General features: G+C 38.7%; 1 protein-coding gene across 1 annotated transcript; it reads left to right on the forward strand.

Annotated features, from left to right (window-relative positions):
• Positions 1 to 10,034: 10,034 nt before the first annotated feature.
• Positions 10,035 to 48,809, forward strand: drd2a (dopamine receptor D2a). Its single transcript, XM_069690408.1, has 8 exons — positions 10,035 to 10,405; positions 31,302 to 31,612; positions 38,177 to 38,286; positions 42,678 to 42,814; positions 44,015 to 44,223; positions 45,147 to 45,233; positions 45,528 to 45,915; positions 46,433 to 48,809. Exons 2-8 carry the CDS (start codon positions 31,334 to 31,336, stop codon positions 46,627 to 46,629), a joined length of 1,407 nt encoding a protein of 468 aa, XP_069546509.1. The 5' UTR covers positions 10,035 to 10,405; positions 31,302 to 31,333; the 3' UTR covers positions 46,630 to 48,809.
• The last annotated feature ends 10,265 nt before the right edge of the window (positions 48,810 to 59,074 follow it).

Genomic DNA, 59,074 nt, shown 5'->3' on the forward strand with positions numbered 1-59,074 from the left:
CTCGACATTTTTTTTTTTTATTAAAACATTATGTCTGTCTTGAATGAATTTTAAACTAGATTGCACTCAACATTAGCAAAATAAATGCAGGGGCCGTGTTTTTGCAGCAATGTGTTGTAATCAAATGTAATACTTTAATTGAAACATAATTTCAATTTCCTGATGCATTTTCCTTTCTCTCAGTAAGACCAGAGGGAAAATATCTCAGGGAAAAAGAATTCGACCTGCTGAGTCAGGTCTTCTGTTCCCCCCTCAGTCAGTGTGCCCTTTCAATTACCATAGTCTGTTGTGTCTAGTACACCTCGGTGGTTAGGGAGTTAGGAGAAGGTTGATTCAGGTTAACGATGAGGGAAACACTTAGCGCAGGGAAACAGACTTTGACACGACACAGGCCTACTTGTTGTTGGAACAGCCCATTTGTTTGGGGGTAACACGGTCTCAACTCGTCTACCTGCGTACAGGTGCAGGAAGTGGTAGGGCCGTCAATTCCCCCCTCAAGTGCATCGGTCCTTCTGTGTAATACCAGAGTTCAAGCAGGAAATAATCAACTGAAGACAGAAAGAAATTGTCAAGAAAAAAAAAAAAAAAAAAATGCAAATCAATAAAGGTCTCAAAAAGAGACAGGGTGGCGCAGAAAAAGACAGAAGAGGAAAAAAGGTTGAAGCTGAGGCTGCAAAATGTTTTTAGTGAATACATTTATTTGAAAATAACATTACTGATGAGAGTGCCTGGAAAAACGTAAATGTTAGATGCAGTGACTACAGGAACAGTCAACCCGTACTAAATGGAGAAGAGGAGGAAAAAGGTTGATTCCAGCTGAGAGCAGGAGCCACGAGGAAGAGGCCGCAGCTGAGGGCGAGAGACATGACAACCTCACAGGTAATTCTGCATGTCGTCACACTTAACGTAGCCTGACTTGAAAACTGTAAATGAGATGACTTATCACATCCATTCAGTGAGCGCTGAGGCGGGGATCTTAGTGGTTTTTTTGTGTGTAGCATTATTCAGCCACACATCCTTGGGCAGCACTGAAAGATAACCTTTTATTTGATCAAATTTGGGCATTTTACTGTTTATTTATTCATTGTTTTTTTAGCTTCCTCTTGCTTCATTGAATTCACAGAGCAAATTATGCATCCTTTGGTACTTTCCAACACGCAAACAACCATAGATTTTGTAGCTTCGAATTAACTTTTGAGCTAAAGTGTCAGGGGGCACTTTTTCTCTTAAAATGAAATGAACAGATTTGACCGTGCAATAGCCTCGGGAAGGCCCCTGTCAATAGCCACATAAGGTTGTGTTTCAAAAGGAAAACATTTTTTTTTTTTTAAATGATAGCACTTGCATAATAATGCAGCAACAGCAGAGTGACCAATATCTTTTAAAGTTGTGAATGATTCTCCATAAAAGGCAGCAGTAGATGGTGCTTAGAAACAGCTTCTGTGGCACATCATGCACACAAACACTGCTGTTCACGATTCTGAAACCAACATGATGCCTATTGCTTAGCATATATCTTCTAAATAGCCTGAATTCGCAGTGCTGGGAAATGCCTGGAAAAATGGTGCTGATTGCCAGGGACGAATTTTGTTCCCAGTCCGACCCTGCTCATATATGTAGTTTTGGGACTCATTGGAAATAGCCCTGTTGTTGTTTCCATAATTTGGTGAGATTAAAGTCCAAAGACAATCTCTGTGACCCTGGGAAAGCAAAGCTGTGGGCTGCTCTCTCATCTCAACAGACTCAGTGGGAACGCAAGACCATAGATGCTGTGTGTATATTCTCTATGTGTGGATAGTTGTAGCAGCATCAGCAGCTGCAGAGTAGTAATAAGGATGGAAAAATACAGCGAAAACATAAGCGTACTCTGATGTTTACAGTCTTGACTCTATTCTAACAATAATGTTCCATGTTAATAATGCTGTGACGTTGTCATATGCCCCATTAATGCATTACGATCTGACTTTATCTATCTGTTAAAAAAATAGTTTGCCCATAAAATGGCACCATTTGTGCAAACAGCTTATTTTGAACCATAGTTACATTTTATTGTTTGTGACCTCAGCAGCATCAGTCATTTCAGGAAATGCCCCAAAATGACCTGTGTTTATGTCCAAGCGGCTCTTTAGTGGCGCTAGTAATTAGGATTGAAGAAAAGGAGCAAGTCAGGTGACGCTTTTGTAGAGCCACAAAGTGTGCAGATAAAGAGGAGGTCATAGTGGATGGATGGTCTGGTCTGACAGTGGACTTTAAGAGGAGACCGTTTGTTATTTCAACATTATTTTTTTTGAACCACGACTTAAATAGTATTTATTATTGTAACCAAGATGATACCCAAATCTTAACCCTAAACATAACCATCTAGTTTTTATGCCAAAACCTATGACCATACTGTTACCATAGCACTGTCACATTTGAAAAGAGCTAGTTATGAATAATAAGTCACAGTCAAAATTATTCAACCCTGCTAGGTCTGTCAGGGTTTACACAAGCTTCTGATGATCTGAACTTATTTGCATTATATTTGTATGAGTTGAGTGACATAATCAAAATATAGAATCAAAAAGAGAAACAAACAAGGACTTATGCCCGCAAACCTCGCTGCAATCCTTTCTTGACCAAAAAAACACTAAAAAGCCAAATTGAATATGCAAGAAGCTTCAGTTCCTCTTATGGAGCAGAACTGTTTGAACTCATGGGTCAGCAGTGTACTTAGTTTAAGAAGGCCAAGGCCTATATAACTAGAATAACACAATGACAACAGTCAGGCATGGAGGTGGGTCAGTCCCGCTTTGGGGGTGTTTTTTTACTGCTGCAGGAACTGGAAAACTGGACCATGTAACTGGCATCTTGGCCATGTTGAAGAAAACATTAGCAACACATAACCAAACAAACAAAACCGCACTTTTTGAATGGAGATTTTTACAGGTGGGTTTTCTTCAGTTTGGGCAGAGCCAAGCTGATTACCCCTGCTCTCAGTCTTTAAACTGACCTGACTTGTTGATGTGGTATTGATCTTCCCACTTTAGCAAGAGAGCAAATAGGCATATTTCCAAATAAATTATTCTTTTGAAACATTTATACACAAATAGCCAATTGTGGTGTTTAAATATAACATTGACATTAATCATACTGTGGTAATTTTTATACATCTAATGGTTGCTTCAGGCATATGCATCAATATGATGCATTTTTTTTGTATAATCAATTTATTTAATCAAGCATGGTTCATCTCACCTTCCCATCCAGTTATGTAGAATGACTTGATAATGACAGAGGTGAGAAAAAGCATGATAACTACAAGTCCTGTAACATAACATGACACGTGTTCCTCTGCGGCATTGAACCCACATGGACCTGATTAAACTAGCAGTAAGCCACTTAAGGAATCAGTGCTCCAATCTGCATCACAATATAGCCAGTGAATTCGGTCACATGCCAGAGCGCTGCTGCCATTAATGTCAGAATTGTGCACACGGTTGGATTGTTTATTTTCTGCAGCCTTTTTATGGTTTTCTTTTTATCTGCTTTTTATCTGTAGAATAGAAGCTGTCTGCTTCATTGGGTTTACCTAACCTAACAGAAGGCTGCTATACGGAGTTACACGTTCTCTTTACTGTTTCTATAGTGGTGCCTGTTTTTCTGCAGTGCATGGCTCAATGTCAGTCTTCTGTCTGTCTATTTATCTATGTATCCACCCACCCACCCACCCACCCACAATCAACATCAGCACCTGAGTTACACATGTTTTTATGACTGGTTTGTGCGCATCTGCAATGGATCAATTTATTGTCTGTCTCTCTGTCTGTCCGTCCGTCCCTTTGTCCAGCTGCACTCAATGAAAATATAAACACATCATTTCTGTTTTCGATCCCATTTTTCTCCAGTTGAAGATAAAGACAATCTAAGCTCCATCTATGCACACAAAAGGTTTATTCATCTCAAATTTGTTAAAATCCGTGTGAGGGAGAACTTTGCCTTTGCCAAGATATTCCGTCCACCTGACAGGTGTTGCACAACACTTTAAACAGTGTAAATATTGCATGAGTGCGCTTTGGACCAGTCGCAATAGAAGACCACTCTGAAATGTGTAGTTTTACCTGGAAATCTTTTTGCAGTATTCATCAAAATTTCTCTTTCTTCTTTCTCAAATCTTTTTTGGTGGGGCAGAAAACCAGTCAGTATCTGATGTGACCACCATTTGCGTCATGCAGTGAGAGACACGTACTTCACATTGAGTTGATCAGGTTGTTGACTGTGGCCTGTGCAGGTCCACTCCTCCTCAATGGCTGTGAAGCGATCTATCTTTCTGTTTGTCCATCTGCTTAAGTAACATGGAAATAATAGAAATATACTTTGTATATAGGCAAGCAAGTGCAATAAGAGAGGTAAATGCCATTTGACCTCAGCTGTAATCAGACTGTAAACTGCTTCTTTTCCACTTGACCTCTGAGTTACCCATAATTGCTCCAAACTAATCGAGGGAAAAACCTTTTCAATTTTAAACCAGTCTGCAATCAGTTCCAGGCAGATGGACAGGCACTCATGAAGGCATCTTAACAAGTCCATTGCGGGCAAACACTCAGTCACTTCTTTGTACCCAGCCATGAACGGCCACAAGGCTAACAAGCTTGTTTGTGAATGCAGAGGCAACTCGACTGTGCCCCATCATGCTGTCCACATGCTGCTCGGCTTGGCAGCTTCAGCAAGGAGTAACCTTGAGCTTTACAATTAAGAGACTGTTTTCTGTTCTCTCTGTTGTAACTAGCCTCTCTCTCCCTGTTTTGACAAAACCACAATTTGCATCCGATTCTCTTTGTGGAGAGAAGTGCCTGGCCACCAAGAAGCATGACAGTGGTGCCGATAAGACTTTTGAAATTCCAGCATTCATTATTTGCCATACAGCTCCTCCGACGACTCTTTTATTTAATTCAGGCATCTCTTTCTGTCCTTCACCTGCAGTGTTGTAGCATTTGATAAAATGTAACAATGAAATAAGATGGAAAGTTGACATGATTGCTGTAAAGCTATTTCAATATAGCATAAAAGGCTTAGTTTGATCCACATGGCACAGAAAAAGAGCACAATTGAACAAGCTTATGAAATAAAAATAAATCCTGCCGAGACAAATTAGCTTCTTGTGTTTGTTGACATTGGCTACATCTTTCCGGATAATGTCCTCTAAAATGCATAATGTCTTTCCCTGAGCGGAGTTACTAAATCAGTATCACCTAAAGAAAGAAGAAGTTAGCAGCTATGCAGTCTATCTCTGGTGGGCAGTAGTTTGCCTTCTAATTTTTATTTTTTTAAGATTTTGTGTAATTTTCCTCTTCCTTGCTTGTCTATGTCCTTCATTTTCTCATTTACAGTAAACTATACATGCTGTATATTTTGGTTATTTGGTTTTGATTTCTGTCAAATTGATAAATCAATGAAATTCAATGAAATGAGATCTTCTCACAGCTCCTTTTACTTCTGAGAGAGGAGATGTTTAAGGGGTATAGTATTCTATATTTTTCTTCTTGTCAAAGAATTTTACAATTAAACACTTGCTTTTCCCAAACCTGTCCAGATTTGGGTTTCAAAGTATGGGTCTATTTTTTTTTAATCGTACTTTATTTGCATACTGCAGAATGTTAGATATGGTGTCAGCCCTCTACATCTGGCTGCTTCTCTCCTCAAGCCCTCCGACTGTATTTTAATGACATTGAATTCCCCAAAAAGCTTTGTACATTTACATATGTTTGTTTCTGTTATCAGAACAGGAAGAGTATCACACAGTTACTTAAACGTGGCTTTTGAAGGCTACATGTTGACCAGCAGTCACTTTTTTATAGCCAGTTTTTGTATTGATCAACACAAAAATGTCCGTTAGTGTGCTGGAGTTAGCATCCTAACAGCATTTTAAAATCGGAATAAAGTGATTTATCACTGTCAACGCATAGTACAGAAAATACATTCAAACTAATTCACAAACTGGTACAAAGCACACCCACCAGACAAACAGTGCAGCACAACCATGATTAAGTAACATCAACACACACAAAACTAGATAAACAAACAGCGATCAATGAAGAAACAGAAAACAGGTGGAAGGAAATAAAAAAAGCAAGAAAGTTCAGTTGTCAGCTGGTATTTGAATGATCACATGTTTGATTGTTAACAAGCCACAGCTTCAATTTACCAGTAAAGGAATGTGATGTTTTGATTTGTCTAATAATCACTGGCTCTGAATTCCCTTCTTTAGATGCTCTCGCGAAGAATGCTGACGGACTGAAAGCACTTCTTCGAAAAGGAATGATGCTGTCTCCCCTTGTGTTACCTTGGGTACCCTGAGTGTGAGTGCTTGTTCTTTGCATGATAAATGTCCTAAGTGTGTGTGTGTGCATGTGAGTGTGGGGGGAGGGGTGGTCATTGTGTAATAACCTAAAAGCATGGCAAAGATAACTGTATTTTTTATATGTTTTCTCTTTCTATCCTTGGTCTTCATCTCAGTCCCCTCCTCATCTCTGCTTGAGTCCTTTCAGCGGTACAGTTGCTGTCACTTTTGCCTTGAAAAGGTGAAAGTCTCCGCTTTTTTATCTCTTTGTGTCGGCACACAGTGTGTCAGGTTATAGTGTGAGTGCGAGCCCAGGAACAAGATGTCAGACATGCTTATTTGGTGCTAACCATTGGTAATATCATAAATTCTTTATAGGATGACGTGAACGTTGAGGCATTAACTGCTGGTGTGTAAAGTATGACTCACTTTCGGGACCAATGAATATAAAATGTGTGTGTGCTGTTTGATTCATGTGTAAAACAGGGCCTCTCAGGGTCCTTCCACCCAGGTCTGTGCTTTTCTGCATCTCACCTCCAGTCGGCATCCGCTCTCTGGTGGTGGCTGTGTGCTTTAGCCAGGCTTAGAGAGGTGGCTGTGTGACTAGAATCTGCATTCTGTCTCTCCAAGCTCTGTTCGACGTGAGGCTAAAAATGACAGGCAGTTCCTGCCCCCCTGACAACAAGATTGTACGCAATATTGTGCTCTCTTGTCTGCAAGAAACCCTTTGGTGGACTATGAAATGTTTCATCAGCATGACACCAGGATGAAACTGGTAAATTTGTAAAATAGGATGAATGAAGGGGCCATGATCAAAGATGCTGCAATTTTTATTTTTTTTGCAATCTGCCAACATCCACTCATCAGCAGAAGTTAATAGAGGCCATATCAGGCAGCACCAGGCTGCAATGTTACCTTATGGCAGTTAGCAGCGGGATTTGTTTGTGACTCCCACAACAAGCCTGGGGAGTGTGCATGCTTGTGTGTGGGCGTATGCTTTTGAGTGTGTATGTTTATGTGTGAATCGGTCATAAAGTCGAAGCTGTGGATTTGGCTATCGGCCTGGGTACAAATGTATCCACAAGGGCACGAAAGTGAGAAAAGCTGTTCGGTTTTCCAAGTGGAAAATGATCATTCTCTGTTTGTATCCCAAATCTGCAATATTTCCTCCATTGTGAACATTTTGAATGTTGGAATTTATCTTTTTGCTTTGTCTGTGTGCCCTCAGTTGCGGCACAGTGGTGCAGTAGTTGGTACCAGGAAGAAGGTTCTGGGTTCGAATCTGCTGGGCCTTTCTGTTTGGTGTGCGCGTTCTCCCTGTACCTGCGTGTGTTTTCTCTGGGTGCCCTGGTTTCTTCCTGTAGTCCAAAGTCATGCATGTTAGGTCAGTTGGTGATTTTTAAATTGGCCGTATTTGTAAATGTGAGCATGGTTGTCTGTCTTTCTATGTTGGCCCTGTGTTAAACTGGCGACCTGTACAGGATGTACACCACTTTCACCAGAAGTCAGCTGGGATAGGCTCCAGCCCCCCGTGGGCCCTTTGCCTGATATGGTGGGAATAGATGATGGAGTGAGGGATGAATGTACCTCCAGCCTGTGTTGCTTTCTCATGCTTCAATTACTCACTCTCCTACTTATCCCAGAGTGTCTGTTGGCCCTTGAGTTTACATAGAAGCAAACGCAACAATAACACCAGGTAATATTTGTGGCTTTACATCGTGTTTGCAGCAGGTACTCAGCATAATATATCTGGCATTTGTGTGGCATTAAGGCACGTTAAGGGTTCAAATATTGTCGATTGTTCCTCCCGCTTCAGAGGATTTCTCCTGAAGGTTTGCTGAAAACAAATTTCAAAAGGTCCTTCTAGCTTTGAAAGCAATCATAAAGCTTGACATCAAATGTACGTTTAAGATTGTTTTAAACTTCTTTTCTTATTACACCTAAAATATCTGTGATGTCACATTCTGCTAATTAACACCAAGAAATACCACAATTCTTAAGATGGTTTCAGGAAATGAATAATCAGAATCAGCTTTATTGGCCAGGTATGTTAACACATACAAAGAATTTGACTCCAGTTGTAACTTCAGCTCTCAGTGTGCAAAAAACAGACAGACATAAATAGACATATAAAACATAAATAGACATATATACAGCTAAGAAAGAAAGAAAGAAATATAAACATATATACACCTAAAACAATGGTGCAATTGCACCTTGTGAAAATGATGCTGATGGATTTGACCATGATTTAAACATGCTCTATTAGAAAGAAAATAGTCCTGCATTCAAAAAATGTAGGTATGGAAGAAAGGGCAGTAAACAACACTTAGGCATGTATTATGATTAATTCATGTAAGGTAGTATTTGAATATTCTAGGTGATCCAGGTGCTACTATAATTATGACTGTGGGTCATAATACTTTGTCAATGTGTTTCTGTGCATACTCTGAAATTCATATTTTATTTCGATGTCAAGTGAATATGGTATTCATGTAAAATTGTATCTTACTGGAGGGTCTTGACAGCATAGAGCTGTTCAACACTCAATCTCATTTTTATCCTCCAGTAATGAGAGCAAGGTACTCTATTGATTATACTCAGTGTTGTGTTACCATATATTAACCTGGTTGTGCTTCAACAGAAATGCTTAATGAGGTCTTACACGTGTGAGGGCGTAGAGAACAAGGTATGTGAATTCACATGATGCAACCATTTACTTAAAATGACTACGGAAGGGCGATAAGATTTCAGCTTCAGCTCTGAAATAAGGAGGTTTGCAATAAGGATCGTCACTCTGACCTTTCCAGGAAAGTCTACAGCTATCTCTGACATACTCACCAAGTATTTACTTTTAATCCACCTATTAACAACAACATATGAAAAGTCATAAGTATATCCTGATGCAAGATTATTATCATAGTGGCAATAATTTTGTTCTGGTTTGTACTTGTTTTTTTTGTTGTTGCACAAACTGAGGCAGGTGGTTTGAATCATTTGCGTTGAATGCAAATCACATCTGCAGGTGGAAATACTCCCAACTCTTGGTGATGTGAATTTCATTTGTACATGTTTTCTCACTGCTTGTCCTCAGGGAGCACAGTACTGCTGGTTTCCTGTCTTTCCAGGCGGTTAGTTGCATTAACAAAAGCAGAATGGCTCCTATAACGAGAGTGAAAAGCAAGAGTTCTGAGAACTGAAATGTCATTCATTATAAATAACAACAGGGTTTAATAATGGAGAAAGAAAAAAGGATGGAGATAGAGGTGGTGATAGAGTTGGACAAATGTTTGTGTCAATCCATGTGTGGTGTTCAGTTTACTCATTTCTTTAATTTTCCACTACCTCATGATTTTGCACATCTTGTGAAGCCATAAAGTCTATCCATAACATAAATGTGTGCCTAATTATTATCAAGTGCTTCCTACCATCAAAAGTAGAAATGCTTTATTTCTAATGTTGTCTTTTTTTTTTCTTCTCCATTACTTACTGATTGATGACTTATTAAAGGAGCAACCCGTGGCACAAGGTCGAGAGTGCAGTATGGAAAATCTGAGGTTGACATAGGGGAATAAGGTTTCAACCATGCGGGTGACATTAAAGGAAGCATACGTCCCTGCTAGGGATTTAACAGATGTAACCCCGCCTTAAATTTTCCACAGTACTTTACAGTCGCCGCGTCTCCTGCCTCCGTCAGTACCGAAGGTAACTCTGCTCCGTGCGTAAAGCTGCTGGACACCAGAAGGACCCAGCACAGTTTAAGCTTCTGCTTCACTTCTGAAGATCAAAACTGATGAAAATGATCCCTCGAGGGGTTCAGTGAGCAACGGGAAAACATTAATTGATTTAGATGATTTCTTTTTTTTATTTTATTTATATGAATTTTGGCTCCCAGTATTGCATCTTTTCCAGCCCGCTTGAACTCATGCCACGCACTCGAGCTGCCGCACCGACTCGGTTGATTTATAAAGAGTAAATAATGTGCAAAACAAATGAAGGATCTAGTGGGAGCTAACTGCGGACACTCTTGGATTTAACGGACGGTGCCTGTAAAAACAAAGATACAGTCAAACTTATGGCGTGAAGGTAAGACAGCTTTTTTTTTTTTTTCTGTCTGATGTACGAAATTTAAGAAAAACAAGATAATCTGGATCATAGCTCCAATTAGTACAAAATGTTGCTCAAAGCCATAGGTTACAGCCTGTACAAAGCTACTGTATGTGTATGACGTGTCTGTTTGAATAAGTGAGCGCGCGTGGGTCAGCGCTGTAGGTGCACAGCGATAGGAAGGATTTATTTGCAGGCTAACACTGGATTAAACACTGATCATGTTGACATTATTGATCCTTGTTGGGCGGTAATGCAAAATAGCTGAAAGCAAACATAAATCCGGTTGTAATCCAACGACGGAAAAGTGCTTTAAGTGAGTTATAGTTTAGATCTTGAGAGCGGCAATGAGGCTGCGTCGAGCTGTCCTTCCCAACCCGTGAAGCGCTGATTCCAGATCTGTTTGTGCTTTCCAATACATAATTAGTGCTGGTTTCTCCAGAGTCAGCGGCTCCACCACACTGTGCTTCGTGCAGGGCAGGTGTCTGTTACTCTGGCTGCACGACATGTGCTGGATCAACACTCGCTGAGCAGCTTTAACAAGTTAAAACATGAAGGCAAGATAAATGAGGTGGAAACATGAGGTCGGTTATCTGCACCTTTCCTGATAGAATAGCGTCTACCTTTGATACTTATGACCTTTTGTGCCATATATGTATGTATATATATATATGATAAGATGTAGAAACATTGTGATGATTGGCTACTTTAAAATATTAACAAACCCTCCAGAATAACTAAGAGCTTCTTTCACTTTTTCATCAGCAGCTGTTAAGCCAGCAGGTATGGGTGTGTGGAAAGGTCAGGTGGTAACCTAGTTGCCAAATATGTGCTATCATTAGAAATGACACTGTCAAGCCTTATTTGACAAGGAAAATTAGTCCTGTCAACTCCACTTGAGCAGAATAAAGTGTTTGAGTGATTTCTTATTGGAAGAGAGTGAATTGCTAATCCCTTCTGAAAGCATCTTTTGTAGAATACCAGGATGTCTGCTGAGACCGGATGATATGTCCTTGTGATATCTATCCAAGACACATTTAGAATTCTATACCTTCCTGTCTCTGATTTGTCGCACCTCCTTGCGTTGGAAACGGCCTCCCTAGAGCTCCCTTATGCAGCGTTTGTCAAGCCCAGCTGTTTGGCACAGGCAGATTCTCCCAATCAAATCTCCTGGATGCTTCCTGACAATTGTTCACATAAAAAAAAAAAATAAAAATAAAAAAATATATATATATATATTCATTGTATCATGGATTACTTGAAAACATATCAGGAAAAGAAATCACTATAAAGGATTTTGATCACCTAACATGTGCCTTATCCACTTAAAGCCTGTGGAAATATCTCCATGTGAGCTCATCTTTCACATGTAAAGCAGATCTGCAGATAATGCAGCTCTGTGGAAATGTCTCCATGTGAATTCATCTTTCACATGTAAAGCAGATCTGCAGATAATGCAGATGGAAATATCTCCAAGTGAGTTCATCTTTCACATTTAAAGCAGATCTGCAGATAATGCAGGTGGATAAGGCACGTTATTAGTACAGTAGTTAAGGGCTTTAAAGCCAAGTCACCTGAAGCAGCTGGTCAGTCAATACAGACATTTAAATTCAACACACTATTCTCAAGAGAGATAGCATACATTCAACAAAAACAGCACTGACACTGCTTGGGCTTTTTACATTCAATTACAACCACGCACAAAAGTTGTTGTTTACGGTGCCCTGCTGCCTGATCCATTCTGTAAAATCACAGCCTCATTTATTAAACAGACGCATTCGAAAGGCATCCTCCAGAAAAATCTCACATGCTTTCAACTGGGGAAGTGGAAACCACGTCATAAAATATATATATTTCTAATTAAATTGGTGCCAAACGTTTTCCAAAATACCACTGTAATTAAAAAAAAAAAATTCTATAACAAGCTTAGATACAAAAAAATAAATCAGCCATCTATTGAATTTTCCATCTTATTGTGTGTAGAGTAGCACTATAGCACTATACATTTGGGACAGTATTAAACTCTGGAAAAGGGAAGTAATGTTTACTTATGAAGTCCTACATGCCGGAAATGGTGTCTGGCATATTGACAAAATGTTGTAATGTAGCTAAACTATATCAATGTCAATGTTTACAAACACTTTCTAATCATGGTGCATCAATACTGCAGCTCTTGTCAGATGCAGTGGATGATTCTCGTAACTGTTTCTATTTAAGCAGAAAAAAAGCAGCTTTGGAGGCACAATATTTGGACCAAAATAAACAAACCAGAAAAAGCGGCAAATAGGAGCTTCAGTGACCTTTTGTGTGTGGCTCGGTCTGAAACAAGCAAGCTATGAATAAATATAACAACTCAAGATGTTCAGCTGTACTTAAAACATAGAAATGGGATTCTCAAAATGGCTCCTAATTGCAGACTGTAAATTCCTGTAATGTCTCCCTAGTATAGCTGCGTTGTAATGGTTACGTTTCTCAGTAATCTTGCATTAAGCACACGTGACATCTACCAGCTCCAACACAGCTGCACAGGTTCTCTTGTATGTCTATCAACATATGTACGATGGTCATGTGGCTGAAGCAGCTACATCATGTTTTGACAAATAAATAATGTAATTGCATTGGAAGTCTGCGAATGTATCCGAATGGCCTACATTCTCCTGAAACACATTCCCACAGCATGTCAAATACATCAACACTCTGGGGATCCGGACCATCACTGAAAGGATGGAGGAGCCAATTATGTCCAAAAGCCAATAGGAGATCCAATATGATCTGGTTATGCTTCAGGTTACACTTAAATGCTGATGAAGGTATGTTAGCTGGTCAGTCTGTTCGTACATTAATGATGTGTCCATATTATAAATCGATCTACATGGTGTATATATAACAACATTGGAGCATTATCAGCATGTAGTTTGTTAGTATTTTGTTACAATGAGTAGGCTCTATTTGTTTTTGTGTTTCACTGAACATCAAATTTGTTTAACACTTATACTTGCTATCACACATTTTATTTTTAAGTCCTTTCTGTAGTCAAAGGGTGACGTGTACAAACGCAGCACTGAATATTTTACCTTTACAGCGATAACATTCAAATAGCCCCTTCACAAATGCCTCTTTATATTTATAATACAAGCATATGCAAATACACAAGGATACGAAAGTGACTGTTGTCGTCAAAAACAGACAAAAATAACTTGTACCAACACTGTTCTGCTGGATAGAGATGCATCATCGCCCATTTGCATTTGAAAAACAGCCCTTTGGTTTTGCTCTTTTGGGCAAAACTTGAGGTTTGTAAAAACTAAATTTGAACTTTTCCATTACTCTCTTTCTCACTGACGCTGCAGAGCTTCACACGCACACAAACAATATTCCCCTGAGAGGTGTGAAAGTGTTTGAGCTACACTGTCAGAGGACATCAGTACAGCCACATACAGTATGTGTTCATGAATGCACATGTGTATTGCATTCAGACACACATAATGAACATCACTGGACAGGGAACATCCTAATTGGCAGTAGCTCTACAGAGCGTCATAAAATACTGGAGGTAAATGGCTTAAAAACTATTTTCCACACCCATAGGGGAATTGTTTGAATGAACAATTGGGACCAATGGGATGAATGATTTTGTACAGTGATTGACAGGATGACTAATGGAATAGAGGGAAAGGAATGAGGATTAACAGCAAAAGTAGAAAGTAAGAAAGAACATGTCTTCTCCTGAGAAATGCATTTTCTTCCCAGTTATCTTGCTGTGTAGCGTATTTGGTCTTAAGACCTTAAAACAGGAATATATGGTCCAGTCAAGGGTCTTTTCTATGGAGACTTTAAATCAATAATACCCGTTTCAGATCATTCCAAGTCCAGCAGATGGTACCTGACTCACACAGACCCTCAAAGTGGAATAAAAAGACAAATGAATGGCACTTATAAAAGCTTGTCTGTGGCTTTGAATCTCAGCCTTTAAGAGACCAAATTGAAAGGTGAAAGTGTAGATTAAACAGGGTGATTGTCAAATTTGATATCGACATGACATTACTCATCCATAGTGTTCAACATTTCTTTTCAACCTTTTATGTCAAGTGAAAGCTGTCTTGTACTAAATAGCCTCTCAATGGCAGCTTCCTTGACATTTTCTTCAACAGTCTGACAGTCTTTTGTTCGGTGAACAAAGCAAGCATAGATCCTGTTTGACCTTTTGGTCTTAGCTTTGATAAATTAGTGTCCAATCAAATGCTTTCCTGGCAAGTGTTCATGTCTGAAAATAGCAAAGCTTCTTAAAACACATCACCCACAATCAATCACAAGATCTTCAATAACATGAACAAGATAGTTCCCAGGTGTGTAATACTTAACAGATCCTGGTTATGTTCATGGATGCTTTTAGTGCCAATCTCACTGGTCTCACTGGAGAATAAACCAGCCCTGTGATTTCATTAGGTTTGCAGCCACCTTGAACTCATTGTTTTGATTCTCTGGTATAGACTGTTTGGTTGCTTGCCAATGGCTCTCACCAACCCTTAGTGCAAAAAAACCCCAACATAGACAGCTATTTGCAGCTGACAAGCTCAAACCAGCAACCAACCTAGTGTGAAAGAGCAGAGAAACAAAGGTAACAGAGGTGATCAAGCATCGAGCATTTGGATATTGTTTGGTTCAGCCTGACCTCACTAGAAATCTACAACGCTGGTTGATTGTCGTAGGAGGTTAAAATGAACAATGGTTACGTTGGTGACCTCTAGCGGCTACAGTAATCACGATGTGAGCAAAAGAGAAGATCAGGTGACGTAGTACAAAGAGTGATGAAGCCAGCATCGGGAGGAGGCTGGCATTAGTCAATGTTGAGTTTATTTAACTCAAGCCGTGTATGTAACTTGCATAACAAACACACTTATTTTAGCCACGATGTTTGCCTAAAACTAAGCAAGTAGTTTTGGGGCCTAAACCCAACCAAACTGCGATCATTTCATTTTAATCACGTGCTTATTGTTGTTGTTGCCATAACGATGAAAGTGACTATGTAATTTATTGTGAAGTAGCTCTGGAGAGGGTGTTGTGTCTTCATCAAGCGTGAATCTTCTACCAGAGGCTTGAGACTTTGAAGGTTTGCAGTATCTTAGCTGTTCACTGGACTGCACTCCTCTGGACAGAGACCTCAGATGTTGTACCTGGAATCTGCTCCAGCTACTCTCCCAATTTGGGGGTCAGATCTTTATGCTCCTATTACCGCTGGGACCACTGTGGACTTCACCTTACACATCTGCACCAGATGTTCCTTCTGCTCCTGGTACTTCTCGATCTTTTCATGTTCTTTCTTCCTGGTGTTACTGACAGTGGGGAATGCCACATACATCACAACCCCTGCCCTCCTCTGCTCTTTGTCAACCACCAGTATGTTGGGTTGGTTAACCAGCAGCTGTTTTTCAGTCCCCCATGATCTTAACTCCGGTGATGTCCCATTGGGACCTGGGGACTTCTAACCCATCTTTGGCACAGATGTTCCACTAAACTATTGTAGCCACTCGGTAAGGCATGTCACTTGTCCCAGCTTGCATCCTGCACCCTGATACTATATGCTCGACTGTCTCTTGGGCATCTGCCTGCATGTTCGGTCCTGACTGCTGTGGTACACCTCTGCCTCTTTGGATCTGGTGATTGGGGCCTGTTGTTCTGCTGCCATGATTAGAGCCTCTTTCCTTGCCTGTGTTGGGATTTCCTGAAGTCAGTCACCTACTCTGTCTGCTGAGTGCCAGACATATTTCGTTTCTATTTTTATAATTACTTTGTCCGGCCATGTGACCTTTGATAGTCTAGCACTTGTTGCATCTTTGGTCTCACTGTAGAACTACAGTTAACCCTGTGTTGTTGCGGTGTGACTTGTCTAACACTTGCCACAGACAAGTGTTACACTGTGGGCAGGAAAGCTCACATTTTTCACTTATAGACTGACATCTCTTTATATGTTTTGTTATGAAATCTTGTGAGGCATGTGACATGCTACTGCATTGACATGACAGAGTAGAGCAACTGAAACAGGCAACAAAACATTTTATTAATAAGAACGTTGTACTTTTAAGTTAGTTTTTCATATAACAAAGTATATTATGCTTTAGCCGTTGGCTGATATTAAAGGCTTACTCTAATGTTAACTTATTAATCATTGACATTTGTTTGGATCATACTGAGCCTTCCCCCTCAGTACTGTAGTCAACAACTAATGAAAGCAATACAGCTTTGCTGCAAATGTCACAGTTGGCTGCAGTTTCATTAAAAAACAAGAAAAGTGACCAAATTATGCAGCATTTTTACCCAGCGATTGTGAGGACTTGAGAGGATAGATTCTTGGAGTGGTCACAGCTCAGCAGGAAAGGAGTTAAATAGACTGGATATTTCTGCAAAAGGACATGTTGTTTTTATTCATCTTATATTGATACTACTGCTGTAAAAATCAATGACTTAGTTTTTTTGCAATATTCACACTTTGGTATTGCTCTGCAAATTACAAATGCAAATAACATGCCTGCTTCACTATGTCTCTAGTCCCACCATGACCAACGGCACCATCGAGGTTGCTGCGTTGATAGGTAGAATTATTACACGCCTGAGGTGACTGTGCAGTAAACTGAGGCATGGATCAACCAGAAAAAAAAACCCTGTTTTATTTACCTTACCAATTTTTATAAACAAGACGGTTATTGCAGACTGGTACAGTGGGGCTTATACAGGAGCACTTGATTTACCTGGGGCTTACAAGCCTCTGATGAGCAGGGAAGGTGTGTCAGGAAAGAGCAGAATCAGCAATACACTCTGTGGATATTTTGGTGTGCACATATCCTGCCTGTGGGTCTGTGTATCATGGTGTGTAATGGAAAAGTAGCAAGGGATATCTGCGTGTGTGTCACAAGAGACAATACCAGTTGTTAGGTTGGAGCTTCCCTACAACCTAATGAGGTCGACAGAGGCTTGTTACCAACCTCCCCGTCTTCTCCTTCCAGTGGGTGGATGTCCTATCATTTTTGCCCTTATGGATTGATTTGCATCGGTAATGGCTTAACTCACCGCCACAGTAACCTTGATGCCTTGCTGTATCAACAACATTGATGCATAGGAGGAATTTTGTTTCAACAGGGCTTTTGGTTGACGTATAATTGCCCTTTATATAGCCCTTTATGTCGCGTCTTTTCTCTCAAAGTCAATTGTCTGGAGGGCTTCCTGGATGGGCTCCAATATATCATCTGTTTTCCCCTTTTCTGACAGTGTCTCCAAAGTGAAAACTCCCTTGTCAGTGTTAAAATGCCATGAATGCTGTTTCCTATGATACAGGTTATTGCATATGCCAATCAAACAAATGACAGACTGGTCCCTATTGTGCTTCTTTTTTTTTTTTTTTCAAAGTCAAATTTAACATCCTAAAACAAAGTTCAGCATCTAACGTGTTTTTCTGTTTAAACAGATACATTTCAACCATGTGCATACTGCATATAAATATGTATTTAATTTATAATTGCAAACATAATTTTTTTATTTCGAATAGGAACTCTTCATCTGTCCTTGATTTATTAGGAAATGTGTTTATTTTAATAAAAACACAGGAGAGGGTGGCCATGAGAGTCTTTTTTTTTTTTATATATATATATATATATATAAAAAAGAAAAGCTGCCTACGGAATACTTTTATCAAGTGGGTTCTATCCTTCCTTATTTTATTTCACCTATTTATATCCCATGTCAAAGGTGTACACATCAAATATTATTTTATAGATGGTACAAGAAAAACGTTCGTAATGATAAGTGCAGAGAAAAAAGAGGGCATAATTGCAACGACAAGATAATGACATAGTAATTGCCACTCTGAATGAGCAGGTTTATTTTCAGCTCAGTAAAAGCCATAGAAGCTACCACCTACACAGCCAGCTCATAGAAAGTGAGTGGCTTCACACTTGCAGTGACTTGCTTCTTCACTCGACAACAAAACAAAAGAAAGCTCTTTTCCAACAAATTAAATTTCACAAGATAGTCATTGACTTTGCCAGCATCAGTCATTTTGACCTGGAAAATAAGAAGACTGTGCCAGGTAGAAAACCAATTAGAACGAACGCTATCACTGGGTAAAATCAAAGTCTTGGACAGTATTGACCGCGAGGTATCAATTGGAGATTTTACTTCCCCCTTTTCATTTCTGATATGGGAATTAGAAAGATTGAATGATGCAGAGGCTGGAAAGGGGCAACAAACACTAATTGCACTTAAAACTGCCTATTGCCTTATAAACATATCTGTGAACAAGGTGTGAACAATTGGCATAATCAATTCAAAAGACTGCCATTTAATATCCACAAATACGTTTTACGAGTCCATTATTAGTAGACACTTTCAGTTGGTTTCTATTTGGAAAATTACTTTAAATCACAGGTTAAAAGTGGTATTAGAACAAAGTCCAAGAATGTGAGGGGAATGTGGGCACAACAGACAAGACAACATGAAGAAGTTGTATCTAGAAGACTAATGAAGGTATTGTTTTAAATGTTATTTTCATGCACATACAGTATGTGTGTGTGTTTGTAGGTGTGCTTCTGTTTGTTTGAGGGAGTGTAACAATCAAATTTCAGGGCTGTAGAACAGCAGCGATTCAATACGGCCAACTTGCTGATTAAATGGGTCTTGTTGTGAGATTACCACTGCAGTTTATTGCGTGGTTTAATAAACTGATTACTGCATCGCTGGCGCTTAATGCTCAAGATTAATGCTCAACGGCATCAAGAAACCAGCCTACTTATTAGTTTCTATCTACCTGATGATGGCTCACTAACCATTTAAAATGTCATAGATTTGATGGCAATTGTACAAATGAAGAGTATAAAAGCAGTTAATGTTAGAATACCATCATAATTGCATATTTCCAGTCAAACAACAAAACAAAACTTTGCACTATTGTTTAGTTAGTTTTAATTTAATTTAATTATTATATTTTATTTTATTCTATTTATTGTATATACTGTGAATTTTTATATTTAATATTTTTTACTGTTATTTTATTGCTTTCCTGTATCTATAAATGCTGCTGTAGCGAAAAAAATTTCCCCTTGGGGATTAATAAAGTATCTATCTATCTATCTATCTATCTATCTATCTATCTATCTATCTATCTATCTATCTATCTATCTATCTATCTATCTATCTATCTATCTATCTATCTATCTATCTATCTATCTATCTATCTATCTATCTATCTATCTATCTATCTATCTCTATAACAAGATTACCATCCCCAAAAATTGCTCTGTGTTTTCTTAATTAGGATATCGATAGGGCACATCGATATTATTACTGGCAATGTGTGTTCATTAGGGAATTATGAAGTAATTTTGGTTCCACTATTTTCAGATTAAGAGATTCTTATAATTACTGGATAAAGGCATGCCTTTTTAGCTCCCTGTAATTAAATTATCGTGCCTTGTAATTGTTACGGAAGTGCCCCATTATTATTAAAATAATTATAACATAATTTGCTGGCTGTAATCTTGAGCAATAACATGGAAGCTGGTAAAGAATAACAAATGACTGTTGTAACATTCAAGTGTATAAATCAGTAGATTCAATCTATTATACAACCTGTATTATAACCTCTCACTGCCTGTGTGAGATATTAAAAACGTTTGGAATATTTTCTTGGGAATAAAATTCTTTACTTTATTTGATGAAATAAAGAAAGCAATCGAACCCTACAAGATAGACATGCAGTTAGGTCAGTAAAGTGTTGTGCTTATCTGTTTTTTTTTCTTGGACAGTTGAAGCCAGTGAGCTCACTCGTCTGCAGAGAAAAGCAGTGTCACTACTGTGGAAGTCCAGGATAGTCAGATAATGCCTCCTGCTCTCATAGATCAGTTCTGGGGTCACCAGGGAATAAGAGGATGTGGTAAAATGTAAGACAGAGGGATTGTGGGTAGAAAGGGAGGTCAGGCTATTTAAGGATTATATCCAGGACAGGTCAAATGCTCACAATGCAGGGTCACCTGTTTGGCTACAGCACTGTTTAACCTGTTAATGACGAGAAGTGGGTGCACTGTAGCTTATTCTTTCTGATCCGCCTGTTTAATGATGCAAACCTTCCATATGATTAAGACTATGTAGGAAAAAATACTTTATAGCCAGACAGCTCTCGGTATGCCTATAATGCTGAATCTTAGCTGGTCTATGTGGATAGTGGTTGCACAGCATGATAATAATTCAAGTTTATACTGCTTCCACTGCACATTAATTCATCAAACTCGCTCTAGACTTATTCAGTTTAAGGAACGCTTAGTTGCTGTTAGTTTATCTGCTACAGTGCAGCATTTAAATAAGCTACTGCAAGAAGGTGTACAGTGTTATTTCACCAATGACAGAACCTAACTGCTTTGCCCTTTGGCAAAACAATCTTAGTTCAAGATCCATTTATGGAGTTTCTGACTCCATCAAACAGTTTTGTTCAGCAGATTAATTTTGCTCAGTTGCTCCGTCCATAGAGGCTTATTTTACAACATTACAATGTTTCTATCCTGGGATGATGTAATATGAGTTGGCACTAACCGTTTATTCTGCTTCCAGTCTTTGAGCTAAATTGAACTAAAAACTGATCTGCAATTCAGACTATACGCATCTGGACAGTTACACAATTCTTTACTCTCTAGAGTCTTTGTTTCAACACATACAATTTGAAATAAAATAAAGGATACTATATTAAAGTGTCAAGCCTGATCTTTAATCTGAGGAGTATGCATGGAACTGTTTGGGAGTGCTTGTTTAGGACCTGGTGCTTAAATTGCAAGGCTCTCGTGCACAAAAGAGCTCAGATTTGATTGAGAGTTGAGCTTGGATTTATTTGGACACTGAAGTCAACATAAGGAGTAAAGGGGTGACCATGCAAGTGTAGAGGATAACTAGGCAAAAAGCAAGATATATCAAAGATAGTTGGTTTGTAAAATCCACACTTTTGTTCACTCTAAAACACTTAAGTGCACACAGTAAAATTAAACCATCAAAGAGGTTACAGACTGTGGAGCAAAAGTTGTCTCTTAAATGTTGACAAAGAAACGTGCCTATACAAACATGATGGAGAAATGGTTCTTGACTTGCTGTCATTAAGGGGTTGTGTGTGTGTGTGTGTGTGTGTGTGTGTGTGTGTGTGTGTGTGTGTGTGTGTGTGTGTGTGTGTGTGTGTGTGTGTGTGTGTGTGTGTGTGTGTTTTAAATCTTTTTTATGATGATCCATAAGACACGTCCTGCTGAGTTTACCAGGCTTTTTGCTGATTTCCAGTTTTCCTGCAAGACCCTGCTTTTTTCAATATTTTGTATATTACCAAAAAAAAGAGCCAGACTTTATCTTTTCAAGGGCAATCTGTAAGATATTTAGTTTAAAATGTCAAAAAATTATTCACAGAATGTGTAGAAATGGCAGTGTTAATGTTTTGTCAGACATCTATGTATTGTGTTGCAAAGACATAGCCAAGGGTTATAACTGCGCCTATACTTTTTTAATATTTATAAATTAACAATACGGAGGCATCGTTCATGAACTCTTCCAGCAACCGCATTATTAACGTTGTCCACACTGTCAACCACATTCAGTCATGCACACTCAGCACACTTCCATTTTCTACATTTCACAATAAAAGGTCATAATTATACAGTGCGTTCAGGCAGAGCTTGACTTCACAATAACAGCACAGGACATTAAATAGAAATACCCCCCCTCCCCCCTTCTCCACTACTCCCCCCCCCCTTTCAAAAAGGAATGCCCTGGTTTCTAAACAATAATAATGTGAGTGCAAATAAACAAAGACTGTATATTAACAAAAGCAGTAATCTGCTATAAGAACACAAAAATCTTAACTGTAAACAACACAATACATATCACCATAATATAACCACGCAGTCTCAAAGTATGCCCCACTATTCCCCGAGTACACCAGATCCTACTGATACACCCTCACATTAGACATACCACAAAACAGTGATCCTACCTTGATAAACATGTACATTTGCATCATCACATTTACTAACACACAAGCAGTCATTGCAACCAACAACTTGGCCATTAATAAGTAACAAAGTCCTTAAAATGAACCGGCTGTCTGACAGTCCTTCCAGAATGAGACGCAGTTATTTGTTGCTCACTGGTGCCCGAAACACAAACAGTCCCTGTGACACCTGCAACCAGTGGCTCCTCAGTCCCAGAGTTCCCATCCGACGACCCCTCTTCCTGCAGTGAGGGGGAATGAGGAAGAGAAGCCGGGAGCCCACTTGAAGCATCAGTAGACATCAACGGTTTGTAGGACTTCGACCTGTCGTAGTGGACGACCTGCTCCTGACCATCCTCGCCATGTTTGTCTATCCAATACTGGGTCCGTACAGTCTAACTTTACAATCATCAGTTGCAGAAACCCAACGGCAGGGCAAGAATATGTCTAATCCACTGCTAAAACTCTGACAGACAGTGGGTCACTGAAATCTGACACCCATCACATCCTGCCCTGATATTATTTCTATTTGTGTCTAAACCTAACCAACACTTGGTTATAGAATCTGATGGGTCACAGATTTCAGTGTTTACACCGGACTGAGGGTAGACTGCCTGCATGCTACAGTGACTCGCTATCGCAGCAGTGGTCTTACAAGATGGGATTTAAACCTTCAGTACAAAAATCTGCTGCCTTTCTTTCTCTGATAAAATGATCCAGCCACATCTTTGCAACCATTTCACCAGTCTGTCAGTTACACTAAATCAAAACTCATTAAAATAGTGTGGCAATCCTATTTGAACTGGATCTTAAGTGAGCACTGAAATAAAGTATAAACACATCATGTATGTCACTGTTGTAACTGTGATTAACAGTTATATTATGTTCAGTCAGTGCATATAAATGCATTCCTGGGCACCTTTATGGACTCCTTTATGTACATTTGTACATTTATGCTGGTGAGCATAACATTAAACTGAAAAGTGCATTGCACTACATGTCAGATTGAATTTAACATTTTATGACTCTGCTGGGCTCTTCAGTTCACCAGGATACTGGCAGCTTTGATGTCCAATGCATAAACACAAGATGCTCAAAAAAAGTTACAGCCGTTGAAGTCAGCACATTCAAACTTTTATTACACATCTAGTAGCAATATGATGCAACTGGTGCAACAATTTTCACATAATTTCGTCTATAATGGTCCGCTTGACTCCTTTTTTTTGTCATTGCTTTCACGCTTTGTTTACGGCAAGGTTTTTAAAAAGGATCTGAAGAACACCCAGTAGGCTACTTGAGTTTCTATTTGTGACTGTAAATACCACTTTGAAGTTAAAGCTTCTTGTCGCACCCCAGTCATTTTCTGAGTTTATGTCCGAGTTTTCTTCCCACCGGCTTGGCTGCTGTTCTCATTTACACTTCACAGGACACAGAAACTTCTGAGCAGAGAGGATAATAATACAAAGTATTGCAACACTACTGACAGGACATGACTAAAACAAAAGGCACAAATTTAAGAGTCAAAAAAGTGAGAAGGATGGTTAATTATTGGCGCACCTCAAATTATTAAACATAATGAACCACAAAAGTGGTGTGTGCTGTGACAATGTTGGCTTGTTTCTAGCCCCATTTACTTTGTAATTCTCAGTTTGCATTGGCATACATGTAGAAACTTACTGAAACTGGTGTCTGAAGTTTCTGTTTAAAGCTTCTATTCTGGGCTCAGTGCCATGAACTAATCACACAGAATAACGACACCAGACCGGGCAGTAGGCCAATTGCTGAGGCTTCCCCTATCCAAGAGTTTTTCTTTCTGGCTCAGGCTTTTGTTTGCTCAAAATCGTCAAAACTAAGCACGTCGCTTTGCTTCACATTGAAAAAATGATCAGAAGATATAACTGATTTACTTCTCATCTTAATACTCAGATCAAAGTCCTTATTTATTCTGGTTTTAGCCTGTTCTTTGATGAAGCTGATATTCAACAAAGTATCATTAAATATTTTGCCCAGACCAATTACTGGGACCAATGTTTGAATGAACTCATTCTCATTAGTAGCTGAATTAGCGGTTTTAGAGTAGAGTCAAGATGATTGAGGTAATATTTTCGTGGTTAAAACATTTAACAACTTACTATTTCATTTTGACTCTGGACTCGCAGCTGGACTCGCAGTTTGTTAATATTCTCAATTTTATTCCTGAGAAGCTGCCTGGCTGTTACCCAGCCAAGAGAACAGCTATTCATGAGAGAAACTTGAAATAGTTTAGTTAAGATTTGAGATGTTGGCAGTGACTCTGAGGTCTTGAACCAGACAAGTGGAATCCTGTTCTCTGATAATGAGGTCTTTACTCTACCTTACTCATAAACTACTATTTCATGATGTATCATATCTCTGTGGTTGTGTGACACTAAAAAGGTTTCACTATATAAGAACAATCACACAAATGCAAAGCCTTAATGCAAACACATTTAATGAAATCTTCTCTCATTGGACACAAAGTCAATAAATATTTTTACACGAGTCATTGTGGTGTCACTAGTTTTCTGGTGGTCTGTCTGAAAATAATCCCATCGTTAATTACATATAGAGCCTCTAAAAGTGGCATGTTTGGGGGCGTGTCTATTTGATTGACAGGACTGCGGTGCAGTCAGGTTTCCGCTATAGATGGGTTTACAATCAGATTGGGTCAGATCCACCGCTCGCTGTTCCCCAGCTCGTCCAAATATGGTCACTTCTGGCTCGAAAATAGCAAAATGGTGATGGCTGAAATGCTGAACAGGAGTTCACAGACCAATGGGTGACGTCTCTGTTGGTTAGCACTTGGTGCCTGTGAAAAGGTGGAAGAGATCTGTGTTACATTATAGTGATCCAAAGTACATACAAACACTGTAAAAATGCTCAAAGGTCTATTAGTCTCATAATTAGAATCATAAAATAAAATAAGATCACTTGAAACTCTCCAGTAAGGCTTAACAGCAAAGTAAGCGCAGTACAAACACTGCAGGGACTATGGTATTCACACTTCATTAAAATGGGGACCGGGTTTATGTTTTAGCATTCGGCAGGTATCCACTTTGTTGAACATTCCTTGCGTGCAAAGACACTGAATCTATTTTTTTGATCAATGAACGTGACTTCCAATTTACCTGTCAGAAGGACATTATCTATTTCAATCAGGCACAGGTCACAGAGGACAGCATTGAAAGAATACGATTTATTTAAGGCAGCAGGGAGAGAGCACAGGTTTTTGTTCATATAAGCAAGCAGCAGCCATCAGGCCAGCAGTGAGAAATGTCTCACGTACTGTAACTGAGGAAGTAGAGTGGGCATATAAATAAGATTAGACAGCACAGGGTATCTGCAGGGTACGCACACAGACTGGTGCCCGAGAGCAATGCTTACATCCTAACGGAAGCACGCTTCCCTCACTTTGATTCCCTGTCTTTCTTCTCTCACCACTTCTCACTTAATCTGTCTTCTTCTTTCTGCTCTGAGGCTTCCCTTTGCCCTCCGCTGGTAACTTTTCTTATTAACTCTACTCGGCTCAAGAAATGCAATCTAAAGATGCTCGGTCTTTGGTGTTACACTGTACTGTACTCTGCTCTACTCTGTTAGTTGCATTACTGTATGTACACACAATATGGAAATACCATTTTTCCCGCTGCAGAAGTGATGTCATTTATATTCACAAGTATAAGTAGCCTCATCAGTGCAGTGACATTGAATTGCTCTGTAGGTTGGATTTACCAGACCCTATTAAAAATTCACAAATTCCTGACATCCTGTCCTTTACAATGTTCTGATCAAGAGACTTTCAAGGACCCAAGGATGAGAATGCTTTGTGCTCATATAGGTCTGTAAAGACACAATAGCATCTCAAAAATAGGACCTTTACAACTCATTCGTTAAATTGATAGATGAAATAAATGGGAAATAGGATTGCTGGTGAAGCGCCAAATTAAGCACAAGCAGGTGTCAAAAGGCTGTGGAGTGTTTTCAGACATCTACGGTGACGAGAACCCTGATAAAAAGATGACATTCATTAACGAAACCATAAAGAAAACTACTGCCTGAAAAACATGAAACGTGGGTTAACATATTAGGTTCACTAAAGATAACTTGGATGTGAGCTCCATATTGCCTTTGGCACTGTTTTAACGGAAGGAAACATTGCATAGCAATACCACAACTTTTTATTTTAAAATAGTACTTGGATGTCCATGTCTACACTGACAACATTTTTTTAATTGTACCTTGTAACTATAGCTGTCAAGTAATGTAGCTGAGTAAAACCTTTTTTTTCTCTCCTAAAATGGATGGGTATTTCAAGCAAAAGTACTATTTGAAATGCCCCAGTAAAAAAGAGAAAAGGGGAAAATAAGAAGGAACGATTGCGATAACATTGACAGATAGCAATGGTAACCTAGCAAAGCGATAAAGATAAACAGCCTCTGCAGAAACATTACTAGGGTAAGAAAATCATTGTTTGGTAGTGAAAATTAAGTTAGATGTAGAGATAAAATGATTTAAATGCGGATTTGGATTTGAAATAGATTCTGTCAGCTGCAGCCTCAAAAGCCGTCGAACCAATTATGTGAGTGAGAGAGAAGGAGGAGTGAAAATAGAGCTGAGAAAGTACAGGATGACATAAGCATTAATCTAGATGGGTATGAGGGAAATGCACTGCTAAGCCTGTTGTAAAATAGGATGTGCCCATGAATTTTGTTTTCATTCTAAAAATATGTCTTACAGCTTTATTTAGTTTGCAGAGATTCATTGTATGACTGGCAAAACTGAGAACAAGATGACTTTTAGTGTCAAATACACTGGGAAACAGTAATGTTGTTATCAAACACTTAACATGTACACATCAAAGTAAACAATCTATAACCATAATCCAGAACTATGTTACATATTAGATATAGTATGATATTTGGGCGAGATAAAAACATTTTTTTACAATAAACTCAGTAAATCTGTTATGTAAGAAATGAGCTGGCTTTCAGACAACATGCCTGCCTCGGCTATACAGCTACATCCACACTCAATCTACCGTTGAGACCGCACAATGGCATCAAGGAATATATTGAGGGTGTAACCAGCCACATCAGCACTTGCAGTGAAAACACTAGTCTGTCTAACCCCAACTAAAATATGTTTCAGGCAACACTGAGGAAAACAAAGCCAGCCTGCGTAGATCCATTCAGGGAGCTGAGACAATTCAGCTGGAAACTGTAAAAGCAAACATCTAGTTAATTTGGAAAGGCCTACAACACAACACTGACTAGCAGAACAAGAGTAGAGTGTAAATAATCAGTCACCCACTGCCAGAACAACTGAAGGATTTCTATGGCAGCTTTGATGCACTGAACGATGGGCCAAGAAGAAAGGCCATGGTGATTGAGAGTGCACAGAGCACGCCGTTCCTATTGCATCAATTCTCATTGACTGAGGTGAATAAGACTCTGTCTGGAGTAAACCCACGGAAAGCGACTGGCCGAGATGACATCCTAGACTTTGCCCTCAGAGCACATCAGAGCTGGCTGATGTTTTTGCACTCATATTCAACCTGTTCCTGGCACAAGTTACTGTACACACCTGCTTTACGACCACCTCCATCCCCAACCTTCTAAAAGAGTGCAGTGACCTGTTCCATTGATTACTGGCCAGATGCACTGACCGTAGTTGTGATGAAGTGTTTTGAAAGGTTAGTCTTGATCCATAGAAGAACATATCAGACACTTTATACCAGGGGTCTCCAACCAATAGCTTGTGAGCTACCAGGTAGCAGTGTATCTTTCATTTTGTCAAATTATGTCTCAGAGGAAAAAAGGTTGGAGACCACTGTTTTAGACTCTCCAGTTTGGTGAAAAGTTCTTCAGTCCTTTCACATTAAGAGCTTGCGGACATTTATGTAAGAATGCAATTCATTGACTACCGCTCAACATTTCACAGTCATTCCATCAAAACTTAATAATAACACTCAAAACACTTGGACCTACAAAAACGCACTGCTCCTGGATCCTGGGCTCCTTAACCAATAGACCTCAGTCAGTCACGATCAGCAATCACACATCCAGCATACATACCATGAGCACTGGGGCCACCCAGGGTTGTGTCTTACACCCTCGTCTCTCCAGTCTATTCACGAACGCCTGTGTTGCCCCGCAGAACAACACCAGTGTCATCGAATCCGCAGATGACACTACAATCTTTGGACTTGTCACTGTGGTGGCTCAAACAGCGTACAGAAGGAAGGTGACAAACCTGGTGACCCGTTTCCAGGAAAACAATCTCTCCTTCAACACCAACAACACTAAGTAGATGTGCGTAAGCCAGTAATGAGCTGCACATAACCACTGCACACAGGTGGAGATGGTGAACACCATCAAACTCTTCGGTATTCAAATTAGTGAGGCGCTGAACTAGTCTCATAGTGCAGAATTGCATCTCATCAGATCGTATTCTTTCGGTCATTACCAGAAGTTAATGCCCATAGGTAAGGGTAGGGGTGTAGACCAGCCAGTAAATAGCTTCTCCCCGCCAAATGAAACACACGGCCCAGCCAAATTCAAGGTTTTGACCTTGTCTTGTTGTCACATTCTTCCGCTGTTGAATAGAAGGGAAGCACTGTACATAAAACAATAAACTCTTTAATTCTTCATGTAATGAACTCTGTATTTCCAGCACGTTGCTGCTTAATAGGGTGATCTGTCTGTAAAGGGAAGATCAGTAACACGATCCTACCATGACACAATACATTGCTTTTTTGTTTATACTTACGATACTTTTGCAAAAAAAAAAATGTTACACTTTCCTTTATTTCAGATCTATCACAAGAGATATTTTTGGCTGTTGCCAGGATTGATACTGCTTATCAGAATCAATACTTATCGCTACCTTTACTGGTATTATTTGTACTTTTATTGATATTCTTCCCTAATTTAGTGGGATTAAAATTCATAATTGAATGCATCAGTGCATAATGCAATGATTGAGAAAAAAAAAAGTAAATTTCAAAGTGATCATGGCTTCCTGTTAATTTTTCATTCATTGGGAGAGATGTTTGGTTGTTGTTGATTTATTTAGTACGTGAGCTCTACTAACGACTGACTGTTTATCAAGAAAAACAAACTCCAGACAGAGGAAGATGTGTTGATAATGTGAGTCAATATGTTGTGCATAGATTATTTAGATGTCTCAAAACAGATAAAAATCCGAAGTGAGAAAGCATTTGAAGTATCTATCTTTATTTTCGCAGAGACTTGCATAATGTTGACAGCAGGACAAGGGGGCCTCCACAATGGAGTTGTTTCATCTGATTGTAACAACCTGGCAATAACAGTGGGCCCGCGAAAACAATTTAAAAAAAAAAAAAAAATCAAACAAAGTAAAAATAAATTATGTTCAAATGCCAGTAGTTGTACCACATGCCCCTGAGATAATTAGTACTGATTTGGTATACCATCAAGGAAGTGTGCGATCTTGTGTGCAGCATAACAACAACACCAAACATATAGCTGGAATCAGTGCCCAGAAGAGCAGAGACCTGTAAATGATGGTGTGGCCCCCACTGAGCTCTGATCTCTACATCATCCAGACAGTTTGGGATTACATTAAGAGACAGGATTTAGCCTAAATCTGCAAAAGACATGCAGATTTATGGAACAACATACCTGTCAATAACCTTGAAAAACTGTACACAACTAAATCTTGTAGAATTGGATGTGTTTTGAAAGGCAAAGAGACACCAAATATTGATTTATGTTCTTTTCTCTTTACAGCATGTTTTATAAAGTTAAATGATAAATAAAAAGTATTGGTATTCATGCCATTATTTTTGATGCAAAATGCCTAAAACCTATGCACGGTGCATATTTTGTTGAAAAACAAGCATCTTATGATATCATGTTATCACATGGTAACTGACCCCTGAACAGTTACCACTGGCACTACCATTAAGAGTGCTGTCTAGCAATATTTCAATGATTGGCTTGTTGTTTTATCACGTGCTCTGCCAGCATGCACATCTCGATGCATGTTCAGTATACTGTATAATCACAATGCCTGCCAACAGATCACCAGTGGGAATAATTATGTACCAAGAGGTGTTGCAGTGCACCTGCAACAGGACGGCAGTAAGAAGTCTTTCACAAAATTTAAATATGGATGCAAACGATACAGGTTTCAAAAACATTTTTAAATTCGAATGAGAATGGAAAAACATTCATCCTATCGGCTAGCCCTCAAAGATACACATGGATGTTTTGATATGAAGATCTGAATGTTAACTGAACTGTTTGCTTCGAAGAGAAGACTAAAAGTCTTTGAAAAAATGTTGCAATAAAAATAGATTCGCATTTTATTACCTTTATATAACAAGGTTCGTTGTGAAAGGGATGAGATGACATCTCATGTTGTGTTAGAATATTTTCACTAGTTGTACAAAAATGGTTCTGATTTCTGCAACAACAAAAAAAACGTTCTTAACTGGGGTAAAACCTGGTGTTATGCTGTGCTGAATGCAGACTTCAAGTTTTATAATCGGCAGGATGCATTCAAATTCCAACCATTTCTATAAATGAATTGCTTAATTGAAGATGCCAGGGTTTCCATAGCTGTCATTTGATCAAGTGGACACGTCTCAGAGACCTTCTGTATCATTTTATTCACATTTGGAATTGTCACTATAATTCGAAATAAAGATTGATCCATTAATTCATGCAGCTGCTTCTCTAAAGCAATTCCTGCAGGAATAACGATTATCGCAATGCATTTTCCTGTAACATTTTTTCCTGTTTGCAAACATTCAGATGAACACAATGAATACAAAAAGATTGAAATGCTGTTTTCTGTCCTCGTGTTTTGCAGAGCCCATTCTTGGCCTTCATCACTCACAGCTAATGGATGTCTTTACCCACTATGCCTACAATGACAGTTTCTACGATAATGGAACATGGAGCTTCAACGAAACAGATCCAGAGCAGAAGCACCCATACAACTACTACGCCATGCTGCTTACTCTGCTCATCTTTGTCATTGTCTTCGGCAACGTGCTGGTGTGTATGGCCGTGTCCAGAGAAAAGGCTCTGCAGACCACCACCAACTACCTGATTGTCAGCCTGGCTGTCGCTGACCTTCTGGTGGCCACACTGGTTATGCCCTGGGTCGTCTACTTAGAGGTAGTACAAAAGCACACACTCCCACACATATACGTATACACACTTTATAAATATTCAAAGAGACATAAAAAGTCTGACATGCCCTATGCAGCAGACATGCTCTCCCTATGTCTGGACCCTCTTCGACCTTTTTCTCTCTGTGTATTACAGCATTAGAAAACCAAAGAAATAGATCATTGATAAATCCAAGATTTGCAGAGAACTTTTTTTTAATTTTTTATTTGATCTCCGATATCACAAAGACATCAGCTCTGAAAGCTTTGTATTTTCAAAGAAAATGACCAGCCTTCAGTTTGGCATGTACATAGAGGTTGAAAACTAGCAAAGCATATTGTGCATACGTCACGTGTTTACGTGAAAGCTGGCGCCGGTGAAATACTGCTGAAAATGGATTGATTTCAGCAAGCTGCCCACAGTTATCAGCAGGTCAGAGACTCAAGGTGAAACAAAGGTGAAGGCAAAAAATGTGTTCACATCTGCCTTGTAAACATCCTGCATCAGTCAAAGGCCTTTACTGTACCTGCATTTAGTGACAATGCCAAAGTGTCAGATCAGTCTGCTCAATCAGATGTTCATGAATAATTCTTCCTAATTCTGGGATACGTCATTATGCATTTACTCAGGTGTGGGATGATGAAGACCTATTTTTCTTTCACGCAACACATCAGCGCCTACATCAACTACAACCTAAACAAGAACACAGACTTGGTTAAAGCATAAAATCATCTCTAATCTTCCAAATCAATAGCAATCAGGATGAAAAAAACATCGCTCCATCTCTGTCTTTACTCATCTCTTGTATCTGTCTTCTCCATCCTGGGGTTATTTTTGACCACTAGGCTTTAGGTCATGCTGTCCAATGTAGAGAAAGGCAATCTTAAGACTACAGGGACTCTTATTCTCCTGTTTCTCTCTCAGTGAGTCATGATGATTATCGCTCTGATCAGATTACAGTGCATCCATAGAGTGTCATAGTTGAAGCCTGTTTGTAAATGTGTCACTGGAACAGTAATCGTACGACTGTGGAGAGTCTAATGAACTATTTTTCCAATTTGTACAAATAAACAACCAAAAAAAAATGTGTGATCATTGGTAATAATTATAGGACTGAAGCTTGTTTATTCATAAAGTATGCAACCTGCATTCTGTGTTTGTTTTTACCAGAAATACTTGCTTCATCTGTTGCTGTGGGCAGCTGGGTACACACAGAGGGGAGCCGACATCAAAGCAGATTGAAAAAGTGAGAGTTGAATTGTAATCAGCCGCATATCAAAGGCTCAAATTGCCACGCAAAACTTTCTCAATGAAGTACTGAATTTGAAATCATAGCACAAAAAAAAGTGAGAAGCGAGTCTTTGATGGTGTATAGTTTAAGTGCACAGATGTTTTTTTTGCTAACTCTCTGTAATAAGACATTTGAAACATTGACAGTTACATACAAACATAGCATTAGATTACAAGAATTTACTCATTTACTGTAGTAGTTGGCCTCTTTTGTTTCGGCTGTTACCCTCAGCATCTGTTTATGTAGATCACAAACTTTGTCGCACAATTATACCTGTGTACACAGAATGATATCATAATCATTTTATTTAGGCTAAGACTTGATTACAGTTTTATAGTGTTTGACTGAGCACGTTTGGTATTTTTCACACAAACTGCAGTATTTTTGGTTTCCCATTGCAACCCATTCTGGAGTTTTATGGAAAGCAGCCCCATTTAAGCAGTTTTGTGCATTCAAACTAAACATACTCTAATTTTGATCTGTTTTATATCCACAATGGCTAATAACAGCAATTGGTGGGGTGAAGTCCTCTTCACAATAAAATGCCGAGAACTAAGTGCTGTCAAAGTCAAACTGGATTACCCAGCATGTGTTTGGAAAAGAGATACTGATTTTGGCATGTCCCTCTCAGGCAGTCAGGCCTCCTGCTAATGTGAAGTGGGATCAACTGAGACGGTAGTAACTGGATTGGTCTAAAATATTACAAACAAGAAATGATTTAGTAGAAGTGTTGATATTTCCGATTGCTGCACAGTTCACATCAGTAAATACCAGGCAGTTGAATGATAATCTCCAGATGTGCGTGTTGAGTGAGGTTGACCTTGTAAATTGTAGGAATCACAGCTCACAACAGCTCAGCTTTGGCTGAGATTTCTTTAAATTATTCACTTCACGTTCTTCAGAACACGTTTCTTCCATCAGAGACATCTGAAAATATGTATATGCACAGATAGTGACAACAAACACACTTCATGGTAACAATATTATGTTTGTCTCTTCTTTATTGGACCAAAGACAGTATTTTGACCTCACCCCATTCACATTTTTTCTTTATCTAGAAATGTTATTCTTTTTAATTGTGGTGTCACTGACCGTGGCCGTGACTGAGTTTCCATGTTAATAATGCAGCATGAATAACATTGAGCGCTTAGTCACAGTGTGGGCACAGTGTTCAACTTGCCCTTTATTATTAAATGCTAAATTTGCATTAATTAATGCAATTTTCGCTTTCTGTCAAGTGTAACTGATTTAGAGAGCATATGGAGGGAACATTATGTATGACTTGAGATTAAGATTTAAACCACATGTTTTTAAAATCAAGGTGAATAAAAGTGCACTGTTGTTGTTTGTTTGTTTTTCTTTCGGAAACTTTAAATATTGGGAAACAATAGAACCTATCATTTTGGTCTGCTGCGCTTGTTTGGTCATCTTTGAGAAAAATATATCTGAATTTTATTAGTTTTGGTATCAGGATGGTGCTGATGTCTGAATGACCAACCAAGAAAAAAAGGAAAAAACTGTTTTTCAAAGCTTGAAACTGCACGAATCACAAATGTAATAGGCGGAAAATGATAAAAAAAAAAAAAAAAAACTTTCCAAGAAGTAAATCTGCCTGATAGCTCATAGTAGGCTATTAGCGCCAATGATGTGGTCAGAGGCTTTTAATGAAGGCTGTGGATGGTTTTGAACAAGACAAATAAACACCTGTTTGAAGATAAGACAGCTCAAACTGTGTGTTTGAGGCTGTTTAACGAATTTTGCGGGATTGCTGTCAGACTCTGTGATTGACGTTCATTCCGAGTGTCTGTTTGGGAACCAGAGACAGCTGGCAGAACAGATTGATGGCCCTGGTTGGAAAATGCATCCCGTTGTTAAGTTTATATTTTTTGAGAAGTAAAAGAAACTCAAACAGACATGTACAGTTGGTTTCATGATCCTCTGTAGCTGATCAATAATAATTGAAATAAACCCTGTGTTGACAGAGTTTGTCCACGGTGAAGCTTACACTGCAGTCATCTCTAATATTAGTTTTTGCTTTAATGCAACACACCTGGCATACATCTGCTCTGAGGTACGAGCAGGGGTCCCGCTCAGCCTTGCTGCTAAATTTTCACAACGGCCACTCATGGTATCCAGTTCCTACAATGCATCCACACACACAACCAGACAGCACGCTGCTAGCACAACAGCCAGACTTCTAACAGATTCTCACAAGAGCTTTCCTGTTAAAGTCTCACAAACACACATCTTGTCCTGCAATTTGGCCTGTTGAACGAGCAAGTCAACAAACATTGACCCAGCACTGCTAATGTCAGTTAGCATTCTTGATATCTAGTTAGTTATCAGTATAGTAAACTTACCTTGAAAAGTCAGTTTCAATGTGGATGTGATCCTTAAAACCTGCAGTGAAGAACACACTGCCTTCCCCATCTGCCAGTAAAAGTAATTACACATGCTTATATCATAGACTCCACTTTGGGCTACACTATCACTACGGTTATGATAATAAAATGGTGGATGAATTGTTTTGAGCATCACAACCCATGGAAAATGACCTATTTCACCTCACCATAAGAATTTGATTTGGTCTGATAACATTTGACAGTGTAGAAGAGTGATGTGATTAAATTGTTTTATTCACATTTAAGTTAGCATAGGGCTAAACCGGAAGTCTCAGCTGGCCCAAATTTCTGGTGTGCACGCACACTCTGTCCATAGAGCATGGCCATTCACGTGGCCATACTAGTTTAACAAACTGTATACTGAGAAATACGTCAACATTGCATGAACTTGTTTGGAAAGGGCTTGAGTGAAACAGATGTTTATTTATATAGCACTCCAGCTTTACTACTAACAACACAGGCATTTAATGAAACATGGATGCTGATGCCCCTGGGTGATTCCTTTCCTCTTTGTTTCAGTATAAAAACAAGTAGCAAAGCATTATAAAGCACTTTTTTGAACTATAAAAAGGGACCACTAAAGTGGACTGATTCATTCTCCATTTGACAGGTTTCCGTTTTCAAGACTATTAGGCTAAACGATGCCTCAAAATAACATGAAGTGATTTCATTAAAGGGAATTTTTGCCACTTATGTGGATATTCACACTGTACTGATAGTGCATGTTGTCAATTGAAGCAATAAATTCCTCAGTAGCTGCTACATTGACTGAGAAAGCTGAGTTTTTCAGCTTGACGAGCTATTGTAAACACAAACAACACAACATGTTGAGAAAACTGCTTGTCCCCGTTGCGATGTGGAGCACAGCATCCAGAGAACATACCCTGGATACCCAGAAATCTCAATTAGCCGGTAGCTCTTCTGGCCACAACACTGTACACGTGAAATGGTGCTGCTGGTGCCAGAAGAACAACAGATTTTGCAGCTGCTTCTTGGAGACAATTTATTAAGGCATTTATAGCCTCATTTGACATTTATCATCAACACTGATTGTGCATCCAAATGAAAAGTGGCACAGTTTCCCTTCAATAAATATTCCATTCAAAATATTGTATTTACAAAGTATTGTATTATGCTGACAGTAGTTTCCTTAAGATCACAAGAGACCTGAAAACACATTAGTATTGTTATGTTTGTCTACTTATATCAAGATGTAATTAATTCACACAAATAAAGTCCATCCAACACTGTAACACGAAGATAAATGATGAAATTTGTTATTTGTCGTTATGGTGCTGACATGTAATGTATGAGACAATGTATGAGCTGTTTAATAGCTTATTCGGTTGTCCAGTTGTTTTAATGTGTTTCTGTTTTGAATGTTCCCATATTAATATTCTTTTCTCATCATTATTATCATCATTGTTATTATTATCATTGATTTTTTTTTTTTTTTTTTTTATATATATAAAGAAGCAGGGTGATGTAGTTTAATTTCATCCTGATTTTAAATAATCCCTTTCCCAGATGCCCATCTCTCTTTACTGCATTTTCAATTTTTAAACTCCTTGCCTTTGCAAATTAATTCTTCGGAATGCTGATGCATTCTGAATTATGATATGCACATATGCACAATCTGAATTATAGATTAAGCTGAAGAGGAAATGTGCACCCATAGTCAACTTGCCATAATGTTTATCCTTTTTCTGAGCATACATTTGTTTTGATTTCATTGGCTGTGACATTATTCAGTAAAAAGCAGTTGAATATATATGAGTTCATCTCTTAACAGCTAACCAAATTTTAAACTTGTTCTGGGCTATAACACTGATGAGGATCTAAAATTGTACTGGTGCATTGGAGAAGCTTTGAGAGGAGCAACCTATATACTGACGTAAAGATAGAACACAAGAAACTGAGTGTAGTTAGCAGAGACTCAATGAATGCAGAGAACAATATGGTAGTGTTAACCACTGAGAGCACAAATGTCAAGAGCGAAAGGCTGGGACATTGCAGAAAAAAGGAGCGAGAGGTTGCTGCAGTGAGACAGTAGTAATGAGTCTGCAGTTCTGCAATCACTGTTAGAGTTGTGCACACCATCAGCAACATACAGCTCTTTAATAATGGGGTTTGATTTGATAAAGACATGGCCACAGGACAAAGATTAATCTGCTACAGCGAGGCAGGAGCTGCTTCTCGACACACACATCTCCCTTATCCTTTTCAGAGCTGTGGGAGGAAACAGGGAGGCTGTAGAGTCAGGCAAGGTGGGCGGCATCAAACCTGTCAGAGCATCACTAGTTCCACCATGGGATTTGACCATGCACCAGAGCGCATCAGTGGTATGAATACAAATAGGTCGATCATGTCTTCCACCGTAAAGCCACCTGGAGCTGTAGCCCAGGGTGCATGTTAAAAAGATAATTATCTCACTAACACTGAGGAAGTCTGTACTTCTGAAAAACTCTATAGTGTTTAATTCTCACGTCTGCCAGGAAAAAGTGTCAGATGTATTCGTTTGATAGCATCAATGTAACAAATCAGTTGGATTGTGTGTCTACTTTAAAATGTCTATGCTGGTTGTTCTTTTGCTTGCAAATGATCTCCTCATGAGACCAATTATGTTCTTTTATCCTTATCATTTTGAACTTATTTCTTGCTATGGTTCAGATTTTCTCTGTTTCCTCTCTTTGTGTTACCGGGGTAAAAATAATTTAAAAATATATATACAAGAAGGCTTGACTATCATGATGGCTTTTTTGCTAGAAGAAAACCTATTCTTTCTGCCAATGAGCTGCTTTTATTTGTCAAGTGTGGTGACTTTGTTCTGGTGATTGCTGCTATAAACCGACATGTGTTGATGTTCTTCTCTTCTAGGTGGTGGGAGAGTGGCGCTTTAGCAAGATCCACTGTGACATCTTTGTCACTCTGGATGTAATGATGTGTACAGCCAGCATCCTCAATCTCTGTGCCATCAGCATTGATCGGTGAGTTTGCCACTGCACAGATTATTTAGTCCTGCCTGTCATGATTCCAGCATAGATTTTCCACGGAAATTTGTATCTTCTCAATAACAGAGGACAACTTCTACCTTTTAGGTGCATGAACACCAGAGTTTTAGTGTCTATTTACAGACTAAATGACTTTTGCAGACACGGATCGAACACCATACACACACACACCTTTATTTTCCATATATTTATCTGGAAATGTGACACTCATCCTAATTATTAGATTTTCCATGTTTGTTAATCTGAATTTCACAAAATGACAAATTGCAGCAATTTTGGAACTAAAAATTGTCAATAATATGATGAACGCTTGTAAGACAGGTGCACAGGGGACTGAAATATAATTTCACAATGAAACCAAAACAATGAGCTAAAAGATGCTGAAATGCTGTGTAGAGCTGAGAGAACTAAAGAGTCTGGTAGTAATTCTGTCACTACAAGCGACCCATTGCACATAAACAGTCACTTGTTAAGATTAAAGCATCTTAAAATCAGTACACAAATAAGCAAAGCGCAATTTAAGAAAATATGCAAGGACAATACCTTATGTGTTGTCACAACAACTCATCCTCCTGGATTCATAAAAAAATATGAATTCACTTACGTAGTTGTGTAACTGACATGACGACTCTGTGATTACTGACAGTGTTTCAGATGAATTAGGTCCAAACATTTGCAGTGTGGAGGTTACACAGGGGAGATTGGGAGACTGTTCATCTGAGGACCATGTAAAGCTTTGGATATTCAAACTGTAGGATGTCATCATTTAATATTGATGACAAGAAAATGATTTGAAAGTGTGGGAGTTTGAATGAATATGTCTGATGATTGGTTAGGGTATTACCTTTCCTTCGTTTTCATTTTATGCTGTATATATGTCATGTATAATCGTATGCGATTTTCTGCTTGGCTACACTTTCATTTTATATCAGCATGCAACAAAAAAAAAATCCAACTTGCTCACACATGGACAGAATTTCAACTCTTATTGATGTGACTGAATTAGAATATAAATAACTCTGGATTGTGGATAGATTGTTAATCTAATTACAAATCCTGAATAGTCTCTTGGTTGTTTGTGTGTATTGTAAATGAGTGTACAAGCGAATAGGAGTAGCAATTAAATTTATATTCAAATATTGTCCATAGGACTTGTGCTTGCTTGCTGCGTACTTGTGAATACTAATCAAAGATCAGATGATTGAGACAGAATCAAGAATCACTTCACCTGGCTTTATTACATTTCATAATGCCCATATGATGCTTATTAATAAAAGTTCAGATAACAGTCACAGATAAATGTGCTTTGTTTAATCAGTTCTGTAGCTTCAGGCAGCATTGTAATTTTTGCATCAAAAGAATGTTTCTCACTGTTAACTTTGGTCTTATTTACAAATGTGGTGCAAATTATGGGCTCTATTTTCTTGTGAATCTGCATGTAAACGCAAGCCTACACTCTTGGATGAATACATTTTAGGCAGTTGGAGTTGGGATACCCTGCAACAATGACAAACCAGCTACTTACTTCCTCTGTAGGCACAGGAGACAAAGTGGCTTAAAACAAACTGCTTATGTGTAGGAGGTGATCTGAATATATATATGCCAACTCTAACTTGAGAACTCCAGTTATGTTTGCCAAAAAGCAGGCAGTTTTAAAGGTGAATCAGAAGACACTTCTCTCTAACAATGCATTCAGTGAGTCCTGTTATGCAATCGAATATTTAAGAAGATGATGATGTGACAACAGTTAGCAACCACCTTAAGTTAAGTAAGCAATTTTTTTTTACATTTCTATTTAATCAATTTAGTCTTGGTTGAATGTGTTCATATGCAGTACAATACTCCAAATACAGTAAGTAAAACTAAAGTCTGTTAAAACCATTTATATAATTGCATAGAGTTGCAGTTTTCAATGTTAATCGAATTAATATCACATAAATTACAATTATGATAATTCTAAAAAGAAAACAAAAGGGTTTGGATTGTCCTGGACGTTTCTCCCATGTAATTATTGGAGCTATTTAACTTACTGTAAGAATATGAGTGGAAGAGCCTGGAACTTTGGTGCACAGAAAAGCACAGACACCTTCACAAATACTTTGCTCGAGCTTGGCAGGATGTCACATGTTTTCACACTCTTGGTAACAACCATTCATCTAATGCAGCACACATTTTTCCTTTAATCATGTGAAAATTAAACTGCCATTTGAAAATAGATCTTAAAAGATACGCTGTGAAGTCATCTTGTTCATAAAGTTTTACAAATTCTGTGTTTTTCACCAAAATACCCATTTAAACCATGCAAGTGCAATGACAAGCAGTCAGTATTGGACACACAGACTGTGTACGTGTCTCCAAATCTGCATTTTGGATCACGGGTGCAGTACTGCAAAAAGCAGAGGCTCTCGATGAAGTGAAATGCAAATTCTAGCCTGTGTGATTAATAAGTAGACTGCCAGCAATCACATTACTGGCTTTATTACTCTGAAACAGATGTGCCAGTCACAGTGACACATAACAATAGCAGCTCAACAAATAGAAAGAAGCTTCTCCCAGAAATCCTGTTTTTGTCCGCATGGTGTTGTCAGGATATACAGTTGTAATAGAAAACGGAGATTAAGTTATTTATACTACATGATTAAATCTATTCTAAATTACATCTGTTCTAATTCCACTGTATCTCACTTGTTGATGGTCACGTCATATTGTCAAATGTAATACACCAGTATTTGCATGAAGAATCAAATTTAAAACAATTTTTAGCCAAAAGAAAGTTTGAAAGAAAAAGCCGCTGTGAACCGATGTCTCCCCAGCAGAATGCTGAGTCATTATAGGTTTAATGCATGTAGATGTGTGTGGGATTTTTTTTTATATATTGCAAGATGGTTTTATTTTCAGGCAATTTAATATATGTAAGCACAGATAATGGTTGTCCATTATGGTGCTGCTCATCTAGCATTTTTGCCTTTAGATGGCTGCACGGATTTAATCTGCTGGAGGAGAAACTTTTAATGCAGCATAAAGTTGCTGTGGACTAGAGATTCTATAAGTATGCATCATATGAACTGACAGATCAGTGCAGACTGAATTATCTGAGCTCCTGTTGAAACCACATTAAATGTATTTTGCCAGCTAAAACACCTATGCTGGTTCGTGAGTGATTAATTCAAGTGGTTTAATTTACATTTTAAGCATCAGTCAATTGGTGCAATTTTTTTTTAATTTTTTTTTTTTTATCAAGTATCAAGTTTTGGAGCCTGATTTTAATTAACCTCCCACCTGTTTGCATCTCTCGTCCCACCTGTGCACAAGTGCTCTGTGCATGTCAGCAAAATAAAAGCATATTTCATAATCAGGAAATTACTGAACTGTCAGAGCGTTCTGAAAATACACATAATTTCAGTTTTATTAATTAAAACACCAAAAAATGACGCTTGGTAAATGAAGTCAAGTCAAGTTTATTGGTATAGCACATTTTTAGACATCAAAAGTGCTGCACCACATCAGACAGAACCAGTGCAAATGAAATAAACTTGAAACACAGCTTAATTAATCAATGAAACAATTGAACATTAGATAAAATGTAAAAACAATATCAAGCAAACCAACCCAAGAGGATATATGAATAGAATCAACTTTAAAATTATTGGATTATTGGAAATGCCAGTGAGAACAAGCAAGTATTTAATCCAGATTTGAGCACTGGTCGAGAAGTTAAGCACTGCATATTGTGTAGTTTATTGCATTGTCAATAACAACATGCAATAAAACCATTATCTTAAATTCACCCTAATTTTCTTTGCATGTTTTCATAAAGAAACCTATTCAGAAAAGTCTCTTAAAAGCCTTACCCACTTGCCTTTCAACCCAGATAACACAAAAATCAATGCACTGTAAAAAGCTGTGCATTTCCTGGTGATTACATCAAGTTTACTAATAAGGTCAACCATTGTAGCAGGGTTAAATTATAGGTCTTCTCTGAGAGACTGGGGAACACGCACAGCCTGCTTTACAGGATCTCATTTTCATGTGGACTGAAGTCTCCAGCACATAACTGTTTCCAAAGGGCCAGCTCGCCATTGGAAAGGATTTGATCAATAATGACAGGCAACATTTCTCGTTTAACCCTCTTGGAGGTTTCATGTTCTCTGTTGTGCTTTCAGCAAAAAATTACATTGATAGAGAAAGGAAACAGACAGAAGGTACTTGTAGCCATATATAAAAATAAATTAATTCAAAGTACTGTACATACGTAAGTAGAGCAAACCTTTGTTGAGCCTGTCATGCTTGTGCTGGTGTCTGGTTGAGAGGAGTTATGTTTTCATATATTCTAACTATGGCGGCTATATTTTCTTCACCCGATACAGTTACACAGCAGTTGCATTGCCAATGCTGTACAACACTCGCTACAGCTCCAGGAGACGGGTCACAGTAATGATCTCTGTGGTCTGGGTGCTGTCCTTCGCCATATCATGTCCTCTATTGTTTGGCCTAAATAACACAGGTAAGAGAGAGAATAATTCACATCTGCTCTGCAGTCTTTAAAACAGAGATGTTTTTGAATGTGACGCTGTACTGTATTATTTATTTGTACATTCCCTGCACACTACGGTACAGTATTAACTTTCAGATTCATACCAATTGTGAATTGTTAGCTAACTTTTAAATGGTTGCTTAAGAAAAGGCCGAATGACAATGTCCTCACCCGATTACACCTATAATACTGTGCAGCAAGTTATAAAGGTGAGTAGAATTGTTACTTTATAGTTTGTACCAAACCTTTAGTCAGCTTTTGGCCTTTAGGTTGCTTGTTCTGCAAGACAGAGGCTTCAATGGAGGATTACTGTTAAAGCGGTTCTTATTAAAGGCTTTCTGAGAGCTACAACTTGTTGCTGACCAACTCCTGCACCCTAAAGCTTCACTCATCCCTTGGAGTGCCTCAATGTGATGTCGATTCAGCCATGATTCAGACATGGCAGACAAACAGCGCCTGCAGATGTAAGCTGCAGGAACCACAGAGGTAGCAGCTCTGGAGCCTGAAGTCATGCGACAAACATAAAATACATGCAATTAAAATTTGTTGTTATATTTTCAAACACACAGCACAGTCTAACATGTGTTTGTGTCTTCTATATATTTATATTTGTGTCTGTGTGGCAACAGCTGATGCCTGATCTTCAGCTGCCTTTACGATCTGAAGTTCACTTGGTCCTTTTTGGTCTCAAGTCCAGAAGCTGGACAAACAGGACAACTCTTTCCAAAGACCTGCCACCTCAGTGCTCTGATTTTGTCTGGTTTTGAAAGTAAACAAGTAAAATCTAAAATGAACAAGCAACCACTGCAGAGAGTCTAAAATAGGGATGATGTGATCTCTATGTGCGGCACCAGATGTGGCAAAATTCTGCGTGAGAATATAAGGCAGCTCTGAGAGAGCTGAGATTGCAGTGGAGTGGGAGGGAGAAAAAAAAAAAAAAACTGTGTGAATGACCTCCAAGTGTTTACATTTTTGGATGCATTTCCAAGTGATCAAATTAAAAGGGCTCACGTAGGCTCAAGCTAAAAAAAGGTTTCATTTTTACTGTCGAAAGTTTTCCCAGGAGAACACTAGCAACAAAACTACAAACACACACACACAAATAAATACTTTAGGGTAAAATAGAGCATGCAGTCTGAAGTTTTTATTCACCCTGTATTTTCTCCACAGCTACTCGTGATGAGTCTCTCTGTGTGATCGCCAATCCAGCCTTTGTGGTATACTCCTCCATTGTGTCCTTCTATGTTCCCTTCATTATTACTCTGCTGGTTTATGTGCAAATTTATGTGGTCCTGAGGAAGCGCAGAAAACGTGTAAACACAAAGCCAAAGCAGCGTGTCTGTCAGGCTGCTGACCCTGATGTGGCAACGTCGCTGAAGGTGAGCTGCTGTAGCAATATGGTTCCTGTTTACGGATAGCACTTTTATGGCTTCAATATAAAACTGGAGTTGATTTACACCTTCATAAAAGCAGTTATTTATTATTTGTTTTATCTTTCCTTACCTCTTAATATTTTAGCATTATATATTTTCAACCAATTTGTAAAAAAGCATCAGAACATACTGTAGAAATGTTTTGCCCTTTCAGTTCATCTGTTTCTTTATGAAACTGCAATCAATAAATTTCTCTAGCCAATTATACTTGATGGCATTATATTACATAGCAACACACTATAAAGGAAGAAACACAGACAAGAAGAAGATTGATTTTCTTTGAAAACACAATGGATAACATTCAAGGCAAGGGACTGAAACAGCAAGGCTATGTGACACCTAAGGCATTAAGCATTTTTTTCACCCCATATGTTAATAAAAACCTCTGTAAATGGTTCCTTCCAGGAGACCCATTTTAGTCTCAATATTACATCAACTGGCACATTTCACTGTCAAAAGCCGTCACGCAACACTAATTATTATGGCCCACAAATGACCTTTGGCTTTTATAGCTATTGATTTTCCTGACATAGTGAAACTTAATGGGCTCTCTACAGGAAACCAAGTAATGCTCTTGATCCCGTGCGCTACATTACTCACATGCTTATTCTAGTCTTAATGCTGTGATTTCATGTTGGAGAAATAATCTCAGTTGACAATTCCTGAGACCGTCAGGTTCATGGATTGGGTTTTCAGGAGCAATTGAAGCGGCAGATTGTTGTGGAATGGCCTTTCTTTGCCAGAGCTCAATGTTGCCTCATTTGACCTCATAGGCAGTGAGACCTGTGCTTCTGTGCTTAGACAGCCCTTTTGTCAGTTGCTTTGACATTGTACCCTCTCCTGGCCTGACACAGCTGTTTTCCCTTCAGGATAAGTGCACTCATCCAGAGGATGTGAGGTTGTGCACCATGATTGTTAAATCTAATGGGAGTTTTCCTGTCAATAAGAAGAAAGTGGTATGTGTTCCTCTTTTCTTTTCTTTTTTTTTTAATTTTTTTTTCTTTCAAATTTGAATAAATAAATAAATATATATGTTTTGCCCATAAGGATTTAGCAAGGTGTCACCTTGAAGTTTCCCTCATTTCTGAAAGAAAATACAGGTTTAAAAGTCGACTTTCTGCTTTTGTGAGCACCGTAAAGCTAAAATGAAGAATCAAAGTATCACAATGTGCTGTACATTCATTAACATTCACCTTTTTTTTTAAACAAATAAATACCACATGAATCCATGTTTTCTGACCTTTATTCAGATATTCATTAAAGATGCAGTCAATGAGGGGGCAGATTTGGAGCTGGATGAGCTGAACAACAGCAGCAACAGCCAGAAACAGAAGCAGCAGCCACAGTGTGCTCTCGGAAACACTCCGGCCACCAGCCACCAGCTACTGATGCCCAACAAGGGCAATGCTAGCCCCACCTCCGCACCTCCCACACCCCCTGAGGAGGGCCAGAAAGCTGAGAAGAATGGAGATCCTGTGAAGGAGGACCTGGGGGATCCAGCACCCATTGTAGCCAAAGCCTTCCAGACACAGGCCTTGCCTAATGGCAAGACTCAGACCTCTGTTAAAACCATGAGCAAGAGGAAGATCTCCCAGCAGAAGGAGAAGAAGGCAACTCAGATGTTAGCCATCGTTCTTGGTAAGTTGGTACACTTGTTATTGATTTTTTTTTTCCATTTACTAAACAAGATTTGAAGACAGTTACAATGAAGTTAATTCATCAGTTGATTTTTATATGAAGTTACACCGCAAAAGCATTTCTACAAGCTTTTTTGTGTTCTGTTATCCACTTCGAACATGAAAGACATGCAGAGACCACAGCATCAAACCAGTGGGCTGGTCAAACTCATGAAGATAAAGCATTGATTTCTTTTCTAAGTTACCACAAGTCATTCGGTTAATTTGTAATTCTAGTTTTTCTGCACAAGCTCCCATCCTCAAGTAATTATCTGCCTTTACATAAGTTTTTATTTCCCCCTCAAATTTCTTAGTAGCATCTAAAACACAGCCTGGAAACAAAGTCAGGCAGTGATGCAACAAATGGAAATTGGAAATCCACCTATATTTGGGTCCAAGATAAGAGCCTCATTCTTCTTCTCTTTCCTCACCCTCTCTGTCTTTTTCTAATATTTCCATTTGTTTTTGTATCTCCTCAGGTGTATTCATCATATGCTGGCTGCCATTTTTCATCACACATATCTTGAACACCCACTGCACCAAATGCAAGGTTCCCGCTGAGATGTATAATGCTTTTACTTGGCTGGGCTACGTGAATAGTGCTGTAAATCCCATCATATACACCACCTTTAATGTTGAGTTCAGAAAGGCATTCATTAAGATCTTGCACTGCTAAGCTACAACATCACTTATCTGATCAGACTGAGGGGGAAGGGATGAATACAAGCATCTCTTCTGGCAAATACCTCATCCTGTCAAGGGAAACGCATCACATGGAGAAACTGCCATCTGCTTTTTAAAGTAAGGGAGTTAAGTGACTGAAAAAACTGACAGTGTCTTAAAGGCATGTTGGCTCTATATGTGAATTGTTTGTGGAGTCCTGTTCTCCAAATCACTGAATGTAAAACAAGAAATGTCTGTAACAATGACCTGTTTCCTGGAGAGAAAAAAAGGTAATATTGTTCTCTTGTGCTTGTCATGTAAGGAGTCATCTGTGTATACCACACACATGCAAGTGACAAACTGCTATTTATTGTGTGTACTTTGTTTTGATGATAGAATTTTTTTTTTTTTGTGTGCAAATCTTTAAGACATCAAGTCAGTGTTCATTGTCAGTGTTAAAACTGATACGTCAGCTCTTACTCTTGAAATCTATCACTGATTGGAATGTGTGTTAAAGACGAGATTATTTACTTGCTGTATAATGTGGCAAAGACAATATCAAAATTTTTGCAATTTTATAAATTGAAAAAAAATCCTTTATTATTATTATTATTGTTGTTGTTGTTGTTGTTGTTGTTATTATTATTATTTCTGTTCTATAGCCTATATAATTTTTCTCAACACAGTAACTGTGATTATATGCCTGCAATGGAAATGTGATGCATGCTACACTGCTCCTCTACTGGACTTTTCATGAAATGTATGTTTAACAAAAAATTTAAAAAGATCTCCAATAAATGAAGTTAAGATACATTGTTAAGTGCCACATGGATATCAGTGTTGGCTGTGTGTGTACAGATGCACCCATAAATGACTTGTCATTATTCAGCAGCTCCCTGGGTTGGTCTGCAGTTTGAGTAATGTTGTTTACTGGAAGAAACTCTGAGCATTGCTGCAGTGGAGTTGTTCCAGAGCAAACTAATGACCTCTGTGTGGACTTTGCGGTTTCCAGGTATAATCATGTGGATATGTGCAACCCCTAAGCCGCACCCTGGGGCCTTTGCTGAGTAAGAATGAGGTAAACTTGGCAAAACTGAAATGACAGTTACAGCAATACTTACGTTGTACATGTATGTTGTTTTGGGTGACACTTATTGCATTATGTTCAGTTCAACATTAAAGACCTTATTATGAACAAACATATGTTAATGTTTTGATGAATATTGTAGCTTAGTGAAATACAAAAAAAAAACATTTTAAAATTCAGATGAGAAAATAAGGACAAAAAGGGTAATATTAATGAGCGTCAGTGTGCAAATCACATGCACATCTCTCTGTTTCCCAAAGCTCTGCGACTGTCTTGCAATCTCCCCTTTCAAATTATAGTTTGTTTACATAAAGTGTCTCAGGGGTAAATTGTCTCTTCATCAGGTACAATGATATCCAACTTATGTGTGTCACTAACTCAATAGGTTCAGTCCCTCCCGGGGAAGAGTGATTTATGTTTTAATAGCACCAGCAAACAATCAAGAGGGGAAAGCATATTTCAAATTGCAATGTACCTGGACTGGTAATCATGTGTTCAGGCAGCTGTAATTTGGGAACATTTCCATTTGGGAACGTCCTACTTCCAAATTGAGAGCATTCACAAAGCAAGCAACATGGCAGGCCACAGAAAATGTGCTGTGTTTCTGCTGTCAGAATACAGAAAAGGAACAAACAACTATGTAAATCAACACAGGGATGACATGGAGCGCAAAAGGTCAATATTATTTGTACACTACATTTGTACAATGTACTGCCTTATTTAAATATTTTACACAGCAAGCAAACTAGGTAGGCTGGACTAACCAAGTCTGGCTATTTAACCTCAGAGCAAGTACATGCCTTTCTTTCACTACAAATGCTGCCATGTCAAGTGACGTTAAACCTATTTTTCGGTCTTAAAAATCTCCCAGTGTCCTGGAGGGATATTCCCAGTTAAACTGGCATTCAGTGGTATTTTCCCACTCGGAGGTATGAACTTTCTCACTTCCCAGTTGCTCATGAAAATGTGTTATTTGTGTCCATTGTTGTCATTTATTCAACAACACACACCTGAGTCTGATACCTGTAAGACTGGTGAAGAGAAAATGTAGCCTGAAAATGTGGTACTTCTTGTAATAAAGTTCAGTTTTCTTTTGAAATGCACAATCTAGTGTTGCAAGTCTTTGGGAAACAGAACATTTGCAGAAGCAATACCGTGGCCGCCAGCTAAGGACTCTCAGCTGTTTTATCTGTTCCATGTCTCACCTATGAAACCACTGTCCCGAGTGCTCTCTCATGACTGCTTGTTGTATTACGTGTTAGTAAGTACATGTGTATCACAGAGGATTACTGGTACCCCTGAATATGGACTTATATAGTGCCAAATAATGTCATCTCAGGGCTCTTAACATACTAAGGTCAAGACCATACAATATTGTAGAGAAGTAGTCAACAATTCAACAGGTAGGCCGAACAAAACTTTCTAGGAGGTGTCATGTATACTTGAGGATTAAGAATACACATCCAGTGGATGGATATCACGATGTCTTGGACAAGAAGGGAATGTTGTAATGCCTTTGTTGTGCCTGTGAAATGCAATCTCTACTCTCATGAGTAGCTGCCAGTGACACTGACACTCTCATTTAATTTTATCACCTAACCCTAACCGTAACCCTGTGATGACCAAAGTGAGACCAAAGACGGTCCAGCATCGCATCGTTTTCAGGGGAAAAAATCATAACACCAAGTTGACACGCACCAACAACAACAACAACAACATGATATTAAAGTTTGTCTCCTGCTGTTAGCAATCCCAAACTCGTGACAAGCAGAACAGAATGAAAAGCTCTTGCTTTTCAAATCAATTTATCATCTTTGGTGAGTGCTGCAGCTGCTGTCTGCTCACTGGAAACTCAGGAAATACAGAATTCAACTGTTTTTTGTTTTTAAAATGTAAATGACTATTAACAGTATGGAAAGCAGTGCTCGTAAAAGGTGTATTAATTAATAAAACACTGATTTCTACTATTTGTCTTCCTAAAAAATATTCCTTGTTGTTGAAACAGATTGTTCTTGCTTTAAAGGAATAGACTGACAATTGAAAAAATAGCTAGATACCACTCTCATATCGTACAATAAATCTAAAGCTGGAGCCGGTTGAAATCAGCTCAGCTCAGCATTAAGACTAGAAACAGACAAAAACAGCAAGCCTGGTTGTGTCCAAAGTACAAAAAGACAAAATATTCACCTATAAAGCTGACGATATTCAACACAGTCCAATTTGTTTCATTTATACAAAAAACAAACTGTAAAAACAACTAGTTGCACTTTCACGGGCATTTGTGGGCCTCACCATTTCTTCGCTGAGAAACAAGAGACAACCTGTTATTGAATGAGCTTCAGAGGTGCTTTTGAATTTACATTTTCACTGTTGATCTTTTGCCAAAAATGTTGAACCATTCTTTTAACTAAACACGTTTTAAGTGTTGGCTCAGTAGTGCTTACATTTTATTCCCCTGTGTACAGTGCTCAAAGTGACCCCGTCCCGGTACTTCTACATTTTACTTTTTGGCGTACCGTGACTCTTTCTTGCGCACCGGCACTTGTCACAAGCTGCTGGTGTGCTGTTGGCTGGTGCTGGTAACAGTGGGATGGAGGCTCTGCTGTGATTGGTTGTTACGTTGTGGGCAGATCAAGGTAAAGGACCAGTTTACAGTGGGAAAAAAAACAACCGCAGCAGAGAGTTTGGCAGCATGTGCCTCTGGTCAATCTAATCTGGCGTTGTGTTCTTGCCGACTGCTTCTCTCTGTCGGCAGCTAGTCTAAGTAACTTTAGATTACATTAATTACGTTACATTAATTAATTATAATTAATAATTAATAAAATAATTAATATCAATGTAATAACATTACATTAATATTAAAATAATGTTGCCCTGGCTCCAAATAAGCACAAAGAGTGTTTTGAATGTTTTCAGACAATGATGCAAGAGAACATCAAAAGTCAAATCACATCCAACCAGGTCTAAATGTAGGCCAGGAGCAGCATGCTAATGTTAGCGTCACTGCTAGCATCAAGGAACCCATTGATGTAACTTCAGCATCGGCAAAAATATTGATTTTGATCCCATACATGATAAGTATGTTAACATCTTGTTCATTATGAATAATTATTGTTTGTCCTAAATAAAATGCCGAATGCATAATAAGTTTAAGCTACTAACAAACATTCAATCGCATAATATAACCTAACAGGGTGTTTTTTTACAAGATCTCTGAGCTCATATCAGAAAATGGCTGAAGTCCCCAAATTAAAAGCAATTGTTTCAAAGTGAAGCTCCTGCAGCATTTTAAACATGGTTAAACCATGTACTAGATCTTGTTTCTAAATTGTATTTTTACTCTAATAATTGAAATTGTTACTTTTTAAGTGAAATCATTATATATTGGAAACATCAGCAATGCATCCTGGGAGGCTATCTTTCATTTACGGTAGAAATTCAGAGTGTAATATGTACTGGTTCACTGATACTGGACACTGAGGGGAGTACCATTGCTTATTTTATTCCACTTCAAGTATTGTCTGTATGACACAACAACTTGCAAGAAACACATCCATCATCTATACCCGCTTTATACTGAACATGATCACGGGAACGGGGGAGGAGCCTATCCCAGCTGACTGTGGGCGAAGGCAGGGTTCACCCTAGACAGGTCGCCAGTCCATCACAGGACCAACACTTAGAGACAGACGGAAACAAAGACCATTCACGCTCTCATTCATACTTAAGGGCATTTTATAGAATCAGCAATTAACCTGAGGTGCATGTTATTTGACAGTGGGAGGAAGCCGGAGTACCTGGAGAGAACCTGCCCAGGCACAGAGAGAACATGCAAACTCCACACAGAAAGACGCTGGCCGAGGTTCAAACCCAGAACCTTCTTGGTGACAGTGCTGACCACTGCACCACTGAGCCGCCCCAAGAAATACACAAACTGTTGAAAATTCTGTACTGCAGCTTAGTTTCTTAACTCTTTTAATTTTCTTGTTTTTGCATCATACAACAGAATTAGTAGAGAGCATGTTTTGTCCCCTCAGGCTGCAGATGATGTACTTGGTGACACAGCTTAATGGACTTCTTCTATCTCCTAGGACATTTGAATTTTATTTTCCCCCGTAGCAAACATCAGAGCAAGGTTGTTATAGAAAAGCCATGACTCCATTTTTTAATGATAAAGAATAAAAGAAAACAATCATTTCTAATAACACAGCCAATGACATTTTACTATAGGTACTCTGATTGTGACACCAAGAGGTATGAAACAATTCATTAATTTGTAAAAAGCAAGTCATATTGTACTTCAGTCACATATAATCCTCTACAGCCAGGTTTATGTGTCTGTTTTACTGGCACAGATCCATTTGAATCATTTGAATCAGTAGATGCACTGTTCATGAATTGTGTTAATTCCCTGGCTTTATAGCCTAAATCAATCATGTGTATGCATAAAGCACAAATAGAGTCTTAAATCATAACATTTTCATTTTTTTAGAGGTTCATGCGATTTATGTCTTTTGAATTGTTTTAGATTTGTGGTGTAGTTGGGTGGACAACTTATTAACACGTAAATGTAATTTGCATATATTTGAAAGTATCATGCAAACTTTACTGGAGATTTAACACTATAATCACATCTGAACTTATGAATAATCAAGTGTTTCTAGTGTTAACAAAGTGAATGCAAAAACCACTTACAGTAATTCATTCAACACAAGCATACAGGAATAGGGCCACACATGAAATCCTCTTAAGTGGTTATTTCTCAAGATACAAAAGGGCCTAAATTGTAATGCAATCTTTCTGTATTCATTCTTTTTTGTCAGTCTACAAACAGCTGTGTTTTTGATCCCTCTTTTGTCATTGCTCCTGCAGGGCAGCACCATGTTTCTGATTAAATTTCTTATATCAGAGGAAATGTCTGAATGCTGGCCAACCAGTCCCTACTGTCATTCATTCATCCGCCTCCTTGGGCTCCAGTTAAAGGATTACTAATACACTGAAGCTCTATTCTACTTTGTGTTACCCACGACACAGGCGCAAGTTATGGGGAAAATAAATCCACACACCTTCTCTAGTCCCCGTCAGTCTGGTTTGTTTCTTAATACCTTATCTGAAATGGCACATAACCAAGCTGTGGTACTCACCTGCGAGTCATGATGTAACACACCATATCATTAATCCTGCTAAAAGGGATATTAAAGACAGCATCAATAACAAACCCGTTAACCTTGGTAGTTAGCTGTGCATGAATGGAAATGCAGCAGTATAAAACATGAAGTTTCTGAGGAGAGACTTCGTTATGTCTGTCTACCCCTTCGCTTCCCTGCATGTTTGCTTAAATTGGTGCAATTATTTTAGTTTGTTTGATGTCATCATTTAAAAATGTCCTTCTGTAGGCTACACGTTGTGTGTAAAAACAGCACTAACCAATCTTGCTTTGGTACAAAATTACTTACTTAGTTATTTAGCATAATGATTTTCATCAATTGCTTCAGCTTGTGGTAATGATTCAAATTCAATATAATTCTTTGCTTTTGTTTTCTTAAGATTTGTCTTTTTCTAATACCGTTTTTATATGGGAAACTGTGAAATGATAACCATATTACTTGATATTTTCTATTTAGTATTTTTAAGCTAAACTTTTCTTTCTTTCTTCTTCAGTCTCCAGTGGGTGTTTTCCCACATCACCATTATAGTCTCTCGATCTTCAGAGGTTTGTGACAAGCGTGTCCAAAAATAGATTCAGAGGCTGGAGAAGAAGAGTTCAAACAACATTAGTGTGGTTGAGGACTGCATGTTCAAGCAATAAGGAGAATCTTGATTAACTGAACCATGATAGCTTTCCAGCATCGGTGGTGCAGTGGTTAGCATTGTCACCTCACAGCAAAAAAAAAAAAGGTTCTGGGTTTGAATCCGGTCCTGGGCCTTTCTGTGCAGAGTTTGCATGTTCTCCCTGTGCTTGCGTGGGTTCTCTCCGGGTTCTCCGGCTTCCTCTCATCATCCAAAACATGCACCTCAGGTCAGGTTACCTGGCGCCGCGCTAGTGGCAGCCTCCTGCAGCATCTCCCCCCTGAGAGCCCCCCTGCTGTAGTGAAGAAATTTCCCCTCGGGGATTAATAAAGTGTATAAAAAAAATTTTTTTTTTTTTTTTTTTTTAAATGTTCTTATACCTATCAGATAAGTCCTCAAGTGTGATTACTGCTGGACCATCAACCACCAGCATGCATTTTCTGCTAAAGCCTCAAAGGCCATGTGCTTAGTGAAACAGTGCCACAATACCTTCTGGATAAATAGCTTACTGACCTCAAAAGTTTAAAGACTTTGTTATATTCCTGCTCAAGAGACATGAAGAGGAAAATGTTTCCCTGCATGTTTGCTTAAATTGGTGCAATTATTTTAGTTTGTTTGATGTCATCATTTAAAAATGTCCTTCTGTAGGCTACACGCTGTGTGTAAAAACAGCACTAACCAACCTTGCTTTGGTACAAAATTACTTACTTAGTTATTTAGCGTAATGATTTTCATCAATTGCTTCAGCTTGTGGTAATGATTCAAATTCAATATAATTCTTTGCTTTTGTTTTCTTAAGATTTGTCTTTTTCTAATACCGTTTTTATATGGGAAACTGTGAAATGATAACCATATTACTTGATATTTTCTATTTAGTATTTTTAAGCTAATCTTTTCTGAAATACAGAGATTTTGGGCGTTACTGCCCTTGGTAGTATAACAAGACAACGCCAAAAACGTAGGAAATGGATAGACAGTGTACGAAATGCTAGATGGTTTACAAATGAAGGCTTTTAAGTTCAAATGTTTACTGGAAGTCGTGACTTTCAACCGATCAGAGAGTTATGGTGCGTTCAGGCAGCTGGGAAGTGGGAAAGTTTCGATTTGGACTTCCCGGCTGAAAGCATTAACATTTTGGCCTTGATCAGGTACCTGCTTGTGTTCTGTTTGTATGTCAACTGCAACAAAGTAACGTTATCTAAGAAAAAGTAGCTGTTAGTTTTATGGTTTTAAATGTCGGCTACTGGCATGATTTCTGTCAGATAGAGAAACGCTAAGTAGCAAGCCGGAAGGCTCTCATTACATTAGACAAAAATTACTTCCATGCCAAAGAAAAAAATTTATGAAAGTAATTGTAAAGTATTGTTTAACATCGCAATGCCCCTAAATTAACCACAAAGTGACTTCTTTTTTTTGCTGAGCAAGTATTGCCCATCTCTTCCTTTCACCACAAACATTGCCATGTTGATTGATATCAAACTTATTTCTCGGAGCTGTCATCTCAGACTTTTCTTGTTGGATATTCCTAGTTCGACAGGCGTTCAGGTGTATTTTCCCAATTAAACATCGGAACTTTCCCACTTCCTAGTTGCTTTTGAACGCATCTTACGGCATACCTAAGCCCCGCTCATCCCGGAAGGGAACGTATTTCACCAGTCTGGATGCTTATTTGAGTCCTCTGTCATTTCAATCTGCTCAAGAACAACAGAATAGTCCCTAAAAGTTGCTGTGTGGTGGAATGCACGTCAATCACTGTAAAGAGTCCTGAATTAAGTTTTTAGAAGCTGCCAAACTGAAAAAACTAATCATGAGACACGAGACATCAGTAGGAAGAAAGGGGAACCTGCGGGCTCCTGGGGTGACAAAATAATCACTGGACATGATGAAATCTGATGTTCTCAGCTCGCTAAAGGCATCGATGAGCTTTCCCCTTGTTGCACATTATTTGGAGCTGATTGTTTTACCCGCCGGTGGGCGTGGTTTCCACTGTATTGGCGTTACCTTCCGGCTCAGTCACGTGGCATTTGGCCAACTAATGGCATAGCTTTTTATTCAGTGAGGGTCGGTATTAGGCTAGTTTGTAATGAACTGTGCCCAGCCTCCAAAGTGTCTGCAGATGTTTTAATTATGACAGGGAAGCCAATTAAAATTCTCAACAGATCTCTGTTCATGGTTCAATGTCCATTTTCCATGAATTCTTATGTAAATCAGAATCGAATGAATTTGTCACTGTATATAAATTAGCTGAGCAGACCCATCCCTGTCAAACTACATGCGTAAGGTAAAACCATCAATAAATAGAGATGAAAGAAATACAATCACAAGACGCTCACGCTCTCATGCAATTTCCGTTTATATTTAAGTAATTACTTGAATTAGTACTGTTATCTGAACGTATTCAGCCTTTCTAACTGAGAAATGTCACCATCAACCAGCTACATTTATTCTGTTTTTAAAAATCGGACGAATACAATTTAAATCGGTTCAACTTGACAAAAATTAAAAAGCATCATATGGTTTAGCCACAACTTGAACAGTCAGCTGTTAGATCAGGCGAGAACCAGTAGTTTCCCATCATACCCTGAAGCCGTGCAGGAGAGCAACTGCTGCACCTGCCTCCAAAAAACGCCAACCGCCTTGATCTTAATTGGGACATCATTGTTGGCTTCTTTAAATGACCTCAGAGCAAGCCAGGCTTAAAGTTGGACAGAAATCCAACTGACATGCATTGTGACCGCCGGTGATCAAATCTGCCCAGGTCCGGTCCACTGGGCCCAGTTCTTACACCGTAAGATCTCTGCCTGCTCTTCTTTTATATTTGTAACCAGGGGAAATGTCGTCTGTAATTCTGCTGAGCGCAGCTGAACTGTACAGAAAACAGGAGAGATTTATCTGCAAACAACGGCTATAAAGCAGCCGTTTAGTGATTAAAAGCAATCGCTGTACATGATGCTTGTTTCAACAAAGCCGCCTCTGGGATTATCTTTTTTTTTTATTATTATTATTCTGTGCTTGCCTCGTCTGTTTCTCATCCCCACAACAGTGGAAGAGCATCTGGCCCCTCAGCACTTATCTTCAATTATCCACAGCAGCACACAGTGTGACCCTTTCAAACTCATTTAAATACTCTGACCCAAACTGATCAGGTCCTGACTGTCTAGATTATAAATTTATAATTCACTGAACTGTGTTCAGACATTTACAAATGGGAAATATGTCATACATTTTAAGACCATGCATTAAAATTAAGCTCCTGTGAGCACAGATGGTAAATGCTTATTGCTTCAACTCCTCTTCTCCCATTTCTATGCATGTCCTTATTTATTAGTGTGTATATATATTTGCTGTTAAGTGGGGAAGAGAGATGTGACATACTGTATGAGACCCTGTTGCTAATGTCTGCGATAGCAAACAAAGCCCTGTCTGCCCACTCAACCCCTCATGATTTATTCCTTATTTACTTTACTTAAGGCTAAGCTTGGAGACACTTTGTTCATTGTGCAGTACATCGTGATTTATCAAATACAGTATGTTCCTACAGATGACAGAAAAAGTAAGAAACTACTGTACACACACCATGGTTACAAAGTATGGCAACTACTTCTGCTGCTGCTATGGTTTCTGTGGCACTGGTATCTTAAAATCGTTTACACTATTTGAATCAGGCTGGTTTGTGCTTTCCATTTATGCATATTTGAATCAGATGCCATTCAGCATGTGGCTGAATTTTCACTCTACCCGTATTCAGGCTGCTGAATGTTAAGGAATTAAAATCTCTCGTATGTTCTTGGATAGGAAAGCGATGCTTAACTCAACAGGAAAAAAAAGACATTAATTAACATTTCAAGCCACATCAAGACCTAAGTGAAGTAATAAAATGAACCTTCGAGTAACAGCAAGCCTAATAGGACTCATTAGAGCTGGTTAACATAATTCATTATAATGACCTTTTTAGAGTTGTTTGTTACAGAAGCTGTTCAACAGCTGAATCACTCCTTAACAATGTGAGCAATTACTAAATGAGCACACTTTAATGAGTGATTAAATGCATGTTGAAAATATCAATGTTCTTCTCTTTGTTGCAACTTTTGACAGATGACATTCCTGCTTCAAATGCGGAGTTAACGCCACAATCATCGCACATTCATTTTCTCTCTTTATGCTAAGGTGATGATGGCAATACAAGAGTTAAAAAAAAATTTGAAATGTGAAACAGCTGCCAGGGAGCGAGTGTTTGAGACACCCTTGTTAAACTGCTTTCTTAAGAATGTTAATAGTTGCTTCTATGTACTTAAGTGAATAATGTTTTCAAGCAGCAGTGGCAGATATGTTTAGAGCCGCTGAAGGTTCATGGTGTTTTTTTGGGGTTTTTTTCTAAACTACTTTTTTGTTCCCTTACAACATTGTTGTATCAACTCAGGTGAAGTTTTGTGTTCGGGTGCAATAACATTTGTGTTATGCTGCTTCTTTGCATTGCTCCCGAACCACATGCAGAGCTCGGGTCCCGGTCATCTCCCACTGTATAATGCTGTGGCAGCTTTAGGAAATGCTCTAATACTACAGAGAGGAGAGTTTGTGTGACACTTTGGAATAATGCTTTTATTACTCCTCTCAAAAGGTCAAACTCCAACAGTACACGGCCACAAGCTGTGAGAGCGGGTGCTCTGATGGATGAAGCTGTGGCTGTCGATTGGGTCATGACGCGGACGATGTCTGCATTTGTGGTTGGATCTATGGAACTATGAATGAGTCTACGGTAGACGGACTCTGACTACTCTTTCCTCTTCCTATGACCATCAGCTGAGGAAGCATTGTTATTCCACAACAGATTCAAACTCCCGGGGGTTTTATCAGATATGACAGATGTGTTACTAATACTAATACTAATACAGGAGTCTGGGAATACAGTAGCTTCAATTGAACACAACCATATCCATTCACTGAAGTGGCCATAATCATAACAACCAGTGGAGTGCTTTTTGGTGATGTACCGAAGCGCACCTGTGATACGTGAGTGGTTGAGCACAAACACAGAACAAGCACTGTTAAATTGTGGCTCATTTTTAAGGTTGTTTAACAGAGCTTACTGTACATACAATAGTCTATAACATGGCCGAGGCATTTCACTTCCTTTAATTTAATAAAGTCAGGAGTACAATCATGCTATTTCCAACAGTTTTTGGGATTACTCACCTACTCAAGTGTGATTGTTTGATTTCAGTCACATCACGTTCCTGCAAATATTTCACATTGAAAGCCTTGTTAAGAAATGTAGGGTTTCTGTCTACTGAAACGCTAAAAGGCTTTTCATTTAAAAGAAACACAGGAAATGTTGATTTTGTACTAATATGTATTTATTTTAACAGTGAAAATGAGAGCCAACCAAAACAAGGCTTTGAGTTGATGTCATGAATCAGTCAATAGACCTTATATGTCAATATGACAACTATGACTATTTGGTTGTTTTTTTTTTAGCCTTAGAGATGATTGAATCTTCGAGCGCTTAAAAAATGTACATGAATTTCAAGAGAACTGTGACCATTTTATTTCCTCACTTGGTTAATAAAAGTTGCATAGCAAC

The sequence above is a fragment of the Brachyistius frenatus genome, unplaced genomic scaffold (assembly GCF_029030835.1).
Source record: "Brachyistius frenatus isolate BFR_SWC_R1_liver_20210118 unplaced genomic scaffold, ASM2903083v1 Contig_1, whole genome shotgun sequence".
Lineage (NCBI taxonomy): Eukaryota > Metazoa > Chordata > Actinopteri > Embiotocidae > Brachyistius > Brachyistius frenatus.

Bases quoted from the DNA above. Each gene is read 5' to 3' on its own strand.
- drd2a (XM_069690408.1), top strand. From the start codon at position 31,334: ATGGATGTCTTTACCCACTATGCCTACAATGACAGTTTCTACGATAAT. The intron at 31,613-38,176 runs GTAGTACAAAAG...CTTCTCTTCTAG, and splicing joins CCTGGGTCGTCTACTTAGAG to GTGGTGGGAGAGTGGCGCTT. The intron at 45,234-45,527 runs GTATGTGTTCCT...ACCTTTATTCAG, and splicing joins CTGTCAATAAGAAGAAAGTG to ATATTCATTAAAGATGCAGT.